General features: G+C 39.0%; 1 protein-coding gene and 1 non-coding gene across 4 annotated transcripts; both read left to right on the top strand.

Annotated features, from left to right (window-relative positions):
• The first annotated feature begins 21,817 nt into the window (after positions 1-21,817).
• On the top strand, positions 21,818-44,573 carry LOC107809824 (cation-chloride cotransporter 1). 3 transcript variants are annotated; one of them, XM_016634516.2, is made up of 13 exons: positions 21,818-22,223; positions 24,221-24,367; positions 24,593-24,671; positions 25,985-26,076; positions 26,691-26,805; positions 26,959-27,059; positions 27,231-27,292; positions 27,592-27,819; positions 36,073-36,187; positions 36,388-36,582; positions 37,601-38,001; positions 39,447-39,608; positions 43,306-44,573. In XM_016634516.2, the coding sequence occupies exons 1-13, from the start codon at positions 22,036-22,038 to the stop codon at positions 44,382-44,384; spliced, it is 2,964 nt and encodes a 987-aa protein (XP_016490002.1). In that variant the 5' UTR covers positions 21,818-22,035; the 3' UTR covers positions 44,385-44,573. The 3 variants fall into 3 exon arrangements, with proteins under 3 accessions (XP_016490002.1, XP_016490003.1, XP_016490005.1); XM_016634517.2 differs by having other exon boundaries at positions 21,827-22,223; positions 24,221-24,374; XM_016634519.2 differs by lacking the exons at positions 21,818-22,223; positions 24,221-24,367 and having other exon boundaries at positions 24,665-24,683.
• LOC142179734 (U6 spliceosomal RNA) lies at positions 40,663-40,765 on the top strand. Its single transcript, XR_012708273.1, has one exon. It is a non-coding gene; the product is annotated as a U6 spliceosomal RNA (small nuclear RNA).
• Positions 44,574-72,089: the final 27,516 nt, after the last annotated feature.

Below are 72,089 nucleotides of genomic sequence, written 5' to 3'. Positions count from 1 at the left end.
TCGATCTTCTTCCTAAAAAATCAAAAAAATATTTTTGTTTTCTCTTCTAGGGTTTCCCGTAATAATTTCTCATGGAGTATTTGTTCCAAAAAAAGAAAAAAGCAAAATATATGCTCGTTAAGCTTGAGTTTGCAACAGGTTATAGAACATTAAGTCTAGAAAATTTAAAAACAAAAAAGAGATTTGTTTCTTTTATTTCCTTTTTCTCGTCAGAGTCATTAAGGTAGAAATAGAGAATGTCAGTTTGTTTCCTTTATTTCGATCTTCCAGAACTACACAAAGGTCTGATTCATGCGGCGTCATGATACGTAGGCAACCTACATAGGGTTCGATCGAATTATTTTTTTATTATTAAAAGAAAAAAAGAGAAAAAAAAGAAAGGAAAAAGAGGTGAAATTATGGGATATGAGATATGAGAGAGAGAAACGGTGATGATTAAAAAAAAAAAGAAATGAAAGAAAATGGCAAAGCCAGCAAGTGCTAGAAAAGCAAAGAAAAGAGAGGTTGAAATGAACAAATTGGGATGATGTCAACTGATCTTTGTACCCTCGAAGTCATTTTAAAACCGATAACTGTGGCTAGGTGCATTGCACATAAAGTGAGATTATCTTATGTTAAATACCCTAACACTAACGTGATGGTTTCATTTTGTTGTATTCATATCAGAAAAGTGGTTGGTTTGTGGTTCTCGAAGTGGTAACTCTTCTCTGCAATATAAAGTCAAAAGGCAATGGCAGACAATAACGGAACTGAGTCGGTTGATACTGGCACTCGAAAGCAGTTGGTTAAACAGGATAATGGGTTGGTTGAAGAGGTGAGGATGTTAAGACAACACATGGCAGACATGTATCAGGCTTGGACGACTGGGAAGGCACCACCCCCGCCACCACCTAGCTTCCTAAATACTATCCTTACCCGAACACCGGTCACAGTGCCAGATGATCTCCCATGCTCTTCAGATTCACCCGCTTATCATGGCTTTCTCAATCATCCTAGTAGCTCCATCACTTATTCTCTAATTACCTCTCCCCAAAATCGCCCTTCTGTCACATCTACTATCCCCGACAATGAATACTTATTCAAAGCTCATGATGCCCAATATTACCCCTCAGAGGTTGCCCACAAGGTTCTCAACTCATACAAGCAGGGTCCGCGGGATGGGTCTCATGTTGTAAATGAAGCATTCACAGGAAGAAAAGGGCGAGATAGGATACCCAGGAGGCTGAAAGGCATAGAACAATCCTTAAAGAACAAACAAGGAAGGGGGGACCAGGGTAGCATGGCTTACAAAGAATTGTCTGTGTCCCTTGACGTTTGCCTGCCCGCGAGGTTTAAAGTGCCAAAGTTTAACTTGTATGATGGGTGTGGAGATCCGGTAGCCCATTTGAGGGATTATTGCAGTGAAATGAGAAGTGTTGGCGAGAAAGATGATTTGTTGATGGCGTACTTCAGTAAGAGCCTGACCGGGGCAGCTTTGGAATGGCATAATCGTCAAGATATTGGTAATTGGCCTACGTTGGGTGACATGGCTCAAGATTTTGTTTGATACTTTCAATACAGATCAGGTGTTACCCCAGACCGATCCTCCCTATCTAAAATGAAAAAGAAGCCGGAGGAAAGCTTTAGGGAGTTTGGGCTCAGATGGAGGGAGCAAGTTGCTCGAGTCAATACCCCGATTGGTGAAGAAGAAATGGTTGAGCTTTTCCTACAAGCCCAGGGGCCCGCCTACTTCAGTCATTTGATCCCGGCCTTGGGAAGGCCTTTCAAAGATGTGTGAAAAATGGGGGAGCTAGTAGAAGAGAGAATCAAGTCAGGCAAAATCATGAGTTGTTCGAAAGACATTCAAAACATCCCAATAAGCTTGGGTGGAAGAAAGAGAAACAGAAAAGATGATCCGATGGGCTTTCCCGATCAACACTTCCAGCCTCGACATCGTCCCCATGGATATCCTGATACACCAGGTGATCCTCCCCAATGCCACTTCTATCCACCCCCACGAGCCTATCGAAAACCCCCTGGATCAGGTTTCCGGCCCAATCAAGCATTTAAGAATGAGAGGTTGCTGAAAAAAAAGTCTTCCACCCCATTGGGAGTGTCATACGCCAGTTTGCTCCAAAAGTTGAAGCAATTGGACATGTTGAAGCCGATCCAGATAAAAATGCCAAACCCTCTTCCAAAGAAGTTTGATTTTTCTCAAAGGTGCGCATATTGCTCAGATGCCCCGGGGCATGACATAGAGAAGTTTTAGAATCTGAAGAAAGCAATTTAGAAGCTTATTGATGCAGGTGACATTGTCGTGCAAAATCCAGATGCAGCAGACACTAGCCAAAGTCCATCGCCTGAGACGCATATGGTGAGTATGATTTGTTTTGAAAAAGAATATGAAAATTCTTCTGAGATCCTCGAAGGCCCACGTGCTGCAAAGTTTTCAGTGCTATCAGAGGTTGATATTAAGAACGAGCCAGCAAAGGGAACCCATTTGTTAAGAACAATGTAATGGAAGTTTGTGAAGGTCCTAGTAATGTTGATGCAGAATTCAGTGGCTAAGATGCCGAGTTTGGCAATTGGAAAGACGCTCCTGTCTTGGTTAGCCAAGGAGGAGTTTTGGTGGTTTATTTTGTTGTCATTTCTGTTGTCCGGGTAATTTCAGGGTTGTAATTCAGATATTGTCTTGTGACTCAAACCCTTCTATCCTCTTATATTGCCTAGTTTGTTTAGTCTAGTAGCCTGTTTAGTGTTGTCTAGGTTTGTTCTAGGTTTGTAGCCCCAGTTTAGTTTGTTTGTTTTGTTGTCCAAACTTGGTCACCATCTGTCTAATGCAATTTTCTGTTTTCTGTGATTTCTAGTCATTTTCGTTTAGTTCTCTTTTCTTTTATAGTTCTTTTCCTGTTGACTCTAGTGACATGACATGCACGCGTAATTCCCAGCCTGGTTTTAAAAGTCAGTGTAATCACAAAGCAATGAAACAATGTTGAAGATGTAGGGACATTTGAGGGAAATAAGTAAAGGCATTTTGAGATCACTTCAAGCCTGAATTGTGTGAAACTGAGGCAGATAGAACATAAAGAACCCCTGTTGAAATGCATCCTGCCGCATCAATTTGAAGATAAAAGCAAGTTTGCCCCAAATTTATAGGGGGGCACTCGTGGTAATGAGAGTGAGAATGTTGTCCAATGGTGCTTTGTATATAACAAATGTAGAAGGCGAATGTGTGGGTACGGTCATCAAGTGTGGCGCAACCAAAAGATGTTACAAATGTTTTCCTTGGTTTGTTTAATTGTGTTGTTTGTACTTGGCATGTTTTGAAGGTTGGAATGACCAAGGCATTTTGTTCTGCTATCTAAACACTTTATCCCTCTTCACCCCTTTTGAGCCTTATTTATTTTCTTTCATACCCCTCTTTCGGAATCAGTAGCGAATATCGGAAACACAAGCATAAAAGATAAGAAAAGGAAGAAAGAAAAAGAGAAAGAAAAGGAAAGAGAAAGAAAAGGAAAGAGAAAGAAATAAAGAAAAAGAGAAAAAAAAAAGAAGAAAAGAGAAAAAAAGAAGAAAAACAATAAAAAGAAAAAGAGAAAAGCAAAAGAAAAAAAAAGAGAAGAAAGAGAAAAGAAAAAAAACACAACAACAAAGTAATTTCTATGACATGAACTACGTTCAACCTGATTCCTTTTAAGGATACGTAGGCAGCCTCATGGTTCGGTCCCATCAAAATAAAAATCCAAAAGTCCCCAAGCATGAAACTGGGGCAGAAGTTATGGTTGGTGTAAGAAAATCTGGTTCCGAAAGTTGTAATTTTGAACCCATGTGAATTATTTTGAGCCTCTGATATCCTTTCTTTTTAACCCTATCCAAAATACCACATTACGGTCCAAAGAAAGACCTTCCGATCAGTCTTTGAGATATGCCAAGTCAAGCAAGTGGAGGTGATTCATATCAAGGGCAACACTCTGGTCCAAGCGGAAAAAATAATGAAAATGAGAGAGTCTTATTGGTGAAAACCCTCGCGGGCACCGTAGGGCAACGGGAGCTGAGAGAAATCCAAAAATGAGAGAGTCTTATTGGTGAAAACCCTCGCGGGCACCGTAGGGCCACGGGAACTGAGAGAAATCCAAAAATGAGAGAGTCTTATTGGTGAAAACCCTCGCGGGCACCGTAAGGCGACGGTAGGTCGAGAGAAAGAACAAAATGAGAGAGGCTTGATGGTGAAAACCCTTCGGGCACTACAAGTCGAATAAGGATTGTGAATCAGATTGAATAATCGGAGCATTGAAGCCTAGTTTCATGGTTCAGAGGTATAACAAGAGTTGAACATCAGATTTGTTTGATAGAATAGGCCACAGGTGCATGTCATGGTCATTAGAGTTGGTATCCACATCTGATAGGTTTCTACTTTGTAGTTTTCTTATTAGGAATCACCTCTTTCCCTTGTCCTTTACTCTGTTCCTTGTGTCTTGTTTACGTCCTCTTCTTGAGTCTGTTTGGTCAAAATAAGTGAGAAATGACTTCAAAATTTGCCACCAGCTTTTCAATTGCACAAAACGGGATCTGGCCAGTACATCAAAGTGTCATAAGTCAGGAAAGAACAACAAACGCATTGAGCTGGTAATAATCAACATGCTTTGGGATCCTTATAAAATACAAAGGTTTGGTACACATCAATTCAGGAATAATGCAACAGATGGAGGGTGTTAGGTGAACAGATCAAAGGATTTTCGGTGAAACACGACGGTTTGGTACATATCAATTCATAAACAATGCAACAAGATGGAGGGGTTTGGTCAACGGAACAAAGGTATTTTCTGTGGTAAGATCGACAAAAGGTGTTTAATCAGTGACAAGCGAGGTCCTCAAGGGGAAATCAGTTATCATGAGAAGTGAAGGAGCAACCGCCCTCAAAGTCAAGGCCACAAACCAACCACCACATTTTTAAACTGATAAGATTTTTCATTGATTTGAAACAGGGGCAGGAAATTTTGGTTGTTTCGGAGAAACCCTCCGTGGAGAAAGGAAGTCACCAAACAGGTTTGATTCTTGATTTTCAAGACCCTCCGGGAAAATGGGACTTAGTTTAAAGTTCAGAAATAGCATAATCTAGCATAAATGTATCCCAAGGGAATATAAGTTGGCTTAGAAGTTTGCATGTTCGATATAGAATTCAATTAGGAGTTTTCAGGACCCTCCTGAATAATGGGACTTAATTTTAAGATTTCGATTAGATAACAACATTTAGTGTAAACTCTACTGTAGGGTAGTATAATTCAGACATAAAAGTTGTCACCCTTAAGATAAAATTTGACCTTTGATTTTCAGGACCCTCCTGGATAATGGGGAGTAGTTTAAAGATTCTTTAGATAACAAGATTTAGCAGAAGTCACACTGTAGAAGATATAACTTAGATTTTTAATTGTCATTTAACTAGGAATTTCAGGACCCTCCTGGATAATGGGACCTAGCTTTCAATTCTTAGTAATACGGGGTAATACGATTTAGTTTTACACTCACATCTGTGCCCAGCCACCAAACTGGGGCAGAAAAATTTTCTTTGTTTTATCTATTTTGAAGTTAAGAGACCGCCTGGAGAGCAGGGAATACATTTCAAGTTGAAATCAGGAGCCCGCCTGGAGAACAAGGGAGTAAAATTTAAGTTTTAGCTTTCAAATTCTTTGTTTTGTCTATGTTAAAGTCAGGAGTCTGCCTGGAGAGTAGGGAATACATTTCAAGTTGAAGTTAGGAGCCCGCCTGGAGAGCAGGGAATACTTTCAAGTTAGCAGTCAGGAGCCCGCCTGGAGAACAAGGGAGTACAATTTAAATTTTAGCTTTCAAATTCTTTGTTTTGTCTATCTTGAAGTCAGGAGCCCACCTGGAGAGCAGGGAGCACTTTCAAGTTGAAGTCAGGAGCCCGCCTGGAAAGCAGGGAATACTTTCAAGTCAGTAATCAGGAGCCCGTCTGGAGAACAAGGGAGTACAATTCAAGTTTTAGCTTTCAAGTTCTTATTGATATTTGGTAATGTGATCCATTTTACACTTACATCTGTGCCCAGCCACCAAACCGGGGAAGAGAATTTTCTTTGTTTTGTCTATTTTGTTGAAGTCAGGAGCCCGCCTGGAGAGCAGGAAATACATTTCAATTTAGCGGTCAGGAGCCCGCCTGGAGAGCAGGGAATACATTCAAGTTCAGCAGTTAGGAGCCCGCCTGGAGAGCAGGGAATACATTTCAAGTTCAGCGGTCAGGAGCCCGCCTGGAAAGCAGGGAATACATTTCAATTTAGCAGTCAGGGGCCCCGCATGGAGAATAGGGTCAATTTTTACTTTAGTCAAGCATAGTTTATAGTTTCCTAGTCTATTCTTCAGTTTAATTTCATCATTGCATCAATAGTACAAGTGGTTTACAATTTTACTAACAACTCACAAATCTTCCTAATGCAAACTAGGGCAGAAAAAAATTTCTTTGTTTTGTCTATTTTGTTGTAATCAGGCGCCCACTTGGAGAACAAGGGGAGACAACTCAAGTTTCAAGGGAAAGCAGTTTCGAAGGAAGACAGTTCAAGTTTCAGGGGAAAATGGTTCAAGGTGCAAGGGAAAACAGTGTCAAGTAACAAGATAAGACGGTTCAAGTTCAGCAATCAGGCGCCCACCTGGAAAAAAGGGAATTCAATTCAGAATGCAATTCAAGTCAGTAACGAAAGAAGCTCGCGTCAAGAATGCGAGTCAGCAGTCCTAGATGATCAACAGAAGTTAATCAATAAAGGAAAAGAGAGAAAGGCAACAAGTTAATCCAAATGCAGAAGTTGATGAAGGATGTGAGCTGCTCAAGACATGGCCAAGGCCACAAGCACTACATGTCCGGTCTTGGTCCGAAAATCTGAAAAAGAACGAGCTAGCACCTGCAACTGGCAAGCGTTAAGGTTCAAATTTAAAGTCTGCATGAAGAACCACTCAAAACTCAAGATCAAGCTTCAGAAGACTTATAGATAGGAATCTTGTAACTCGTAATTGATAGGCTTAGCTAGTCTTTTTCATATTTTGATTTTGATGTAATAGCAGGACTGCGGACCGGAACTTCGACGGAACGGTACCTCGACCGGATCTCCACCTCGGCATACTCCTTCATCTCACTTATTTCTGAACTACATGTGGCTTGATTCCTTTATAGCCAAGGATATGTAGGCAGCCCAGATACCAGGGCTCGGTCACATTCCCCTTTTCTCTTAGTTTTAGTCTCTCCAAATAAGGGTCGGGTCAAAAACCTGTCTAGTCAGTCTTTGTATAAAAACTCTGTACGTTTCCAGTCAAAGAGGGGCAGCTGTAGACATGTGATTTTTGACCCTCCCCAAGATTTTTCATATTTTAGCGCGTAAATATTTAATTTAGGCACAATATATATATTTTAAGTAATCTTGACTCTTTTACTTTATTTTATTACAAGAAAACAAAATTTACAAAAATAGGTTCATTAATGTTTCGTAGTCATTTTTAATCTTAAAAAAATACAAAAATAGTATCATATTTTTATTTTAATATGATATTTGAAAATACCAAAAGTAGATTTGTTTTAATGGTTAGTTTTATTTTAATAATTTTTTGAATAGTAGGATTAATTAATAAATGGACCCGTATTTTTAATCTCGTTCGCAGCGAAAGAATAGAACTTGGGCTCGAGCAACCCATTTTTAGGCTTAATTTTGAACCTAACCCACAATTGCCAAGCCCATAATTCCTAGGCTCATACCTCTTAACCTAAAAACCCTACCAAAAAACCTACAATATAAAAAGAAGAAAAAGAGAAAAGAAAAACGGGGAAAGAAGGCTGAAAACAAAAATACGCAGAAGTTGCGCATAACAAGCACCCCCCCCCCCCGGGATCGTCTTCTCCAAATGCCCTAGCGCTGCAAAACAGACCCCCTCCCTCGCGTTCCTTCTTCTTCATAGAAAACAAAAGACCCCAAAAAGTCGGATCTGCCATTTTCAACAAGGACTCCCCCCAGGCAAAAACTTGGTCTTCTTCAAGAAGTAACCAACAAACGAATTGGGAGCTGCTGCTTCTTCTTCATGAAGTCAGCCGCAAAGCAACACATACGACCTCCCCCTTGAACTCCTGCTTTTTCATCGTTAAAAAGAAAACCTGATCTCTCTTGAACCCAACAGCCATGAACCTCACAAAAGAGGACCCCATGAACTCTGGTTCTTGAACGAAATCACAGAGCTTTAAGCATTAGCCTCATAGATCTAGTGCACCAGTGGTTTCTTCTTCCTCAACTGAACTCCATCACCACCGGAAATGGCCGGAAACTGGCGAGGGAATCTCGTTTCGTCAATGGAGTTCGTTTAAAGCTCGTGGAGAGTTCGTTTGAGGTTGTCGACTTAGTTTCAAGTTCGTCATTCCATTTAGTGTAACGTTTCTGTTGAGATCGAGTCCCGTTAAAGCTCGTCCGTAGGTCGCTAGCTCTGTTCGTTGGGTCCGTTTAGTTCCGTCGAGGTTCGGGTTTTGGTCCGATAAAGTTTCTGTTCGGATTTCTTGTACGTGGGCTCGGGTTGGTCATTCAACGAAAGGTTCCGTTTCTCTATTCTTGATTTTTGCTATTTGCGTTTCCATGACAAATTTGTTAATTTGTAAATGTTTTACATTGAAATGACTTTCTTGTTGCACCCCGATTTGTTTGGATTTGCTGGATATGTCCATGAAGCTGACAGATCTTTGCTCATTATCGTTGAAGTGTTTAAACTCAAGAGTATTTAGCATTAATTTGTGATTGCTATGGATATTACACATAATATTGATTATGTTTAAGGCATTTGTGAACCTTAACCTTTTTTAAGTATAATCCAAATTGAATGTTTTCCATGAATTAATGACGTGCCTGCCGAATACATGCAACAGACAACTACTGTGGTACTAATAGAAATGCAACGGTAAGGTATTAACATCCAATACAAATGTAAAGAAATTCCACGATGCGCAAAAATCTTCATTAGCCTCTAGCTTGAGTGAATTTAAGAGAGTTGTATCAGTTTGTAGCAAATGTCTCATGTGGAATAGTCGGAAATATTGTTCTTAATTAATCTATCTTGATTATGTACACGTTCGCGTGACATAATTATGATTCTAAAAACCAATTCGAAGTATGCGTTCGCGCAACTTCGATCATATTCTTCTTAATAATAAAATTGTTTTAATAAACCACTAATTAAATTTAGTTCATATAGTCCGAGGTGTGCCATCCACCATTTAATCATACATGGCCCTCGTATTAAGTTCATAATTTAGATATAACAAATAACAAATGATCGTAGTTTGCTTTAGGCACATTTGATATACCATTGCGATTGTGGACACGTCCGCGTGACATGATTGTGATTTCTAAAAACAAAATCGGAGTATATGTTCGCGTAACTTCGGCTAAACTTTCTTAATAATAATAAGCGTTATTAATTGTGGACACATTCTCATAACATGATTTTTGACGTGCCCAACAAATGGGTACACGTACGCATGACTCAGTTCAAGATAATTTTCTTAATTAAAAAGCAGTAAAGGGGTAAATGCACATAGGATCTAAAATCAGTAATTTTAATAAGCCAAGTATGATCAGAGCGACCGTGCTAGAACCATGGAACTCGGGAATGCCTAACACCTTCCCCCGGGTTAACAGAATTCCTTACCCGGATTTTTGTGTTCGCAGGTCGTAAATAGAGTCAATTTTTCCTCGATTCGGGATTTTAATCCGGTGACTTGGGACACCCTAAATTATTCCAAGTGGCGACTCTGATTTTTAATAAATAAACGATCCTGTTTCGATTGTCCTTTAATTGGAAAAACTCCCTTATATTTATACCCTTTACGGGGTGTGGTAAAAAAGGAGGTGTGACAAGGCTTCGCAGGTACAACCTCAAACTTAACCCTGCCAAGTGCGCATTTGGTGTTCCATCCGAAAAATTATTGGAATTCATAGTCAGCCATCGAGCCATTGAGTTGGACCCGTCAAAGATCAAAGTTATCTAAGAATTGCCGCCTCCGAGGAACAAGACTTAGGTGATGAGTCTGTTAGGGAGGTTGAACTACATCAGCAGGTTTATTGCTCAACTCACGATAACTTATGAGCCTATTTTCAAGTTGTTGAAGATGGATGTTGTGGTCAAGTGGACTGATGAGTGTCAAGAAGCATTTGATAAGATAAAAGAATACTTGTCAAACCCACCTGTGGTGGTTCAACCAGAACCAGGGAGACCTTTGATTCTTTACTTGATAGTCCTGGAAAATTCATTTGGTTGTGTATTAGGTCAGCATGACATCACTGGCAGGAAGGAACAGGCCATCTACTATCTTAGCAAGAAGTTCACGGCTTATGAGGTTAAGTACACTCACCTGGAAAGGACATGTTGTGCCCTAACTTGGGTAGCACAGAAATTGAAACACTATTTGTCATCCTACACTACTTACCTCATTTCGCGCTTGGATCCGTTGAAGTATATCTTTCAAAAGCCTATGCCCACAGGAAGACTTGCGAAGTGGCAGATTTTGCTCACGGAGTTTGACATCATCTATGTGACTCGGACGACTATGAAAGCCCAAGCATTGGCCGATCATTTGGCCTAGAACCCGGTCGATGAAGAGTACGAGCCATTGAGAATTTATTTTCCCGATGAAGAGGTGATGCATATCGAGAACTGGAGCAGATTGAAAAACCAGGTTGGAAACTTTTCTTTGATGGTGCTGCCAACATGAAAGGAGTTGGAATAGGGGTTGTGCTTATTTCTGAAACAGGGCATCACTATCATGTTATGGCTCAACTTCGTTTCTATTGTACCAACAATATGGCTGAGTACGAGGCATGCATTTTGGGTTTAAGGCTAGCTGCAGACATGGATGTCCAGGTTGGTCTTGGGAGACTCGGATCTTCTGGTGCACCAGATTCAAGAAGAATGGGAAACACAGGATTTAAAGCTCATACCATGCCGACAATGTTTGCATGATCTTTGTCAACGGTTTCGATCAGTAGAGTTCAGGCATATTCCAAGGGTCCATAATGAGGTGGCCGATGCTTTGGCTACCTTGGCATCAATGTTGCACCATCCGGACAAAGCTTATGTCGATCCTCTACATATTTATGTCCGAGATTAGCATGCTTACTGTAACATGGTGGAAGAAAAACTTGATGGGGAACCGTGGTTCCATGATATCAAGGAGTACATTAGAATGGGGGTATATCCAGTGCAAGCCATGGGGGATAAAAAGAGAACAATTCGATGGTTGGCAAGTGGATTTTTCTTCAGTGGAGGAGTTTTGTATAAAAGAACACCAGACCTTGGATTGTTAAGTTGCATAGATGCTAGACAAGCTACGATTGTCATGCCCGAAGTACATTCGGAGTCTACGGACCACATATGAGTGGATATGTGTTGGCAAAGAAAATTCTCCGAGCAGGTTATTATTGGCTCACCATGGAGTGAGATTGTATCAGTTTTGTGCGCAAATGTCATCAGTGCTAGATACACGGAGATTTGATTAATTCTCCACCATCGGAATTGTACACAATGTCAGCACTATGGCCCTTCGTTGCTTGGGGCATGGATGTCATTGGACCAATTGAGCCAGCAGCATCCAACGGGCACAGGTTCATTCTGGTAGCCATTGATTATTTCACCAAGTGGCTTGAGGCTAAAACTTTCAAGTCTGTAACGAAGAAAGCAGTGATTGATTTTGTTCACTCAAATATCATCTATCGATTTGGAATCCCAAAGGTGATCATCATGGATAATGGTGCTAATCTTAACAGTAATTTGATGAAAGAGGTATGTCAGCAGTTTAAAATTGCACATCGCAATTCCACCCCATATCGTCCCAAGGCGAATGGAGAAGTCGAGGCCGCCAACAAAAACATAAAGAAGATACTTCAGAAAATGATAGAAGTTTCCAAGCAATGGCATGAAAAATTACCATTTGCGTTGCTGGGTTATCGCACTACTATCCGTACTTCAGTAGGTGCAACTCCTTATTTGTTGGTATATGGCACTGAAGCAGTGATACCTGCGGAAGTTGAAATCTCGTCCCTTCGGATTGTCGCTGAGGCTGAGATTGATGATAATGAGTGGGTTTAAACCCGTTTGGAGCAGTTGAGTTTGATTGATGAAAAAAGATTGGCAGCAGTGTGTCATGGCCAGTTATATCAAAAGAGAATGGCAAGAGCGTACAACAAAAAGGTGCGTTCCCGAAAGTTTGAAGTGGATCAGCAAGTATTAAAGCGCATCCTTCCACACCAGGCCGAAGCGAAGGGCAAGTTCGCCCCAAATTGGCAAGAGTTGTTCATTGTAACAAATGTTTTGTCCAATGGTGCTTTGTATCTAATAGATATCGAAGGAAAATGTGTAGACATGGCTATCAATTCCTGATGCAGTCAGGAGATATTATGTATGATTTCTTTGGTTCAATTGTTGATTGTTTGTACTTGGCATTGTTTCGAAGATTGGAATGACGAAGGCAATTTGTTTTGCTATCTAAACACTCTACCCTTTGTTTCCCCTTTTGAGCCTTATTTATTTTATTTCATACCCCTCTTTTGGAATCAATAACGAAAAAGAGAGAAAATACAGAAAAGAAAAAGAAAAAAAAAAGAGAAAAGAAAAGAAGCGAAAAGAGAAAATACAAGAAAATAAAGAAATTCAGGTGTGAACTACGTTTGACCTGATTCCTGTTAAGGATACGTAGGCAGCCTCACGGCTCGGTCATATCATATCAAAATAAAAATCAAAAATCTCCAAGCAAGAAATTGGGGCAGAAGTTGTGATTGTTGTAAGAGATCAGATTCCAAAAGTTGTAATTTTGACCCATTTAAGTTGCTTTGAGCCTTTTTGATACCCTTTTCTTTCCAAACATATCCAAAGAGCCCACATTGTCGTCCAAAGAAAGACCTCCCGATCAGTCTTCGAGAGATGCCAAGTCAAGCAAGTAAAGAGGATTCATATCAGGGGCAACACTCTGATTTAAGCAAGAGAAATCAAAAAATGAGAGTCTTATTGGTGAAAACCCTCATGGGCACCATGAGGCGACGAAAGCTGAGAGAAAGTAAAAATGAGAGAGTCTTATTGGTGAAAACCTTCACGGGCACCATGAGGTGACAAGGAATTGAGGAATAAACAAATGAGAGAGGTTTGTCGGTGAAAACCCTTCAGGGCACTACAAGCCGAACAAGGTCTGTAAGCTGGCGGAAAGTAAACATCGGGTTGCGGAGATCTTGGAGTACAAAGTAAAACAATTGGAAAAGTGATTGGTTAAATAGACTGGGTTGATTAATCCAAAATGCATACCATGATTATTGGTGCCAGTTACTCCACTCACATAAGTTTCTTTTTCTCTCTCCAACAGTTATCCAAATTTGGATTTTCTTCTTTATTCTTAATTCTCAAAATCATCGCATTTCATTGCTGTTAATTTTACTCCTCTAAAACTCTTCCAAGGTTAGCCTTGTTTCAACAAATAATAAGGAATTTCAACGTTTACTACTAGTTTCAAAATTGCACAAAGCAAAATGCGGCTAGGACATGCCAGAGATAGTGTGATGAAAAGTGGGACATAGAGTGTAAGCAAAAGTTAAATCGGTGAAATGGTTCAGTAATGTCGCGGGAGATGCAGAGTTCAGAAATGAAAAACAATGGTTGGGATGTAGAGCACTCAGTTCATCTAGGGTCCTAGGGTTAAGGATAAATCAGAAGGTCAAACAATTCTCGACCGGCTCAAGGCAGCCAGTCAAAGCAAAGCATGACAAAGGAAGAACCACTTTCAGCAAGAATGCCACAACTAACCACCACGTTTTAAACTGACAAGATTTTTCTTTGATTTGAAACAGGGGCAAAAATTTCATTTGTTTCGGAGAAATCCTACGTGAAGAAAGAACAAGTACCAAGCAAGTTTGATCGCAAAGTTCTCAGGACCCTCCTGGAAAATGGGACTTAGTTTAAAATTCAAAATAATCATGAGTAGCAGAATCTAGCATAAATGTACCCCAAAGGAATATAAGCAGAACTTCGAAGTTTGCATGTTTGAGGTAGGATTCACTAGAAATTTTCAGGACCCTCATGAATAATGGGACCTAGCTTTAAGAATTCCATTAGATAACAAGATTTAGCATAAGTTCTACTGTAAGGGAGTATAATTTAGCCCTAAAAATGTCACTCTTAAGATAAAACTTGATTTTGATTTTCAGGACCCTCCTGGATAATGGGATGAGTTTTCAGACTGTCTTAGATAACAAGATTCAGCAGAAGTCATACCTTTAGAAGATATAATGTAGCTTTGAAACAGGCATTTTACTAGAAGTTTTCAGGACCCTCCTGGATAATGGGATCTAGCTTTCAAATTCTTATAGATATTTAGTAGCATGATTCAATTAACTTTCACGGATATGCCCGGCTACCAAACTGGGGCAGAAAATTTTCTTTTGTTTTGTCTATTTTGTGGAAGTCAGGTGACTATCTGAAGAGCAGGGAAGGACATCACTAGTTTCAAAGAATAGAAAGAAGTTCATATCCAAGAAATCAAGAACCCGCCTGGAGAAACAAGGGAGGACAAGTCAAAGAAAAGTAGCTTCAAGAAGAAGACAGTTCAAGTCAAGCAATCAGGAGGCCACCTGGAGAGCAAGAGAATACAATTCAAGTTTTGGCAATCAGGCGCCCACCTGGAGAACAAGGGAATACAATTCAAGTTTTGGCAATCAGGCGCCCACCTGGAGAGCAAGGGAATACAATTCAAGTTTCAGCAATCAGGCGCCCACCTGGAAAGCAAGGGAATACAGTTCAGGTTTTGGCAATTAGGCGCCCACCTGGAAATCAAGGGAATACAGTTCAAGTTTTGGCAATCAGGCGCCCACCTGGAGAGCAAGGGAATACAATTCCAGTTTGGGCAATCAGGCGCCCACCTGGAGAGCAAGGGAATATAATTCAAGTTTTGGCAATCAAGCGCCCACCTGGAGAGCAAGGGAATACAGTTCAAGTTTTGGCAATCAGGCGCCCACCTGGAGAGCAAGGGAATACAGTTCAAGTATTGGTAATCAGGAGCCCACCTGAAGAACGAAGGGAAGCAGCAAGTCAAGTATTGGTAATTAGGAGCCCACCTAAAGAACGAAGGGAAGCAGTTCAAGTTTTGAGGAAAAGCAGTGCAAGTATTAGCAATCAGGAGCCCACCTAGAGAACGAAAGAAAGCAGCAAGGTTCAAAGGAGTTCAGCAATCAGGAACCCACCTGAAAAATGAAGGGAAGTAGTTCAAGTTTCGAGGAAAAGCAGCGCAAGTGTTGGTAATCAGGAGCCCACCTGGAGAACGAAGGGAAGAAGCAAGGTTCAAAGGAAGATAACAATCAGGATCCCACTTGAAGAACAAAGGTAAAACATCTCAGAATGCAATTCAAGTCAGCAACAAAGGAATCTCACTCAGAGAGTACAAGTCAGCAGAGCAGCAGAAACTGCAAGTTCAAGTTTGAAGATATAGATAGGATTCTTATAATTCGTATATCATAGTTTAGTCTGACTTCTTTTATTTTGTCACGGTGTAATAAGGAGTTCAGTAAGCAGAAACAGCAGCAATAACAGCAAAATCACAGCTCTTCGGTAGTACCAGCTACCAAAACTTCTCGAACTACATGCGACCTGATTCCCCTATAACCCGAGATATGTAGGTTGTCCAAAACCAAGACTCGGTTGCACCCTTTCTCTTTTCTCTTATCCTTATTTCTTCCCTTTTGAATAAAAATATATTCAAAAATTAGTCACATGGCTCACCTTATCTTTGCTTAAAAACTCTTCATATTTCCAAACAAAGAGGGGCAGCTGTGAGCACCTAATTTTTGACTATATTTAATTTTTTATCACTTCTTCTATGTAAATATTTTAGGGGTTTTTAACCTACAATTTTTAGCTTTGTTACACTTTTTATTATAGGGTAAAAATACAAAATTTTAAAAGGTGAATTATTACTATTAATATTATTTTATTTTTATTTTAAAATATAAAAAAATCCAAAAAATATTTTTTTTTAATTTTTAGGAGTGATTTAAAAAATAAGAAAAATTTAAGTATTGAATAAAAAAAAATTAAAAGTAGGTCGAATTCTCTTTTAAAAAGTAAAAGAAAGTAGAAAATTTAAAAAATAAAAGTAAAGTTTTGTGGAAATTTTAAAAAAATAAAAAGTAAAAGAACGTTGGAATTAAAAAATAAATATAAAGGTATCTGAAAATTAAAAAAAAATAAAGTAAACGAAAGTAGCATTTTTAAAAGAAAAGCAAAAAAAAAGTGGATTGTTTTTTTAAGAAAAGTTAAATAAGTGGAATTCTCTTTTAAAAAAGTAAAAAAGTGGGATTTTAAATAAGATAAAAGTAATTAAAGTTGGAATTTAAAAAATAAAAGTAATGAAAAGTGAGATTTCTTTTTATAAAAAAATAAAAGCAATTTGTAAGTGGGATTTCTTTTAATTAAACATAATAAAATAGTAGAATATTTTTTTTAAAAAAAATTGAAAAATCTCGAAAATTTTGCTATAAATAGCAGAGAAAATTTGAGAAGAAAGAAAGAAAAAAAGAAGAAGAGAGGGAGAGGAGAGAAATTTATGTTGAAAATTTTCATTAAATTTTTCTTTCAACATTTCGGGCCTTGAATCTTGGGTTTGAAGAAGAGTTGATAGAGATTTTGTTGTTGTTGCTGCATTGACTCTACAACTTTCAGATTTTATTCATTTGAATTCACTCTCTTGTAGGTATGTAATTCAAGCTCTTGAGTTAAAAAATGCAGGAGCATCTTTATTGAAGCAGAAGCAAATTGATTTGGTTCTTTTGATAAAGTTTCTTTCGTATTGGATCTGTTCGCATGAATGATATTTCTTTGATTGAATGAATTGAGATTTGCAAATGTTAACGTTATTTTAGTATGTTCATGACTCTGTTTCGTTTTTGTTTTTTTTTTCTTTATTTTTTTTTTATTTTTTATTTTTCTTGGCTCATGACTTGTAGCCAGCAAGTATTGTTTTGTTTACATTTAGATTTCAAGCCCATGTAGCACCATGTTCATATTTTGAAATTTAAAGAAGTATGTGAAGTTGAACAATTTGTCAACATTAAAATGTAAAAGAAAATAGATTGCACTAGTGGAAGTATCTTATCTTCAATTTATGTTATTGACTGCATATTTTCTTAAATTAACCATGTGAAGATTCAACTTCCTCTGCTTCAAAATGGTACTGTAGAAGTTATAGTGATGATACTAAAACTTTCTCTTTAGCATAGTGTTAAATAAATTAATTACTTTAAGTGTTCTTTGTTATAATCAAGTTTAAAATGCATTTTTGTATGTCCATGTTTGTTTTGTTCCTTCTAGTTCATCTGAATAGTTCTCAGCATGGTTTCTTTTTCTTTTTGTGCTCATATGGTCATTTAAGATTCATTATTTTTTTAATAAAATTTTGTTAGTTTCTTTCTAGAATTTGAAAACAAAAGTCGGTCTTTTGAAGATGATATGGAGATGAACCCAAAGCTGACACTTGTCTTTTGTTATTTTCACATAAATGTCAACTCCACCTTTCTGAATTGTAGTATGCTATAACAAAAGGCTCCAACGATATACATGTAGCTAACTCATTTCTTTAGGCCTTTTGTACTTATCAAATTTATACCACTCCATCCACAATAAAATCTCAAAACTCCTGTCCCTCATTTAATTAATTTTAAATCCTTAGAATTCGAGGCATGCCATTTAGCGAATTTTCTATGGCCCTCACAAAGTTAAAAAATGTGTAGTTGCTTTAGGCGCGTAATTTAAAATTACCTTCCTAAACTCAGGTGTGCATTTCATGTGACCCAAATCCAAATCTTAACAACGTTGAATAAAATGTGTCTCGGACTGCAGGTGCATTTCATGTGGCATGATCCAAAGACGTGTATTAGATGACGTTGAAATCTTCCTTAAAAATAATTAAAAGCGATTTAAAGTTAAAAATGCACATAGGTTTAAAAGTGTTTTAAAATCAGATAATTGAGCCAAAAATAATAGTTGAGCGACCGTGCTAGAACCACGAAACCCGGGAATGTCTAACACCTTCTCCCGGGTTAACAGAATTCTTTACCCGGATTTCTGTGTTCGCGGACTGTAATACAGAGTCAATATTTTCCTCGATTTGGGATTTGAACCGGTGACTTGGGACACCATAAATTATCCCAAGTGGCGACTCTGAATTTTTAATAATAAATGAATCCCGTTTCGATTGTCACTTTAAGTTGGAAAAAAATCCCTTATACCCTTTTCCGGGGTGTAGGAAAAAAGAGAGGTGTGACATCGGGTGTCGCTGAGTACATGAGTATCTAAACGACAACATAATTTGACTGCTAAATTATGTCTAGAAAGATAGAACAATACAAATAAACCAAAAAGAAGGAAAATCAAGGTATGCGGATGCCAAGGTAGCTACCTCAATAGTCTCCGAACAGCTAAAGCTCCAAAGCTAGCAGCCGCCGTGCCCCGAAGTACCTGGATTTGTACACGAAGTGCAGAGTGTAGTATGAGTACAATCGACCCAATATACTCAATAAGTAACAAGACTAACCTTGAGCTGAAAGCAATGACGAGATCAGAAAAATACAGTCCAAAATAGATTACATCAGTACAGCAATGACAGGAAATATGATAGTAATATCATAGCAAAACTCATAATTAAATGGTACATAGTGCATGAATCTAGACATGCTTTCAGGTATTTAACAGTTTAAGCTTAACACGGATAAAATATGCCAATAATGACTGATATGAAGAATATTACATCTCTATATCCACATGTCAAAGGTGCATGCCATATGTAATGCATCACAATGATAACCTCACGTACTCACACTCTCAGAGCACTTAATCTGACTGTCTCAACTCTCGCTCATCACACTTAGACGCTCAGCATTATACAGTACTTGTTCTCACTGCTGGTATGTCAGACTCCGGAGGGGCGGATCCTACTCAAGTGCTAATATAAAGCCAATCTGGCCTCCTGCGGCGTGTAACCCGATCCCATAATAAAAAAAGCATATAAGGCCTGCTACAGCGTGCAATCCGATCTATATAATAATAATATATATAAAGCCAAGAAGGCATGCTGTAGTGTGTAGCCCGATCCATAACCTCCCTCACAACACGGCTCTCAAGCCCCAACTCAGTCATCAATCTCTCCAGTCTCTCGGGCTCACAATTCTCATGTCAATCAGCCCAAATAATGATATATGATATAACAATAAATTGTAACGGAGACTGAGATACGATATGCAAATAATGGATGTGACTGAGTAAAAAATTACCATTTAAGCAAATAATTCAACAACAGAAAGAATCCTAGTGGGTCTCAATAGGATAAGCATATAGTCTAACATGATTTCTAACATACACATAGGGATCACATGAATAGCAACAAAGTTTGATAACTATACAATACCACGAAATTGAATGGGTCACAATTATCACGGTGCTCGCCTACACGTCCATCACCTAGCATGTGCATCACCTGAACACCAACCCCATGACACGTATTTTGGGGATTCATACCCTCAAAACTAAGTTTAAAAGTGTTACTTACCTCAAACCGTGCTAATCTATACTCCAACAAGCCATTGCCTCGCGAATCGACCGCCGAACGACTTGAATCTAGCCACAAACAACTCAATACGATCAACACGAGCTATAGGAATCAATTCCATATGTATAAGCTAAGTTCTTTAACAAAGTCAAAAAGTCAACTCAAAAATCAACTCAGGGCCCACGTCTCGAAATCAAATAAAATTAACAAAATTCGAATACTCATTCAACTACGAGTCCAACCATACCAAAATTACCAAAATCCGACACCAAATCGTCACTCAAATCTTAAATTATTACTCTCCAATATATGGGTCAAAAATCCCTAATTTTCACCTCAAAAACACTAAATTTATGGGGAAAATTCAATAGGTAATCAATATAATTAGATTAAAGCGACTAAAAGTTGCTTACCTCTCCAAATCAAGTGAAAACCCTTCAAAAATTGCCTCAATCCGAGCTCCCAAAGTTCAAAAATGAATAAAATCTCGGAACCCTTCGAATATATACTCTGCCCAGGTATTTCGCACCTATGAAGCCAAAGGATCGCACCTGCGATCCCACTTTTGCGGAGAAAATGTCGCTTCTGCGGAGAACACTAGACCCCGAACCATGCGCACTTGCGACCCATCTTCGCACCTGCGGGACCGCATATGTGGACAAGCCATCGCTTTTGCGATCCCTTCCACACTGCCCATCAGCGAAACACAAAATGTATATGCGGGCTCGCAAATGGAGCATAACCCTCATACCTGTAACTCACCAGTAGTGTAGCCATAATGCATCTTCGATCCCTAAGCCGCTTCTACGAAAATCTCTCGCAGGTGCGATTGCACCAAAACTGAAGCTCTAGCATTTTTCCTAAGTCCAATTCTCAATTCAAATTTTCGAATCAAACCTGAGGCACCCGGGACCCTATCCAAGCATACCAACACCTCATAAAATACGATACGAACTCGCTCGAAACCTCAAATCACATCAAACAACATCAAAAACATGAATCGCACCGCAACTCACTTGAAACTAATGAATTTCCAACTTCTACAATCGATGCCGAAACTTATCAAATCAACTCCGGTTGAACTCAAATTTTGCACACAAGTCATAAATGACACAACGAACCTATTCCAACTTTCGAAACCAAAATATGAGCCCGGTAACCCAAAGTCTACTCTTGATCAAACTTCCCAACTCTCCTAACTTCTATTTTTTCAATTTTCGCCAATTCAAAGCTAAAATCACATACAGACCTCCAAATCACTAACCGGACACACTCCTGAGTCCACAATCACCATACAGAGCTATCAGAACCATCAAAACTCCATTCTGGAGTTATTTACACATAAGTTAACATCCGATCAACTCTTTCAACTTAGGCTTCCAATCTTGGGACTAAGTGTCACAACTCATTTCGAAACATCCCCAGAACCAAACCAACCATCCCAGTGAGTCACATAACAATAAATGAGCATAATATTTGCAATAAATGAGGGAACGAGGCTATGATACTTAAAACGACCGGCCGGATCGTTACAATTGCGTTCTAACAACATCCGTGTACTTTATTTGTACGATTCTTACAACGATAAGTGAGAGAAACAAAAGAACTTGATTACATGTCAACATTTCATTGGCTATAGGGTGAAAACTTTATTTTCCTTTATTTCGACATCATAGAATTTTGGCCAAATACATAAGCAGACCCTTAAACTTGTCCCAAATTTTCACCTATTGGCCACTCAATGTCTATGTAAAATGTACCGATTAAACACTTCACGAACAATCAACAAACAAAATAAAATGCGTGATTATCAAAATCAAAACGCGTGAGTTTATGTTAGCCAGCGATGTGTCATAGTTTTATTTGACACTTTGCCATGTCAGTGCGTTTGATAATCACGCGTTTAATTTTATTTGCTGATTGTTCGTGAAGTGTTTAATAAGTACATTTTATATATACACTGAGTGGCCAATGAGTGAAAAATTGTGATGAGTTTAAGGGTCTTTTTACGTATTTGGCCTTGAATTTTTGGCTCGTTCATTGCTCATGAGAGTTTCAAGTTTCACTATCCAAAAAAAAAAGGAGCAAAAACCCTCGTGCCTTCCAAAACCCCCCTCTAACAGGTGCGCCGGGTGAGGCGAGGTTTGGGTCCTTGAGGCGCGTACATCGCACGCGTTTTCCAATTTGCGTGTGAACTAACATTAACAAACCCTGTTAAAAAATAGCTACTGCTCCATTAAGGAAACTAAACACACTTTTTTCCCCTACCCCTTTTCTCTGTTCAAAGAAACCCGCCCGCCTTATCTGTCATCTTCAATACAAATACTAATATTCAACCCCTGTTATTTGAATTGTCAGATCCCTATCTACGTGGAATCAGATCTGAATCATTTCATTTAAATTTCGTGCAATTGGGGGCATTTTGCATTTCACATTGTGCGAATTCCATGCATTCAAATCGTGATAAGGAGGAAATGGACGGTGGAGGAGAAATTGAGGGTGCGGATGAGAATGAGTTCGCACCAGGTAGTAGTAGGGGTGGACGCAAGTACAGTCCGGTGGTGGCGCACGATAATGATCGGGCCGTTTTGGAGATGTCCTCCATTGATCCTCGATCCTCTAGACAAGATCTCAAGTACTACTCTGTCTTTTCTCTCTCAGATTTTTAGTAAATTTATTGTCTCAAACATAGGTTGTTAATCATGGTGTTCGGACCAGCTTACATTTATATTACAAATCCATTATGCACTTGTTAGCTCCGGGGTTCTATTGTATAAAAATATAGTTTTTTCAGATAATTTCTGTGATGATGTTAGTTTGTGCGCGTCTAGACTACGTATCTCGACTAGTCAGTTGGGTACCTGCTGCATTCCGTCTACATTAGTACCAGATAATTCCGCCTACCAAGGTTTAGGTAAATGAAAAGAATTCACCTCGTGTGGCTTTTGGAACCTCGTTCCAGGTTTTTAATCTAACTCTTCAGACTGTTGGGCCGCTTCCTTGAGGTTTATAGTTCCTCACATGAGGGTCTGTGTGATCTACAAGGAAATGGTATCCGCTAGAGGGTTGACAGAAAAAGGAACTTAGGGAAATGGGACAACTTTTGATGTAGGCTTATTTCTTGGTGTAGCTTTGAGCTTAAGTTGTTCTTTTCTTTGTTATGCTAATTTTCTTGTTTGAATTGAGGGAATAAATATAATTTGACATGTCACAGTTCAAAGAAAACATGTAAGCTGCCTTGGAAGGTTTATGATTTGAATGTCGTTTCCGGATGAATGTCGAGCGAATTTATTAAGTAGAAGTAGGCATTCGAGTCTAGAGAATACCTTCAATGCTATGAGGAATTTCGTTGAGGCTTCAAAAGTTGACGAAAGTTTGATAATTAAGCTTGTTCTTCATGGTAGATGTCGAGTCCTGAGAAGCCTTTCTATTTATATATAGAGATAATTGGAAGAGTCATGTAAGAGGAACTGTATGGGATGCTGGCAAACTTATTGAGTATGAATTATGAGACGTCTAAAGATTGGGCGATTGTTCAACAAATTTTGAGAAACTGGATTTGGTAAAGGAGAAATTGTGAGAATTGAGTTTGAGAAGGAGAAAGTGTAGGTATCTTAGAGGCATTTTGTGGGGGATAAAAGTGAAGCTTCGAAGTGCGTGTCATGATTATGCACTTTTGCTGGAAAAAAGGGATATATGGTGCTGTAAGTTGTCTCTAACCTCTGTGGTTTTTTTTCGGGGGGGGGGGGTTGAGGAGAGAGGAGAGTTTTAAGCTTCGCTGTGCATTTGGAGGAACTATGTTGATGTTTTCTTCTGCTAAATTCTTAGAGTGGACTTCCCGAGGCTTAAAGTTCTCTCCATACTGAAACTGGTAGATGATGCTTTATCATGTCGGGGAAACTACATGGTTTTATAGAGATGTTAGACTCTCCTGGAAAAAAGATTTTGTCTCCTGCTGAGCGAAATCTGTTTGTCTGAGTAGTGCTTTTCAACCTATTGGATGAATGATTATTTATTAGTCCTTACCACTTTCTTTTGGTTAGTAAATGGGGAAACATTTAAACTTTTATTTCTTTCCCGAATGAGATGCTTACTTTTCGGTCTCTCAAAATCTTTACAATTAATAGATATTGTGGTTGTGGATTTACCCATGATTTAAACAGATATTTTTACTCTTGTGGGTGAGTTACTGAAATTAAGCTGTCGACCTTTTCGTCCCATTTTTCGTTCTTAGAATTCTTATAATTAAGTAAATAATAGTGTGCTCTCTCTAGCAGCTTAAGCTTTTAAATGAGATGGTCACACACTTCAACATGTAGTATCACATTGTGGTCTTGGGTTTGAGTCTCACCAGCCATTCATTATCAAAGGGAGTTCCGACGTACTTGGCCATGAAAAAGAATCAGGGGTGTGTTGAAGAGAATAATTAAGTAAACAAAAATGTGCTCTTTTTAACAATTTAAACTTTTGGAGGAGATGTCCACACACTTCAACACTTAGTAACTCAAAGTTGGATTTATTGGAAAGTCCAACATTCTTTTTTAAGGATTTTGTTTTCAGTTCATGCTTTAAAGAAATTTTGTCTCTTGTATTATCATTTTATGCTTTATTCTGATTTACCCAATTTATCAGGAAAGTGAAAGTGAGTATGCAGCCAGATGTGGCTTCTGAAGAAATAGAAGGTTCAATGCCAAATCACAGCGTCAACGGTCCTCAGAAAGAATCCAAACTGGAGCTCTTTGGCTTTGATTCTCTTGTAAATATTCTGGGTCTCAAGAGGTAAGAGGTAAACATTCTGTGGTCCTTTTCATTTTATTTACTTCTTTCCTACAAACCTTCTATCTTGTCAATTAAATAAATTAATGAACACGACACCAACTTGTTCCAGATTGAGGCGTGGTTGATTGGTTGGTTTAGCTTTGATTTCATCTTGAACTTCAACTTTCCTTTTCAGTTTTTGATGCATGAATAGTATTATGGTTCTAATCAATCTTGCTATTTCAGCATGACAGGGGATCAAATTCAAGCGCCACCTAGTCCAAGAGATGGTGGGGATGTATCTATCACCCTTGAGCGGTCCAGGGTACTGTGATAGGTTCTTAATCATCCGTTCTATTTCCTTAAAAGTTTCATGTCATCATGTCATGCCCCATTAACAATATGGTTTGGTTTAATGGAGGGGAAGACTGAAGAGAAAGGGGGAGGAAAACGTATTACTCTATTTCCATAAATTAATTATTTAACCTATCTATGGTGGTTTTTGTACAGCTGGAAGAGAAGCAAAAGACGTGCACCTTTCTGTTCATTTCTTGTGAGACGGAAAAAGTTGACGTGGATGGGTAGCATACTCCATTTTTATCCTCTCTAACTTTTACCTCCTAACTAAAAGAGGGAAATATCATTCTCTTTTCTTTTAATCCAAACATGGAACGTGCTATCAGTGGAGATTCTCTCATGGGATTCTCCTTTCTTTGGAGAATCATTCCTTATTTTGGTTATCCTCTTTTATGCGTTCCTTGGTCTCTTTTGGGGGAGGCCAATGGGGTGTGGTTAAAAAAAAATATTTTTTGGATCTTTGAATAAACTGTGAACAGTGGGAAAGAAGGTGGCTAAAGGGTAGACTGAAGGTTATAAGAAGACAAAAGTGTAGAAAAGCTTAGTTTAAAGTAAATGCATAGTAAGTCAATATATTGTTGACTAATATTCTTGATAAATCTTCATTGGGCGTTCATATTTACTTTTAAACTAAGCTTCAGCCTCTTACACCATTCCTAATTGAGACAAAAGTAGATAGAGTATAAACAGAATATTCAAAAGGTTAAAGCATGAGAGATCCTCAGTAAAATTTTTGTTGTTGGTGTCGATGAATTTGCTTTACTCACTATCTCAGTTTTACACATAAGCTACATGCAAGATAAAAGATAAATCTGATTGAGTAGTTATGTTACTAATTATCCAATATGTGGTAGAGTGAGTGTTCATGTATTCTTAACTGGCTACCTGAAATACAAATATCAACAGTTCAGGGCTGTCCTCTTCTCTCCCCTTCATTTCTCCGCTTCTTTTCCAACTTCATTTTTGAAGTTTGTCTACTGAGTTTTATTTCTGATCAGCATGGAAGAGTGTTCGGTGGATATTGTATTATACTTCTCCAATTACCTGTTTGGTTTCTCCTACTTCTTCTCTTGTTTTATTATTAAATTCTCACAAGTATGGACCTTCACTTGTGCATTCATCAGAACATGCACTTTTCAGATTTGAAATGTTTAGACATAGATCATAAATTCATAACTTGCAGCTTGCATGTAGTACTGAATTTAATTCTGTAATGATGGGTTGATCAATGAAGCTTTGAATGCTTTTTTAATAGTCTCTTTTTTGTGAATATTGTTGAAGCCTACTGCTGTCAAGTCTGGGACATTGATGGGAGTCTTCGTGCCATGCTTGCAAAATATTATGGGAATCATCTATTATATTAGATTTTCTTGGTAAGTTGCATCATATCCAATCTATTACGTGTTCTCTTGGGAATTGTTTTGTGGTCAAGTCTTATAATACTTTAGCTATCAAAAGGTGATCAAGTTTCGGTTCCTTAAACTTGTATTTTAAAGACACTGGTCAACATTCTGGATGTGAATAACTTCCTCCCATTTCCAATACTTCGGCATTCTGTTTGTAACTCCTGGGTTTTATAAGTACCCCACACTAATTGTTATGTTGAGGGGGTAAATTATAAAGCAGAATGATTCCTATAGTATAATTAAGTGATCTACTCACGTCAGAACTATGTTTTGGTATTGATATTTCACAATGGTTCTGTGAGATACTCAAGGTGAGCTGATCTTCCTTCTATCTCTGGCATTCTCCTGATACAGCACTTCTTAGGTAGTGTAATCTTTGAAAGGAGGAAGATAAAAGATCTATGAAATATGAATATAGGAGGAAGGAGTATAAAAGGAGGAAAGGGGAAGATGCACTGGGTGGGAGTGCTGATACACTGGGTGGGAGTGTTGATCAATTGATCTATTTGTGTTAGTCACATGATATTCTTTTCCATTTGACATGCTGTGATATATTTGCTCTGTTTCCTTCTACTCTGTAGGATTGTTGGTATGGCTGGGATTGGTGAGTCGTTGTTGCTGGTTGCTTTCTGTGGATCTTGTACTTTCCTGACCACAATATCATTAAGTGCTATTGCTACCAATGGTGCCATGAAGGTGAAGAGGAATTTGATCGTTAGATAGAATGTAAATGAAGATAAAAGAGATAGCTTCTCTATTTTGCTTTCCTGTATTAGACACATGCACTTTCTTTATTTCCCAGTAACTTAGATGGTCAATAATTTCCTTGATTTGTTTCCTCTAAATTAGGGTGGAGGACCTTACTATCTCATTGGTCGTGCTTTGGGTCCAGAAGTTGGTGTTAGCATTGGGCTGTGTTTTTTTCTGGGAAATGCAGTTGCTGGAGCAATGTGAGTATACAACCTGACCTTTTATACTATGACTTACTCACTTGGCCAATGTAGCAGAGGAGGCTACATCGCTTTCATCATTTGACACTAGCAAATGAGGTTACAATGCTTTTATCACTATCTATAACAGTTTGAGTTGATGCTCTCTGCTGTGACATGCCTGTCTTCTAGGTATGTATTGGGAGCTGTGGAAACCTTCTTAAATGCTGTACCAGCTGCTGGTATTTTTAAAGGTATTTCTTGAGTGAGATTGTCGCACTCGATTTATTGGTTAGAATTTAGTGTTTCGAGAAGACTGCAGATCATGTTTTTGCTATGAGTGCTCCTTGGATCTTGCCTTCTTTTATAGGGGTAATTCTTTTTTGGGTCTACTTGTATAGGCAAGTTTGAATGTTTGATGATCATCTGCTCTCTTCCTTGGCTTTATGCTTCATACATTCAATGAGTACTTTTTGGTTGATTCTTTACTAGGTAATACACTATTTTGTCAACTTCATTTGTATTGCTGAATTTTACTCTGTCGTATATGCAGAAACTGTCACAAAAGTTAATGGTACAGCTATTGCGGAGCCCATTACAAGGCCAAGTTTGCATGATCTGCAAATTTATGGGATTGTCGTGACTATTCTTCTCTGCTTCATAGTTTTTGGTGGTGTAAAAATGATTAATCGTGTCGCACCGGCATTCCTTGTACCTGTTGTATTCTCATTGATCTGCATATTCTCTGGCATCCTTTTGGCAAGGCATGATCGTCCAGCAGGTTTATGTTGTTTATGCCTTCCTTTCTTTAATTTTTTGAAAGCTTTGCAAAGTGTTCTGCTGCTTAGACATAGTATATTACACACTTAAAATTAAAATATATATAAGAAAAAATGCTTGCTTGATGGTGTAAGGTTTTCCCTTGTCACTCTTTCTTAGTAGAAAGCTGTCAACCAATTCATATGGTTCTGGCCCTTGAGAAGAGTGGTGGCTTATTGCTATTGCTGACGAGTAGGTAATACAACAACAACAACAACAACAACAACAACAACCACAACCCAGTAAAATCCGACTAGTGGGGTCTGGGAAGGGTAGTGTGTACGCAGGCCTTACCCCTACCCCGAAGGGGTAGAGAGGCTGCTTCCGAAAGACCCCCGGCTTAAGAAAACAAAAGGACAAAAGGAGACAATATTAGTATCACCATAGAAGTCATAGGAAAAATAGGAACAACATGAAATTCAGAAGAAAGATGCAAAGCAAAGCAAAAGCGATAGCTAGTAAATAGGTCATGCACTGAAAAGCGAAATAGTAAGACACAACGTTGCCACTAGTTGTCTTAGACAAAAACCCTACCAGACTAGTCTCACAAAGGTACGAAGTAAGGCAAGACTCAACTACCTCCTAACCTACAATTCTAATACTCGACCTCCACATCTTCTATCAAGTGTCATGTCCTTGGAAATCTGAAGCCTCGCCATATCCTGCCTGATCACCTCTCCCCAATACTTTTTAGGCCGCCCTCTACGTCTTCTCGTGCCCTCCACAACCAGCAGCTCACACCTCCTTACCGGAGCATCTGAGCTTCTCCTCTTAACATGCCCGAACCATCTGAGCCTCGCTTCCCGCATTTTGTCATCAATGAGAGCCACATGCACCTTCTCCCGAATATCATCGTTCCTAATCTTATCTATCCTAGTGTGCCCGCACATCCACCTCAACATCCTCATTTCTGTTACTTTCATCTTCTGAATATGTGAGTTCTTAACAGCCCAACACTTAGCCCCATACATCATGGCCGGTCTAACCACCGCTTTATAGAACTTACCTTTGAGTATTGGTGGCACTCTATTGTCACACAGGACTCCAGATGCTAACCTCCACTTCATAGTCAATCTGAATTTGATAAGTCAACATCTGCAATTTTCAGCATTTTATATCGCTTCATGGTGGCCCTTACTATTTCCTTGATGTATTTAGTTTCCTTCGTCCTTCGTTTAGGACATTCTAAATTTACAGTTAGGTTTGATGAATACTACTCGTAGGACGTGCTTCATTGCGTTGAATAATGTATATCGTTGTCCTGATTAAAGAGGTTACTATGCTGCCACAACTGCAAACCAGGAGTCTTGACTGGCACTTGGTGGGCCTGTCCACCAAGCGAACCAGCCATATCTGAGCTTCTTACTGTAACTAGACATGCATAGAATAGGCAGAAAACTGAATAAATCACACTTTATATAACTAGAAATAACCCATAAGTCCTATATCGTCCATAATCTGACAAGATTTGTAGTTCAACTAAACACAACCAAAATGCTAATACAGAGTTCATGAAGCTGACTATGAGTTCTCAACTCTTACAACTGAAAATTGTCAAAAGCATCATTAAATAAACTGTAGCTAAGGACCCACGATGGAACAATGGGTTGACCAACAGTCTGGAATGGTAGCTGCTACTCCTAAGCTACCAGATCTACCTTTCACTCTGTAAGATGATAAGTGAGTGGTGAGTCCACTAACCCAGTGAATAGATAATATCCATAATTGTTGGGACACGAAGTTTATAAAATAAATCATATGCTATCATCTTTATATGAGATTAAGTACAAATATAATCTTCTATATCTGTAAACAAACTGCTGTCTGATGTTGTGTATATACTGCCCATCTCTTATCTAAATTTATAGCGAGTATATGCATAAATTATCTTAATATCGTCAATCTACACACCCACATACAAGATTATCAGAATCTGAAAACCATGCTTACCATGAATGCTGTTACAGAGGTTTGAATTCAACCTGATTAATTAGGTATCCATGCGCATCGTGTGTACATTATTTTAGGGAGTTTGATACCACCCTTGTTAGCCAGTAGTACTTGCACAATCTAAATCTGGCTCCTAATCTAATGCTGTCACATTGTACCTTTTACCAGCTTAATAAATACTTTTATCTTACCAAAAAAAACTAATGCTGCCACGAGTGTAACGTTATGTGATGACACGTTACAAGGAGACAATATCAACTCGAATATTTTGAGCTTTCTCCGAAAATTTACTTTCTCATCTTAAGCTTATAGTTTAACAGAAAAGCGTAATATCTCGAAACGCATTTGTCATCGAAGGAGGAGGTCACGTGTCGGGCTTGTTCTCACGTGTGTCAATCAACTCTTATTTATGGGAACTTACCCATATATAGATAGAGGAAAACGTTGAATAGGGATATTCAAAATTATAATCCATTTCAGTATCTTCTGCTTCTCTCTCTGTCTCTCTCTTCGCTCCCTTCTCGTCTCTTCTCTTCTCCTTCTTCTGCTCTCATCTTCTTCTTAATTCTTCTTATCCATTGAATTAGGTAGTTCGGTTTAGAAATTGATGTATTGATTCCCAAGCTTGTAACTGATTGTACAAATTCGTTTGATCAATAAACTTTCCAATTTAGTTTCAAAGTCTTGAGTACATTACAATACTTTGCTATTAAATTCTTACTAATTCTGCCTTTACTTCTGGAGTACATTACAATTGGTATCAGAGCCTAATCTTGGCACCTTGTGGAGTTGGCAGCCATGTCAGAAGAAACCGTATATGAGGAAAGACAATTCAGTCGGCTGGGGTTAGAATGGGGGCAAGCTTTGATAAATTGGGTAAAGAATTGGATGGACTAAACCAGAAACTGGACAAAATCTTGGAGATGCTTGGAATTAGTGTGGAAGATAAGGGAACTGATTATCACGTTCTTAAAAAAGATCAAGAAAGTGCAGGAAAGGAAATAGAAGTTGGAGAATCTGGTGATCAAGAGGTTCCATCAAGTGACGGTATCTTAAGATCAATTTATGTGCCTAACGAACCTATGGTAGAACTCTTTAAACTTGGAGAAACCTCTGTCAGAAAATCTTCTACACTTGAAATCGCTGGGAAGTTAAATGGGCCGAACGAATATGTCGAAATTGTGCAATGATCTTCTATTAGCAATGATCTGGAATCTCTTTTTGGTAAGCCCAATAAAGTGGGACGATGTGCAAAGAACTTTAAGTGCATAATCACTAGTAATCTATTTAGTAGGAGTTATGACTCAAATGATGCACTCAAGCTGTTTGATGAATTGCTCAAATTAGATGCAACACATGTTTCATGTTTGTTTCTACGGGTTAGTAACTCCCTATCATATGGCCCTAAAGAGAAAAATGATGAAACTATTGTCGCTTTTGATCCAGGAGGTAATACATTTACCATGTTTGATGTTAGCTATATGAAGCTTGATGAGTCTAGTTTCCTCTCGTTATTGGGTACTTGCTCACAATTAATGATACTAAGTTGTATTGCGCGGATAACGTTCAACTCGCTGAATCAATTGAAGGAGCTGTATAATGGAGTCAAAATTAAAGTTGATACCTCATTTTCTATGTTTATGTATTATCTGGATTACGCAGAAATACAATTGGCTAATTGTGAGAAGATTACAAACAAGCGGATTGTGAAGCGGCTTAACGGGGTTGTTGGTGTTTACTGGACAAACATCAATTTACAAGCTAATTTCTTAGCCAACTTTCTGCCAGGATGGAGTATCACTGTTGGTGTTGGTTGGAACTATTGCTCAAATGATACATCACATAAAAGTCTAGGCATGTCTTCAAGAGTAGCAGTGAAGTATAAGAATTCATTGAGTTCATTTACTATAATAATTGATTGGGAAAAAATTTCTAAATCACTTTATCAAGGTGTTAGAGCCAATGTTCCATGTGTTGTTTTTGGATTTATTGAGGTGGTTCTTGTGGATAAGAGAGTGGTTGCGACATACTGGTCAGGTGTACTTAAATCCAACAATAAAACTAACTTGCATTGGGAGAAATGGATTGTGCTGAAACAACTTCATTCACTACAGTTTGTTTCCATTCTTAGTTGCACAATGCCTAGAGTCATCACTTGGTTGGATAATCTACTGCTAATTACATACCTGAACACTTGGGCAATGAATTACGAGCCAAGAGGAATAACTGTTGTTGGCAATTTACTACGTAATGATGAATTTCATTACATACTTGGTGTCTTGAACATTCTTAGTAATGACTTTCCGGACATACTTAGGACCTTAAAAACCCCTGGACTGCCCGAAAATATTAAAAGTGCAAACAAACCAGCAACTGCTAAAGGTTGTGGAGAGTTGTTTCCTGCAGTTGAAGAATTCAAGGAAGGAATTCAACTTTTTTTCGTAAATGCTAAAGTTGTATTGCATCCATTGACAATAAAACTTATTGTAGTTGTTGGAAGTTCAAGTGCCAACTACTTAGCAGGTCTGTTTATCACAAGTGGAACTATCAGTATTGAAGGTTGGGATACTACCAGTTTACAAGGTTATTCAATGTTGCTGTTGTTCTTGTCCATTAGGAGGAGTCATTCTGGAAGGAAACATTTTCTTGGTATCAATTTGGTTGCTGCAATCGATTATCCTTGTCATGGCTTGACTCCAGTAGTTCACTGCCATTTCAGACAAAGCAACAATAATATGAAAAGCACTCCAAATGGGAGCAAAGTCTTGAGGAAATCTCTTCAGTTTATAATCACTAGAAACTTCTGTCATCATGGTTCAATAATGACCTTGAGGACAAGGTCAATTTCAAGCGGGAAGGATTGTTATGATCGGGCATTTGTTATCGAAGGAGGTCACATGTCGGGCTTGTTCTCACGTGTGTTAATCAACTCTTATTTATGGGAACTTACCCATATATAGATAGAGGAAAACGTTGAATAGGGATATTCAAAATTATAATCCATTTCAGTATCTTCTGCTTCTCTCTCTGTCTATCTCTCTTCGCTCCCTTCTCGTCTCTTCTCTTCTCCTTCTTCTGCTCTCATCTTCTTCTTAATTCTTCTTATCCATTGAATTAGGTAGTTCGGTTTAGAAATTGATGTATTGATTCCCAAGCTTGTAACTGATTGTACAAATTCGTTTGATCAACAAACTTTCTAATTTAGTTTCAAAGTCTTGAGTACATTACAATACTTTGCTATTAAATTCTTACTAATTCTGCCTTTACTTCTGGAGTACGTTACATAATCTCAATATTTTTTTTAAATGGTAACATGCATATATAAATCATCAGCACAAAGATTGTGCTGGAAGCCAAAATGAGAAGGTTACATCAGTTCATAAGAAGAGAAAGAGAAAAAAAACCAAAAGTCCTTGTTCTTCTTACAAGGAATCTAACACATCTAGAATTGCCTCGGATCCTCTATGGATTCAGATTTACACCAAAAACTGAAAAGAAGTATACAATTCATCTTGATTTTCTGTAAAGGGCTGCTTCTATCTTCAAAACATCTTGAATTCCTCTCCTTCCATATTGTCCACCAAATGCTTGCTGGGACAATTTTCCATCTGTCTTTGTTCATTGTACAGTTTCCTCCTTTGTTCCAGCATGTCACACATCAGAGGTTCTTCCAGGCATTATCCATCTGATTCCTCTGATTTTAATGAATAAGTCCCATAGCTGGCTAGCCTGGCTAGTAATTCTACAATGTAAAACAGATGGTTGATTATCTCTGCTTCCTGCCCATACAAGTAGCATTTTGAACAGGGTTGGAATCTCCCCTCCTTATGAGATTATCCTGAGTCAAAACAGCTTCTCTTGCTACTAACCAAGTGAAACAGGCCACCTTGTATGGCACTTTGACTTTCCAGATATGTTTCCCCGGCATAAATGTGAGCTGAGATCCTACCTGGTTTAGATCTTTGTAAGCTGAGCTAACTGTATAGTTGCCACTACAATGGCTTTGCCATCTAAGTGTATCATCTCCCTCATGCAGCCCATTGCTCTGTTCTAACGTACTAAAAAACTCTGTTATCCTTGGTATTTCCCAATCTTGAAGTAATCTTCTGAAAGTTGGATTCCATCCGTGTGTGGACCAAAACTCCTGTAAAGTGGCCCCCTGTTGTAGACTCAAACCATGTAGATCAGGGAACATCACCACTAGACAGTCATTTCATGACCAATTATCCTCCCAGAACAAATAATTTATGCAGCCCATTGCTCTGTTCTGAAGTTTAATGTGAAGGATCACAAATAATTTATTTTACAACATTGTGTAATAGTTAAATCATTCTTTCCCAAATAAATTGAATAAATTAGAATATGCATTATATCTAAGTATAGTTTCAATGTAGCTACCAATTCATATGCTGAAGCCAAAAGCATGTCAACACAAGCATTTACCTGTTCCCGCACATGTAACGTTGCGGTAGGCCATAATGGACTTGGGCGTTATCTTGATCATACTTGATAATTTGAAATCTCATTTTTGTTTATATAAACATGCACACTTTAGTAAAATGATGCTAGTTACTGGAAAACGCCAAATACAAATACAGGAAAGTTACTACTCATGGTAGATCTACATTGTTAATACTCGATCTCACAACTTGCTTCTAACAAAAACCTGAAGAAATTATTTGTGGTCTTCTCAGCAAATTTGAATGCTTTAAGAGCTAAAGAGTAGGCAAGGAGTTAGCTAAGTGGGCAATGAATTATCTAGTGAGTGGACCTAAGGTGGGCAGTGAAGTATATGATGAGAATCCTAAGCTGCTCGGACACGGGTGCAGATCTAGAGGTCAGATCCTTCAAGATGTAAATTCTAAGATTCGGGGATATGGATCCTCGGACGGATACGGGTGCGGGGATCCGACTAAAAATAATTCAAAAAAGAAGAATATCTCTAAATTATGAGAAATTTTGTGGACTACTTACGTATAGCTTGTAAAGTGGGGATTTCATTTTTATTCTCAAGTTGTAGATAAGTAGAGGATTGATTTCCTAGATAAGGTATGCTATTTTCTTCAAATTTACCCTAGTTTTGGTTCTGATTTGTGGAATCAAATTGTTTTTCGTCTGGGATTTTTCCGTCTGTCATGGTCAAAGTACCCAAAATAGTTTGACCATATCCGGTATGGATCCCATACCCAAACCCATACTAGTATCATGTCGACACGGGTGCGGCACCTAAATTGCCGTGTCGAAGAAACTTAGTGAGAATCTAATGTGAGGTTTCTGGTTTGAAAGTTCCCCTTGTTCTAACTAGCTAAGGCAACTAGATTTAGGGTTTCTAGAAGTCCTTCACACTAAGTAAAGTAATACTAAGGTTCCTTTTGCAATTTGGCCACTAACTAAACTTATTTTTCATTATTATTATTATTATTATTATTATTATTATTATTATTATCATTATCTTTATTGTTATTGTTGTTGTTGTTGTTTTTGTTGTTGCTGTTGTTATTGTTGTTGTTATTATTACTAATTTATTACTGCTACTTCATGCACCTCACTCACTCTTTATGCATGTTTGAAAAAGTAAAAAGTTCAAGAACATAATTGACCAAATTCTTATTGTCAATCTAATCTTAGAAGAGCGCATTTATTGTGCCATTATCTTCCAAGTTGGAAAAAAGGTACATATCATTCTTTTTTCTTGTAAGAAATCAAAAGAAAGGAAAAAAAGATTATTTTTCTCGCAGTTACTTAATTTCTCATCCCCGGAGTTCAAAACGTTGCCTCAACGATACTTAAAGCACATGTGCGGCAGGATATTACATTTGCTTTCTTGTATATCCTGGTTACAACTTTGCACACTTTTGAGTATGTCCCAACTAATTGTTCAAATTGAGGCAGATTTCCTGTTCAATTGTGAAAGCATGTAGTGCTCCTTTCCAAGTGGAGTAACTAGATAAAAACAAGGACATGCAAAGGGAATGGAGGAACTAGGCTTTCTAAAATGAAGGCCTGGATCTTCATTTGCTAATTTCTTTATTTGCTTTATGGGGTGGATACTATTGTCATAATTTTCTGAGAGAGAAAATTTAAAAGTTCTCGATGCTTTACTTCATGATCATTTTAAGAGGAAGCAGAGGTATAGGCTATAGCTTCCATCTTAGTATGCAAACTGCTCATGAAACTTTATATTGATTTATAGTTAAACATAATTTCTTTTTGTTTGAATATATAATGGCGTTCTCATTACTTTGTGTTGCTATGCATGATACAGTTGCGTTCACGGGGTTGAGTTCGGAATCTTTCAAGGAGAACTGGGGTCCTGCTTATCAGAGGACTAATAATGCTGGAATTCCAGATCCTAATGGAAAAATATACTGGAATTTCAAGTAAGACATGCAAATATTTGCTTGCTTCTCTCTCTCTTTCTCATGCGTGCTTATTCATTATGCATGATATTTTTCCATTATGCATGATACTTTTGCCAGTAATAAGTCCATTCTTCTTTCTGCCTTGCCTTTTACTTCGTGATGCATAAGTTCAAGTGTGTTAAGTTGGGTCTTAACATTTGTTTGTTTCTCCATGTAAGTGCATTGGTAGGTCTCTTTTTTCCAGCTGTGACTGGAATCATGGCAGGTTCAAACCGTTCAGCGTCACTAAAGGATACTCAACGTTCGATTCCTGTTGGGACATTAGCAGCAACTTTGACAACTAGCGGTTTATATCTAGTTTCAGTGCTATTCTTTGGGTCCGTTGCAACTCGAGATAAGCTCCTGACTGACAGGTACATCTAAATTACAATGCTCTTATGATGTTTCTCATTACTGTCTTGTTTCTAAATGAAATACAGTGGTCTGAGTGGCATGCTTTGTAAATTTAGACTCAAGTATGTTGATGTACAACAATTACTTCCCAAATTTTGAGTAGGTGGTGGTGCCGTGGGTCAACAAACTGTATGTAGCAAAAGATCAAGAATACCAACTCCCAAGACTTCCTTTTCGGAAAGTTGATTCTGTGGAATAATGAAGAACGCTCTTTATTTATTTCATATTTCAGTTACGTGGCTGGATCTGGATGTGGTTCATTAAGACCTATACTTCTCTGTATTTGGTGTTATACTCTGTTTTTTTTGTGGGTGGGGTTGTAGAGGTAAGGTTCGAGGTGGGAAAGCAAATGAGGAAGGATAAATGTGTCCATTTGTTTAGGAAGTGAAAGAGGAGTGGAAGTAAAAGTGGAAGGGTGTAACCCTCCTGAATTTATCTTCAACTTTCCAAAAACTGGGGAGAAGGAGAAGCAAAATCTCTTTTACTTCCCTTTTAATATTACCAAAGGGAAGAATAGATAAAGTCTACCAGTCTTCCCCCCTCTCCTTCCTTGAATCCAACATATTGCGAGTTTGGGATGGACCAGCGTTCCTTTTCCTTGTGGTGCCTAGTTCTAAGGTCAATCTGTGATAACTCATCAATAGATATGCCATGTTATTGCAAGAATTTGTTGTATTGGTCTTGTTCGTTTTGATGTTGAGGATAGTTCTTTTCCTCCTTTTTATCAATTATTATCATGAGAAAAGTTAATTAAATGGCACAAGTCAACTCCATTTTGGGTACTTACTTCAAACATGGTAATTACTCCTCACCCCCCCCCCCCCCCCCCCCCCCAAAAAAAAAAATTTTTTAATGATACTAGACTAATGACTTTTATTTGACCCACAAGCCAATAACTTTGTATGAAAGAGATTATTTCATTATATTAAATGGTATTTCATAATCTATTTACAGTGCCTGACTAATGTTTTCGTCCAGGTTGTTGACTGCTACAATTGCTTGGCCATTTCCAGCAATTGTTTATATCGGTATCATCCTTTCAACATTGGGGGCAGCCCTTCAAAGCTTGACTGGTGCACCACGTCTCCTTGCTGCGATTGCAAATGATGATATTCTACCAGTTCTCAACTATTTTAAAGTGGTAGATGGAAGTGAGCCTCATGTGGCTACTTTCTTCACTGCCTTCATCTGTATTGGATGTGTTGTAATTGGGAATCTGGATCTTATTTCACCAACTATAACAATGTTTTACCTCCTATGCTATGCTGGTGTGAACTTATCCTGCTTCCTTCTAGATCTGTTGGATGCTCCCAGCTGGCGACCTCGGTGGAAATTCCACCACTGGAGTTTCTCTCTTGTTGGAGCATTACTTTGTATAGGTATTTTCTTCTGCTTTTTGCTGTTGGACAACTGGTTTTATCTCTCTGTTTTAGTTGATACTTGATACGGCTGGTAATAAACAAATTTTCTATGTTCATCATAATATTCACTTCATATTGCTTTATCTTGCCAAGAAAACCATCATCTTGGTGCAACCGTTACAGATGAGTGAGTGTCGAGGAGTTTGAAACTTCCGTTGTTTGACCTGAGGACCTTTAATTATCAATATATTGCATCTCCAAATACGTGCCACAAATTCTTTTGCCTATTTCTGACAGAGTTTGGTAACATTTTTCCGGGTAGTTTTTCGTTAGTCTGATTTTATATTTGTGAAGAAATGGATCTTGGCCTAACTCAACCCAGGATTGAACAATTGGAGCATGAATAACATAACATGGGGTCCAACATTGAGAAACACAACAACAGGGATCAATGGGTCTGGTTCCGATACACTGTGAAGAAATGGACCTTGGGCCTAACCCAACCCCAAAAGCTAGCTGATGAGGGAAGGATTGTCCAATATCATATAAGAAGACTACATCCCATTCCCTCAACCACTTTGGGACTTAACAATATTCAGCTACTTTAGGCCGTTGTTACCAATTCTAATTTGATAGGTTGAAGGGTTGAATGTATTCTCTTTGATTTTTATTGTGTCTTCATAGAAACTATAATTAAAAAAAATAAGAAGATAACTAAGAATGAATTACAATTATTTGGCAATATAAGATTTGCAAATATGTACTCAAATTTTTTGCTTAATCTAAAAAGAAATCAGTTCAAGAGAAGAAAAAATAAAGGTTTAAAAAGATTACCAGGAACAAAGAAGGATTTACCTTGTGGAAATGTGCTCCTGGTTGTTTTTTATGTTTCGACATGCCAATCTTGCTTGGCTAACTCCTTGACATCTTTATTACGTAAGTTGGCAATGGGATAGATGACTATAACCAAACGTGCCATTACTACTGTTTGGTGAGGCTTGTTCTTTTTTCTTTCTAGGATTCCTTTCCAGTGTAGACAATCACATTAAATAGTAATTTTTTTTTCTCTAATATTGGGAAGAGTGAGAATTTTGGTTTATGAAAGTACTGATGTCCAGATGTAGGATGACCTCTTTCGTTGCCTGAATAGTGGTAATGGTTCAGCACTGCTAATGAGTCCAATCTTTATCATCTCATCTTGGCCCTAAAGGAGTCGCATTTTAGACCACTCCCTCCCCTGCCCAAAAAACAAACAATAGAAAATAGCAAGACTATGGTAAAGATACTATGCACAAGGTTCTATCCTATGTAGCACTTCCTGTGATCTACTTAGGGTCTTGGCTAAGCAAGGGTGCAAACCATATTATTTACCTAACCTTAATAGACTCTTAAGTTTTTCAATCATTTGATCTCTTCCTGCATTTCAGAGTAATTGATGTTCTCTTTCTGCTGTTCCTTTTCAGTGATCATGTTTTTGATTTCTTGGGCATTCACTGTGGTATCACTAGCCTTAGCAAGCCTCATCTATTATTATGTGAGTATCAAGGGGAAAGCAGGAGACTGGGGTGATGGTTTCAAGAGTGCATATTTTCAGCTTGCTCTTCGTAGTTTACGATCTTTGGGAGGTATGTATTTGTCTATTTATGTATTTGTTTATTCATTTACATTTCTTGGCAAACAACATAAATCAGACCTTTTTTACTGTCCGTTCCTTGTCTTAAAACATCTGATTGCTCCTCTTATGTGTATTCTATAATTGTTTAAATGTTGAGAGAGAGAAATATAATTTAGGATTGCCTTTGCAAGATCACAGTTTCTTCAATTGTGACTGGTGATTTATCTGCATTTGTCTATGTGCAAACATATTTTTCTTTTTTCTTTTTGGATCTTATGTTGCTTTTCTTTTGGGTATTACAATTGAAGAATGTATTAATTTCTTATTATAGTTCATTTGTTTCTTACACCATTAACCTTACTTACTGTTCTGCAACACTTATTTGCATGTCAGTGCCTTGCATAGACATTTTTATTCTGAAAAAGTGCATCAGATGGTTGACTGCCATATTCATTCAGAAAGATTTCATTTTTATGTTGCCTCACTCTTTTGCCGAAGTTTGTTGCTCTTAACCACATTTCTTTTAAATCTGATTGGTGTCCGGATACTTCTCAATCTGCTTTGGTAACATTATGGCAAGTGCGCGGATGCAAGTCTAGGCAAGGGCGTTTGAAGCATGTCTTATTTCAATCCCTCCCATGTAGTTGAGATTATAAATTTATCTAGTTTCGATTTGGGTCTTGATTCCTCCCTCTTGGACAATGTGAATTTTGATTTTTGCAGTCCTCCCCTTGGACCATGTGAGTTTTATATTTGTCAAAAGATGATCAACAAGTTGATAATTGCTAATGAATACAGAAAACTTCTGCGTTTCCCTAGTATAAACTGCTTTCTTTATCCTTCAGGACCCTTATTGTATCAAAATTACCGCCATATTGTATTATGAACCTCTCAGACTTTTTGGAGCTGTCATTGATCCTTTCCGTTAGCACATATACTCCTCCAAACCCCACTCAATATGCTGCTTCTTGAATTCTTAAATCGTGATGCAATGGAATTCATTCCTATTTTGAACTCTATAATATCCATCTTTCGCTTATCCTACAAAAAGATAATCCCCTGTAATCCCTTAGGAGACTTCTGATAAAATTGGAACGATACAAAGACGATTAACATGATCGCTGCACAAGAATGACAAGCACAAATTGAAAATGGTCCAGTAAAGATAATCTCCAGCATCTCCGCTTGCTGAGAACTTCTCATATTCCGGCACTCTCCTTCCAAATGCATCATTTCTATCTCCATTAGTATAATGCAGATAATTCCTAACTTTGGGACTTTCGCTCTTCGCCGTCTGAATTTGACGGCTACTTCACACATACTAGTCTATCTGCGGGTTCCTCTGGGAGGAGGAGGAGGAACCGGATAGACTAGCCTGTCAGGAAAGTTTTCCTTACATAGAATCCCCCTATGGCAGTTTCATCCCTGTCAATCTGGTACTGTTGTCGTGTTGTGTCGACTCTGGTTGTTAGTAGGTCTGAGGATCCTAGCAAAATAGAATTCCTCTATGTCAACTGCCTTCCCATTAGTCGTAATTGACACTGCTGCCATGGGATCCAGCGGTAACATCACTCTAGCCCCATTTCTCCCTTTCGCCTCTTTCCAACTCTTTCCCAGCTCCTTTTTCCTTCTACCACCACCTTCTCCCCTCTTCCTTTCATCTTGTCCTCCCTATCTCCGCCGGCCCTCTTCTCCTATATAACCATTGTGCAAAACTTGGGTACATGCAAACTCTGTACCCTCGTTCTCCGTCTTCAACCACCGTCGATGCTGAAATTCTTCCCCCACTATTCACGTGGATCCTGACCCTGGACGTGTCGAACACACTGCAAAATACATCCTCACATCCTCCCATATATGTCCCAAATCTTCTTAAACAAGTCAAGACACCGTAAGTGTGTTGGAATTTCGGCAACATTGATGACCATTATCTTCTCTGCTTCTGGATAGGGGTATGATAATAGTGCTTTTGTGATGTTTTGAATATTACCAAGTGACTACAATGTCTACGTTTTGGTTGAAATGAGTAGTATCAAATAAGAGTTGTGACATTTATAAGGAAAATCATGTCCCCCCATAAGCAATGAAAGTTATTTTCTTTTCTTTTTTTGTCGATGGAAAATTTCTTTGGAGATAACATTTTCAACTATTCAAGGTAACCAAACATGACAAAAGAATTTCAACGAGGAATATACCCTTTTGGTGAAAATAATTTTTTTTTGGAGATAGCATATTCCACAATCCAAGAAAACCAAATATGGAAAAATGATTTCATCAAGAAAATTACTTTTTTGGTGGAAAATAGTTTCTTTGGAAATAAAATTTTCAACAATTTGAAATAATCAAACATGGGGAAAATGATTTCGTCAAGGAAACCATTTTCGTCGAAAAGCATTTTTCGCGATATCAAACACTCCTATGGATTGTCTCAAAATTTTCTCTTACATTTATTTTCGACAACGTACTCCTTAGCCCCACTTCTTGTTTTTACCTTGAAGGATTGTGATACCAAAGTCAAGAATTAGCTTTACTAATTAGTATAAATGTGCAAATTTCATTTGAATAAACTTTCGTTTTAAATCAAAGTTATTAAGTATTCTTTCTATATGAAATCGTCCTATATAGTATAATTATGTTTTTGTTTTTATTATAAAGAAGATTTTAATTTTTATTTGTTTATAGCATGGCATGTTTCTTTAAATTAAGCCAATTTCTTTAACTTTGAGGGCATTTTTCCATATTAGGTACTTTTATCCAGGTAGAAATAATCTTATTTCACATTCTACACATGAAATAGTACATAGATTGTGGGATAATTTGTGTAGAAAATGAAGATGGTAACTGAATGTTGTATTAACAATTTGAGTTTTATGTGAGGATTATCGTTTTGATGTTGGAATTCAAATGGGTCCTTAAATATTCTTATACCTATTAAAAGTTAACTTATCCATTCTATTGGCTTTGTTACCCCGGCTAAATTTCTGGTAAATTAGCCGTACAAACTGGATAAGAAAAACAAAGGGAAGATAGAAGCTGCTGAATTTGAGTTATAATTCTGACTCCTCTTGTTCTATTTCAAACATGGATGACAAATCTTGTTTGGAGGTGATGAGAACTATTCTGGAAGTTTTCGAAGCTAACTGAAACTTGTTTGGTGGTCATACAAATTTTATTTAGCTAATTAGTGGAGCGCACTCCAGTTAATTTCTAGCTCAATCAAAAAGTTCAATTTAGTTATTTGGTTGGTCCTAGTAGGATTTTCAGTTATTGTTTTTGGCATCATGAAATATATTTTTGTGTAATCATGAGATCAAACTTAAGTGAAGTTTCAATTTTTAAATGGATCTAATTGAGTTATCTTTCAGCAAGTTGTCTGTAACCATGTAAATAGTTTGTAATCGTATTGCTGCAAAGGATGGGTGTAATGGAAATATGAACCTTGAAGTATAATTCGCTTATTTCATTGCAATATAAGCATTAGTAAAATAAGTAATAATTTGAAGCACAGAGAAACACGGGATTATATGTTTTCTCCTGTTCACTAGGCATCATATAGTAGAATCGTCATCCTTTAGAATTTGCATCTTTATTCTTGGCTTGGCAATAACTTTGATTTTCTGAAGAATGAAAGGTTATACTGTGTGATCTTATATATTGGCTGTAGACCTCCAAAATGACCTGCAATAAACATCCAATTGTGCATGCAGCAAGTCAGGTACATCCCAAAAATTGGTACCCTATCCCTCTCATATTTTGTCGTCCGTGGGGCAAGCTTCCAGAAAATGTACCTTGCCATCCTAAGCTTGCAGACTTTGCCAACTGTATGAAGAAAAAAGGAAGAGGAATGTCCATCTTTATTTCTATTATAGATGGAGACTATCATGAACGTGCTGAGGATGCCAAGACAGCTTGCAGGCAGCTAAGCACGTATATCGATTACAAGCAATGTGAAGGTGTAGCAGAAATAGTTGTTGCTCCCAACATGTCAGAGGGCTTTAGAGGCATTGTTCAGACTATGGGCCTTGGGAATCTCAAGCCAAACATAATTGTTATGCGGTACCCTGAGATATGGCGGCGTGAAAATTTAACTGAAATTCCTGCTACCTTTGTTGGAATAATAAACGACTGCATTGTTGCAAACAAGGCAGTAGTTATAGTGAAGGGTCTCGATGAATGGCCTAATGAGTATCAAAGACAGTATGGTACCATTGATTTATACTGGATAGTGAGAGATGGTGGTCTTATGCTGCTGCTCTCTCAACTGCTTCTCACAAAAGAGAGCTTTGAGGGCTGTAAGATTCAGGTATTCTGCATTGCCGAGGAAGATTCTGATGCAGAGGGACTCAAGGCTGATGTAAAAAAGTTTCTTTATGACCTCCGGATGCAAGCTGAAGTGATTGTCATTTCCATGAAGTCATGGGAAGGCCAAGGGGAGCAGCAAGAATCCATTGAAGCATTTAGTGCTGCTCAGCGCAGAATAGCTAGTTATCTGGGAGAGATGAAAGAGAGAGCGCAGAGGGACAAGACTCCTTTGATGGCTGATGGAAAGCCAGTGGTTGTCAACGAGCAACAAGTCGAGAAATTCCTCTACACCACTTTGAAGCTGAATTCGACAATTCTAAAATACTCGAGGATGGCTGCAGTTGTGTTTGTAAGTCTACCTCCTCCTCCTGCCAATCATCCAGCATTCTTCTACATGGAATACATGGACCTGTTGGTTGAAAATGTACCTAGGCTCTTGATAGTTCGTGGATATCGTAGAGATGTTGTCACTTTGTTTACATAGGTGGTTCTGTTCATCTTCCCTTTTACCTCCCCTCCGTTTGTTGCTTTATTTCAATAGTTTCAATTCAATTCGTTACCTTTTCTTCCTTTTTTCCCCTTCTTTTTTCTCCTCGAGGTGGGTGTACAATATAGTTTTTGTAATCATTAATTCTTATTAACAGGATATTTGAAGAAAGAAAATTTTGTTGTTCATGAATCTCAAGGTGATGATTAGTCTTTTAGAATACGTTGAGATAGAAAATTTTGCTATCCGATGAATCTCCAGTTGATTAAAGTATGTTCTTGTATGATGACTATCAGCTAGCTTGCAATTTTTGCTTAAATTTATCGTACCTTTGCCTCAATCTTGCATAGTTGTCTTGCAGTCCATGACTTATTTACCTTTTGGACAGGTTTTATTAAGGTGCTTTGCAACTCTCATTTTGCCTTTTTAATGGGTATTTCAGTTGCGATGCTCAAAATGATGATAATTGTTGGACGAAGTTCAATCTATTTTGCTTAAAATTAATTTAAATAAGTAAATAAATAAATAAAAAGGAGAAAAGGATCTAAATTTGTCCTTGTATTTTGCGAAAAGGTCTAATTTTACCCTTCATTAGAAGTTTGGCTATGCAATGCAGAATGCCCTTAGTCACTTAACGGAGGGGAGATGAGATGGTTGAGCCAAACTTTCAAGCATAACTTCTACTTTGACTTTTTGCTTTCTTAGTTTGTTACTATTATTATTATTATTATTATTATTATTATTATTATTATTACTATTACTATTACTATTACTATTACTATTACTATTACTATTACTATTATTATTATTTAATCTCTAATTATTTAAAGTAGCATATAAATTTACCATCTAGCTACACTGCCACAGAAACGCAGCTTCATAACAACTCAAAATGCCCAAAAAAATTCCTCTTGGGCACAGTCAAACTACGTCATGGCTAAAGAAGAGAAAAAAATAATAATTCCCTTTCTATGATTTTGAAGTTCTGAAGTGGTTTTGAAGATGAAGGCCGGTGATGTTCTCCTGAAGAAACTATCATAGATAAGTGGCTGTGGAAGTTATGTTGTGGTGAAGGGACGGGAGACGGAGAAATAAATTTCAGATATAAGACCAGGGGTGACAAAATGGTTCAAAGAAAACAGTTAACCACCCATATTATCCACTATTAAAATATAACCCGAGTACGCATGTTGGAAGGGTTCAGGTTGAATTCGGCATAATAGTGGCCTAAAGTGGCCAAGTTTGACTTGAGTCAACACTTTAGGTAAACGACCTCAGAATCGAGATTTGAAAGTCTCAATAGGTTCGTATGATGATTTTAGACCTGGGCGTATGTTCGGATTGAGTTTTGGGTGGACCGGGAGCGTTTTGGCGCTTATTGTTGGAAGTTGGCGTCTTGAAGGTTTTAGAGTTTTTTTTAGTTTGATTTGAAGTAGACTTTAGTGTTATCGATGTCCGTTAGGGATTCCAAGCATTGGAATAGGTTCGTATAGTGATTTGTGACTTGTGCGTAAAATTTGACATCTTTCCGAGTTGTCTAAGTATGATTTGTCACGTTCGGAGATAGTTGGAAGTTTGAAGTTCAAAAGTTGATTAATTTGGTTTTGAAGTGCAATTCTTGGTTTTGACGTGGAACGACGAATTTAACAGGATGGAACAACGAATTTATAGCAAGGAATTCTATAGTTAAAGACTGAACACAAAATCAAGGAAAACAGAATTTAACTAAGCATGTTATACATATTGCAAGTAAAGATTAAAACACGTAGACATGCGATTTTAGGCTAAACATAATAACTATACATGTTAAGGTAACTTAGTCAAGGAATTTAAAGAAAACTACTTAGCAAGAACCGGATTTTTCAAAATATAACCCGAGTACGCACTCGTCACCTTGCATCTGCGGCTCCGTGTCATGACCCAAACATCCCTCTGAGACATGTCGTGACGGCACCTAGTCTCTACGACTAGGTAAGCCTAACAGATTGCGTAAAATATCAATAATGGAAACAAACTAAACAGCTAACAGCATTAGATACTGAACAACCAATAATAATGCCACTCGGCATGTACAATAACCAAACACTAGATGTACACAGTTTCCCAAAATCCAGAATATCATGAGTCACAAACTATAGAAAGAAAAATAGTATCTCTATACTCCAGAGTCTAACAAAAGAAAAATACAGGAAGTGTTTGACATGGGGAATAATAGAAAGGGACTCCCAGGCCTGTGGACGCGACAGATATACCTTTAAGTTTTCCAAAGCTATCCCGGCTCACTAAGAACTAGGCTGGTAGGAGGTACCTGGATCTGCACACGAAAAATATGCGTAGGGAAGGGCATGAGTACGCCACAACAGTACCCAGTAAGTGCCAAGCCTAACCTCGGTCGAGTAGTGACGAGGTTAGGTCAGAGCCCTACTGGTATATATCTAATAAACCAAGATAGAATGAAATACCGCAGTAAGATAAAGACTAAAATTTAACAAGAATGAAATCATAGAAGAGAATAACTCAGTACACAGAGATAACAATAGGGGATCTCCCGAGATACCGTCTCGTAATCCCAAACGTAAATATGCAGGGCGGATGTCACGACCCCAAACCCGGACCCGGTCGTGATGGCGCCTCTCATGAAGACAAGGCCAGCCGACACTTTCCATACCCAATTTTTAACAGTTAAGCATTTATAAACAGTCTAAACATGAATAAATAAACCAAAAGTTAAGCAAATGATAACATAAGTCACAGAAAATAACCCAACACAGCCCGATACCGGGGTGTCACTAGTCATGAGCATCTATAAAACCTAATACAAGTCTGAAAAGTCTACAAACTATTACAAATGTCTAATAAGAGATAGAAATGATAAAGAGGGAGAAACACGAGACTGCGGATGTCAAGCAGCTACCTCGTGGACTCCGATATCTGCCGGGAGCTCTCAACTCGCACTGGTAAGATCCGCAACGCCTGAATCTGCACACGTGGTGTAGGGAGTAAAGTGAGTACTCCAACTCAGTGAGTAACAAATGTAAATAATGACTGAAAGCAAGAAATCACGTAAAGCACAAAGCATTCTATAATGAAGCAGTAAAACCATTTAAAAATCAGTGAATCAGTGAAAGATAGGAAAAAATCCTTTATATCAAACGTAATTTCATGAAAAGCCTCTTTCAACAATTAAGCAGGTAATGGACAGTTAATTAAGAAAATAAACACATAAAGGTTCGCCCCTCGGGCACAATATCCACAATTCCGCTCCTCGGGCAACATCTCAGAACAATACCAGCCCCTCGGGCTCAATCTCACATCACAATGGGTACCCGCGCTCACTGGGGGTGTACAAACTCCTGGAGGGGTCCCTTACGGCCCAAGCGCAATATCAAGCCACCTCGTGGCATCATCACTAGGCCCTCGGCCTCATATCAATCAAGCTACCTCGTGGCGTACACATCTTAGGCCCTTGGCCTCATAGTTAGTATCAAATGTTTCCTCACAACACAGGCCCTCGACCCTACTCAGTCAAAATCCTCACAAGTCACTCGGGCAATAATAAACATGATTTTCAGCCCAAAATATCATTTAAAAGATCATGTAAGTGTTAAAAAAGAGTAAACATGGCTGAGTACGAAAAACAGTGAAGTATAAGATGACTGAGTTCAGTAAAAAGTCAAAACAGTGAAGAAATACTAGTAAAAATCCCCGAAGGGTCCAAATAGTGTGCACGGAGCCCAAATATGACATTCAGCCCAAGTAATGATGATAGCAAATAGATTTCGGTCAAATACGCGGTAAAATCATCAATCGGGATGGACCAAGTCACAATCCCCAACAGTGCACGACCCCATGCTCGTCATCAAGCGTGTACCTCACCTCAATATAGCACTACGATGTGAAATCCGGGGTTTCAAACCCTCAGAACATCGTTTACAATCATTACTCACCTCAAACCGATCAAATCTCTAGCTCGCGACGCCTTTGCCTCTCAATCGGCCTCCACTCACGTCGAATCTATCCAAAATCAGAATGAGGTCGTCAAAATATGCTAAGGGAACGAAGCCCAAGCGAAAATAATCAAAATACGACACAAATTCTGAAATTACCAAAACTCGACCCCCGGTCCCACATCTCGGAATTCAATCATTTTTGCATAAATAAATTCCTTATCTCCCCACGAGTTCATACATATCAAAAGTTCTGAAATTCAACCTCAAATGGTCCTTCAAATCCTCAAGCAAAGGTCTAAGTTTCCAAGCCCTAGTTTCCCCAATTTTCACCCTTAATTTCCATGATTTCTAGTTCTAATCCATGTAATAATAGCTTAGGAACGAGTTTTAGATCCAAATTCCTTACCTCAATGAAGTTCCCTTGAAATCCCTATTTCAAATCGTCCAAAAAAGCTCCAAAGCTAAAGTCAAAAATGGTGAAATAGCTCAAATTCGTGAAGGCCACAATTTATACCTTCTGCCCAGACATTTTCGCATATGTGGCTGTATTTCCGCATCTGTGGTACTGCATCTGCGGTCAAAATCCACCGCATCTGCGGTCCTCACTTAAACTCCCATTTCCGCATCTGCGATCCATTATCCGCATCCGCGACTTCGCAGATGTGGTCCTACTAGCCGCTTCTGTGGTTCTTGCTCCTCAAGCCCTCTTTCTGCTTCTGCGGCCGATCTCCCACACGTGCGGCGTCACACCTGCGGTCCCCAATCCGCAGGTGTGGAAATACCAGAAGCAGCAAAAGATCAGCAGCTGCAAACATTCCTCAAACTTTTCGTCAACCATCCGAAATCACCCCGAGGCCCCCCAGACCTCAATCAAAAGCACAAACATGTCCCAATACCTTATCCAAACTTGTTCTAATCTTCAAAACACCTCAAACAACATCAAATCAACCAAAACACATCAGATTCAAGCCTAACTTTCTAAAATCTTCCGAATTCCGCTTTTGATCAAAAACCTAACCAAACCACGTCCGAATGACCGGAGATTTTGCACACACATCCCAAATGACACGACGGAACTTCTTCAACTCTCAGAATTCCATTCCGACCCCTATATCAAAATTTCACCTACCAATCGAAAATCGCCAAAATATCAACTTCGCCAATTCAAGCCTAAATCTACTCCGAACCTCCAAAACTCATTCCGATCACGCTCCTAAGTCCCAAATCACCTCCTAAAGCTAGCCGAACCATCAGAACTCACATCCGAGCCCTCTAACACATAAGTCAACATCCGGTTGGCTTTTCCAACTTATGCTTCCTCAAAAGAGACTAAGTGTCTCAAACCTTACCAAAATTATTCCGGATTTGATCCGACCAACTCGATACCACAAAATATGGATAACAAAGCATAAGGAAGCAGAAATGAGGAAAACGGAGCGGTAACTCATGAGACGACTGACCAGGTCGTCACATGGGATCTCCCGAAATACCGTTCCGTAGTCCCAAAGTAAATATGCATTACAAGGGGATCTACTAGAATACCGTTCCATAGTCCCAAAGTAAATATGCAGCTTAAACAACAGGAATAACAGTTATGGCAAGAAAGCCTACAATTTATACTAAAGTTTGAGCCAAGGAAAAAACAGAAAATTCACTAAAACATGCTGCACCGAGTTCAGATAAACAATTAAGGTAAGTAGACATGCTATTCTAAGCTAACAGGACACTACACATGCTGATATAACTCAAATAAGAAGGAAAAATAGATTATTACTTAGCAGAAATCGGATTTTTACAACAATTAGCCTGTGTACGTACTCGTCACCTCACATACACTGTGCTCACATATCAAAAATAGTACCAAATCCTAAGGGGAGTTTCCACCACACAAGGTTACGCAAGCCACTTACCTCGAACCAAGATCAAATCAATCCGTAACAATGCTCTTTCCATGAATATCCGACTTTGAATGGACCAAATCTAGCCAAAATCAAATATATAAAATAAATATAGCTATCAGAAACTAATCTAAGTCAATAAAATCTAAGCTAAAGAGAGAAATTAGGAAATCGTTCCAAAAAGAATCACGGGCCTGCATTTCAAAATCGGGTAAAAGTCACAAAAATAAGAACATCCATTCATTCACGAGTCTAACCATACAAGAATTACTCGAATCCGACCTCAATTTGTCTTCCAAAACTCGAAATTATAGCCCATGAAGTTTCTACCATTTCCCCCCAAATTTTCAACTCAAATCCCTAATTAGAAGATAAAAATAACGATAGATTCATGAAATATAACCCAATCCGAGTTAGAACCACTTACCCCAACAATCTTCTTGAAGAAATCTCAAATAATCGCCTCACACCGAGCTCTCAAACTCCCAAAATTGGGAAATCAACCCTCGAAATCCTATTTTCTGCTCAACAAACTCGCTTCTGCGAGCCGGGAAAATCATTGTAGGTGCGAAAATCACTTATGAGGGCTGGGTCCGCATCTACGGCAAGGGGGCCGCACCTGTGTGTGAGCACCTGATGAGTGGTGATTTTGCCACTCATTCTAGTCTCTTTTCTTTGAGTTTTTATGTCCTTTAACTATAATATTAGGTCGTTTATGGTGTGTATTGTTAGATTTTTAGGTAAATGATACCACGGAATGATTTGAACTCAATTGAAGTGGAAGTGAGCTAAAAATGGTGAAACAATGCAAAACTCTTTAGGGAATCCGCATCTGTAGAAGATAGGTCGCAGAAGCGACCTCGCATTTGCGAGAAATGGCCTGCATCTGCGGAGCTGAGACACTTTGCTCGGAACCGCATCTGCGAGTAAAGAATCGCTTTTGCGGTTGCACATCTTCGCTTGAGAGACCGTATCTGTAGAGCCAAAAATTCCTTCAAGTTTTCGCTTCTGCGATAAGGTATCCGCATCTGCGGAGCCGCACCTACGGGGATTGTTCCGCAGATGCAGTCAACGGGCATCAGACCTGGACTGTAATGACTTTTCACATTTTCTCAATTCCAAAACCCACAAATACACGACCAAGCCTATGGGAAACGAATCTTTGGCTTATTTTTAGTCCTTGAGACTAGAGAGAACAAGTTTTGGGAGCTAGGGTTTGCACACACACTTGAGTTTTGAAGATTTGAAGATTTTGGTTAAGAATTTCTTACTCATTTTTACTCATTTGTTCATTTCCTTGCTTTGTATTGATTATCTAAGTGTGTAGTATTTATTTCAACACTTAATTCTTATTTATGGGAATATTCATAATTAAAGTATGGATTAAATATCTTGTTGTGCTTATGCATTGAATGATTTTTTATCCTTTAAGAAGTGAGTTATTGTTTCTTTAATTATTCTTGTTCTTTAATGTTTCTAAAGGGATTAGCTAACCCTAGGACTCACCCTTAACTTCGAATTAATTTTGGGAAAGATTATTTGGGGTTGGAAAAGAGTAATTAACAAGAACTTGAGGCTTTAACCTTCATTATATAGAATCTACCTAGGGATAGGATTGAACTACTTGTAGCCATAATCGGGTTTGCTTAATCTCCTAATTATTTTAGGGATAATTCAATTATAAAGTTTTGTTAGTCTTTGGAAGAAGCTAGTATAGAAATATTACCCGAGGCTAATTAACATAAAGTCGCTCATATATATAAAAAAGTGAAATACATTGGATCGTTACTTGAGTGTAATTCCACGTGTATCCATACTTGTAGCCATTGATCATTTTACTTGCTTTCTAGGTTAGTTTACATTTCCGCATTTAGGTATAAATATTTTCTAAAAATAATTCTAAGTGTTTGGCATTGCATAACAAGTGATAATTCTCTTACATCCCTAATCGCCTACATATTGTTCTCTGTGGGATTTGACCCCGACTCATAGTTGCGTAAATTATATTGCATGTGACCGTGTCCATTTACTTTTTCGTAGTGGATTTGGACGTCATCAAAATTGGTGCCGTTGCTAGGGAACAATTTGGCGTAATTTGGATTGTTTGAGAAATAAACGTAAGTACTTTGGTCCAAACTTGTGAATATTTGTGTAATTATTTCTTACCATGGTCTATTTTTCTTGTTTGTTTCTTGTTTATTTTTTTTAGTTTTTGAAACAAAAATAGCATCATATAATGAAAATTGATCGGATGGTAGTTGTTCATACTTTGATGACCCTTGTCCTTATTGTAGAGGACCACACTCGTGGCAAAGTTGTTTAAATTCTCCCGGCGGCGGATTGTGCGCACAATCTCAAACCCATGAGTGGAGTATTTGTAATAAGTGTGGTCGTCAAAATAGTCACTAGGATAATTGTGCCTATTTGTCCTTCCCTTCCCCAAAACCCCGATATGATGATTCTACTTTTTGTGATGAAAATGATAGGGATATGGAGGTGGAAGAAATTGATCATGGTCAAAATGGAGAGTTCAAGCTCATGTTAGAATGCCTAATTAAAGGAGAAAACAAAGAGCAAAGTTCCTTGGATGAGCTTTTGGAAAATAGTCTCCAAAATGACTTGGCACTTGAAAGGTTGAACATGCAAATGTAAGAAATGCTTGAAGCTTTAGAGGTCCAAAAAGCCTTGGAAGTTAATAATAGCCAAGAATCTTCTTTGGAGGTTGAAGCCGAAAATCCTTCCTTGGCACTTGATCAAAACCAAGAAGAGCTCTCAAATTCTCAAAATGAGAAAATGATGCTCATGTTGGAGGCCAGTCTTAAAAATGAGGAGAAACACAACTTTGTACTGGAGGACTTGAAACAAGGCTTGACTCACAATGATGAATATATCCGTACTTTGGAAGATCAAATGAAAATATTGGTTGAGGTTCACTATGCCCACCAACTTAAGAGTGTGGAAAGAAGTCAAAAAGAGTCCGACTATGAGGAAGAAAGTGAGCTCTACTTTGAGGAATCAAGAATTGAACATCCGCCAACCGACTTCATGAGTGTTAGTGATGCCAAGAAAAATATGGAATTAGAGTCAACCGGTGTAAGTGAAAATATAGTTGAGATTGACTCTAGTCCGGGGGAAAAAGAGGATGTCAAAATCCGGTAAGAATTGCAATTTGGAGGTTTGATGTCACATTCCAAACATTTTTCAACATTGGAATTGTGTGGTGATATGTGAATTGAACTACACGAGTCAATGAGGGATTGCGAGGAGGAAAAACAAAGGCCATATATTTTACAATATAAGGGAACAAGAAGGCAAAATGACATCCCTCATATGAAAGCCAAGAAGTGCAAAATGAAGAAAGTAATGCTTGGCTTGATCATCTACTTGCCACCCCCACCGCTCGTGATCACAAGCTTGATTTAAAGCTGGGTGCCCAATTTATATCGTCAAAGTAGCGAGAGAAGTGGTAAAGTGATTTGCGTCGTGCACGACGTTAAATGCGGCGCTTGGTGGGAGGCAACCCATCGTTTTCATAATTTTTAGTCATTTTTTTGAAATTTTCCTTTGTAGAATAGCTTATAATATTATTTTTGACTAATCTGCCAAGTTTCAAATTTTTTGGAGTTGAATTAAAGAGTTTGGGATGTTGGAATGACACAAAATAGTAGCTACCCAGAATTGGCTACTGAAACCTGTTGTAACCGCAACTACGGAAAATCCACGTTGGTGCGCTTCTGCAGAAGCATTTTTTGAGCCCCAGGTGCGCATCTTCCGCAGATGAGGTAGATTTGTCGTAAAAGCGGCTGCGCAGAAGTGCTAAACTAATCGCAGGTGCGGAAAATAGGGCAAAATTAATTAATTGAACCCTCATTTCATTAGGTATGTTCTGAACCTTTCCCCCCAAAACCCAAAATTCCCTCTCCTCTCTCACGCTACTGCTCTCCACACAAAATTGCTCATACTCAAAATTCTCAAGCACAAGATCACATAGGTACCATGGCTCTCATCTACTCCTCCCTTCTACTTCTCTTTCTTTCTTTTTCTTTCTTCTTCATCGCACCTCTGCTACAGTCACATTTTCATTTGTTATTTTTTTTACAGCTGTTAGTTTTAGGAGTTTTAGAAGTTAGGGGAAATGGTTGAGAGTGTATGTGTGTGTGCTGCTACCTGTGAAACAAATTGTTGGGAAGTCCGAGTACCATTTTCAATTCAAAAAGCATATGTTCATCACTGCTTGCAAGATGTTCGACAAATTGTCTAAATGAAAATTGCTTGCGAAGTACCACAAAATCAGTCTCAATAGAGTTATAGGTTCATGTAGTGCACTAATTTAGAAGTCTTGAGTATAAATTAGGTGCTAAAAATCATGGTAGAGATGAAAAAGAGTTGAAAAATTCTGGGTGTTTGAACCCTTGGACGAATACCGCAGAAGCGGAAAAGGTGCCGCAGATGCGGCCTTGCACCTGCGTTGACTATTCTGTAGGTGTGATTTTTGACAGATTGGGCAAAACCACAAAATTGGACGAAAATCCGCAGATGCGGGACCGCACCTGCAATGGTCTTTCCGCAGGTGCGGAAACTGGGCAGATTTCCAAATTCCAGTAACTTTGCAACTAGAGCTTCCCGGGCCCGTTCAACTTGATTCTTTGACCCAATTGCAGTGTTTTAAATTGCTTAACATGATTCTATTGCCCGACTAACATTGTTTTGATTTTGTGAAGGTACTTTGAGCTAAAATAGACCCAAACATCAACGAAAATGCTCCGCTACATCATGAAATTAAGGAGGAGGCTGATGGACCATTTGATAACTCATGCTTCATGTCAGATGATTGTAACCGCTGATATTATGACAACCTCATCACCAAAAAGATAGTTCTTGAAAAAGGGATCGCCGAGGATAAATTGGCCGAGCGGCTCCCAAAAGTCTATGCCCATCTCCAAGCCACCATATGGTCATGCTTCATTCCTACTCCATGCAAAGCCAATGAGGAGTGGGTACGCGAGTTCTATGCAAATCTTAAGCGCACAAACTTTGCCGACCCACACTCATCATTAGAGGCAAAATAGTGAGGTTTGGGATCGAGCAGATTAATGACATACTCGAGATTCCTAACTATCCACTTGAGCCATTGCAAGAAAAGGATCAGTGCGACAACGGAGAATGGATTATCACTAAACTCTATCCCGCAAACATGAGAGAAAAATGGGGAAACAAGAGAAAGGGTTTGAAGTCAATTGACTTTACAGCTGAAGCAAAAATATGGCTCTACATCCTCTACAACAGGGTGTCACCTTGTGGAAATGCTTCAGATATCTCCTACACCAGAGCCTTGATCATTGCATGCATTTTAGACGGCATTCCTATGAATGTAGGTTACTATATCCTGAGGGAGATGAGAGAGTATTTGTTGGACGATGATGCAGGGTTGATGTTTCCTTCACTGATCATAGAGTTGTGCAGGCAGGCAGAGGTTGAGGTGCGTAGCATTGATCGGTGGTTGCCAGCCAATAAACCCTTTCATCCATTGAGAATAATGGGTGAGGGTAGTGTAGTAAAAAGCAAGAAGAGGAAAGTCACCACTACTGTTGTCGGACCAAAGTCATCCTCACAGGTAGCTACACCTGAGGGACCATTTGGGGTGCTAAACTCCCATTTTGTATCCATTCGGGAGTTAGTGTCACAGCTCCCTAGAGGGCCCTCATCCTCCCAGCCTAGGCCCGAGTACTTCACCAGGGACGACATGAAGACCTACTTAGATGCACAGAAAAAGCAAGCAGAGTCTCATGAGAAAAATAGCAGCATCTATTTGCATACTCGAGACAGCCTATGGCAACTTGGCCAAGGCATATGTAGATCTTCAGTCAGACTTCCAAAAGGAGAAGGTGAAGAACAAGAAGAAAGGCAAGTTTATGATCAAGATGTGGAGAGGCATAAAGGCCATCTTCAAATGGGGGAAGCCGAACAAAAAGATACCAATTGCGGAAGATGATGATAGCGAAGAGTATTCTTTCATGTCAAGTGCTGCTGGTGATGATGCTGATAAGACTGATGATGATGAGGCTGTGAATTCTTCACAGAAGTGATAAGCCTTCCTCCCGCAGTCTGCTAGTCTGATGCAGACCTCAGGGAGACCCTCAAACTACTTGTATTTTATTTTGATATTATGCAGTGAGGACACTGCAATGTTGTTAGTTGGGGGTGGCTTTAGGGAGTACATTTTATTTATACATTGCTACTTTGACTTGTGCCCTTGCCGGGCTTATTTTGTTGTATGGATATTGTATGCCCTTGCCAGACTTGTTTTGATATTGCTTATCATGTGCTCTTGCCGAGCGTAGTTGTGAGTAGTTATACATGTACAGATTAGTTGTTTTTGTTAATTATTTTATTTAGTAGTTTCCATTATTTTATTTTTATTTCTTTTGTAGTATTTCCTTGGGTTTTCTTTGTTCTACAGTTCTTTCCTGAGGAATAGTTTTGTGTTGAACCGGGTGACTTTTCCCTATGATGGATGGCGTGGAGACTCTTTTAATGGAATTAGTCTTGTTTTATTATGTGGAGACTTTTGGATTATTTGGTACTAATAGAATTAGTCTCTTGCATGTGAAATGTGAATTAAGAATACCCCTTCGAATTTTGGTTTTAAAGTGAAAAAGTAAGTGCATGGGAAGGAATAATTTTTGTGATGACTTTTTGGCTCTTTTAGTGACTCGTTGCCCGCTAGTTGGCATGACATTGCTCTAAATGCTCTTTTAAAAAAAAGTGAAATTGATCCGTCTTGACCAGTTCATGTTCCATGTGTGTTAGTTCTTATTAGAAATAATTCATGTGTTTAATTATATCATCTAGAACTTTCCCGGTTGGTCTTTCAATACTAATGTTAGTATGTTTGGTTGGAGGGATGACCTTAGGCATTCTTTGTGATCGTTGAAAAAGCCTCTATAGCCTTTCAAGCCTACCATTGCATAAAGATTATCACTATTTTACCCCATTTGAGCCTTTAACCTTTTTTTTGGCCACCTCATTACAAACTTTTACCCTTTTGTGAAATAATTCCATCTTTTGAACCCGTCCCTCCTTGAATATTGAGAATGAGGCTAAAAGCCTAAGTTGGGGGTGTTGGTGTCAAGTTGGAAATAGGTAAGGTTGAACATTGAGGTATAATTACTCAAGTTCCAAAAGAAAATAGTTATATATATATATATATATATATATATATATATATAATATGTATATATAAATATTGGAGTCTTGAGAAAATTAGAGAAGAACTTCAAGGTGGTTCTACGTTGGTAACTACATGCCAATAAAGGCTATGTGGTTTAAAAAGAAGCAAAATGCAAAAAGAAAGATAAATGTGAGTAGTGTTCAAGTAATGTGTAGTTACTTGTATCCAAAGTACTTATCCTACCCTTTCCTAAACCTACATTACAAGCTTAAAAAGTCCTTATGAGATCTCCAACCGAATGTTCTTGAATAGGCGGCGAATTAAAATAAGGGCAAGCTTATGGCATGATATTTTATAACACTTGAAACTCATTGTTGAGAGTGAGCGTCTTTGTACATTTGTTCCTTGTGTTATTGTTGTAAATATGGTAATTTTGGGACTTTCTTTCTTGTGAGGGCACATGAATTAGGATGGATTGGTAATATTGTTATATCCGGAAATGAGTAAATTGAGCATATGTAGTAGACTAGTGCTTTTGAGTCACTTCTTGAGACTTTTTGTTGTCACTTGATTACTTTGAAAATCCTTTGCATTTCTTGAAGTTGTTTTTAAATGAGGGAGTTATTTGGTTAAGATTCGCGTGCTTGATCCTAATTATTAGTACCAACCAAATCCATAAGTATGGTGCTTAATTGGAAATGTGATTTGTAAATGATAGCAATGCTATTTGTGCTTTAAATGGTAGAACCTCATTGAATTGTTGGTTTTGATTTGCTTGAGGATAAGCAAAAGCTTTAAGTTGGGGGTGTTGATGAGTGGTGATTTTACCACTCATTCTAGTCTCTTTTCTTTAAGTTTTTATGTCATTTAACTATAATATAAGGTCGTTTATAGTGTGTATTGTTAGATTTTTAGGTAAATGATACCACAAAGTGATTTGAACTCAATTGAAGTGGAAGTGAGCTAAAAATGGTGAAACAATGCAAAACTCTTCAGGGAATCCGCATCTACGGAAGATAGGTCGCAGAAGCGACCTCGCATCTGCGAGAAATAGCCCACATTTGTGGAGCTGAGACACTTTGCTTGGAACTGCATCTACGAGTAAAGAACCGCTACTGCAATTACGCATCTGTGCTGGAAAGACCGCATCTGCAGAGCCAGAAGTCCCTTCAAGTTTTTGCTTATATGATAAGGTATCCGCATATGCGGAGCCGCACCTGCATGGATTGTTCCGCAGGTGCGGTCAACGGGCATCAGACCTAGGCTGTAATGACTTTTCACATTTTCTCAATTCCAAAACCCATAAATACATGACCAAGCCTATGGGAAAAGACTCTTTGGCTTATTTTTAGTCCTTGAGACTAGAGAGAACAAGTTTTGGGAGCTAGGGTTTGCGCACACACTTGGGTTTTGAAGATTTTGGTTAAGAATTTCTTACTCATTTCTTCATTTTCTTGCTTTGTATTGATTATCTAAGTGTGTAGTATTTATTTCAACACTTGATTCTTATTTATGGGAATATTCATAATTAAAGTGTGGATTAAATGTCTTGTGGTACTTATGTATTGAATGATTTTTTATCTTTTATGAAGTGGGTTATTGTTTCTTTAATTCTTCTTGTTCTTTAATGTTTCCAAAGGGATTAGCTAACCCTAGGACTCGCCCATTAACTTCGAATTAATTTTGGGAAAGATTATTTGGGATTGGGAAAGAGTAATTAACAAGAGCTTGAGGCTTTAACCCTCATTTTATAGATTCTACTTAGGGATAGGATTGAACTACTTGTAGCCATAATCGGGTGCGCTTAATCTCCTGATTGTTTTAGGGATAATTCAATTAGGAAGTCTTGTTAGTCTTTGGAAGAAGCTAGTATAGAAATATTACCCGAGGCTAATTAATATAAACTCGCTCATATTTATAAAATCGTGAAATACACTGGATCGTTACTTGAGTGTAATTCCCCATGTATCCATACTTGTAGCCAATGATCATTTTACTTGCTTTCTAGGTTAGTTTACATTTCCGCATTTAGGTGTAAACATTTTCTAAAAACAATTCTAAGTGTTTGACATTGCATAACAAGTGATAATTCTCTTACATTCCTAATCGCCTACATATTATTCTCTGTGGGATTCGACCCCAACTCATAATTAGGTAAATTATATTGCATGCGACCTTGTCCATTTACTTTTTAGTAGTGGATTTGTACGTCATCAAAATTTGGCACCGTTGCGTGAAACATTGTCCGCTTCTGCAGTCCTTCTCCGCACCTGCGATTCCTTTGGTGCATCTGCGGGCATCGCAAAATGCAGTACTTCCCTCGCACCTACGATCCCTGGTCAAGCCTCCAAACTCCTCATTTGCGCCCTTCACTCCGCAGGTGCCATTCTGCACCTATGGTATCACCACCGCAAGTGCGAAAACACCACTTTCCTGAAGACTTCAGCAACAACACAAATCCAACTTTTGATCCGTTAAGCACCCGAAATCAACCGGAGGCCCCCAGGACCTCAACCAAACATACCAACTCACATCAAACAACGCTAAAATCATGAATCACCCTCAATTCAAACTTAAAGAACTTGAAACTTCAAATTTCTACAACCGATGCCAAAACCTTTCAAACCACGTTCCATTGACCCCAAATTTTGCACACAAATCATATTCAACATTAAGTACCTACTCTAACTTCTGGAATCGGATTCTGAACCCAATATCAAAAAGTTTACTACCGGTCAAAATTTCCAAAAATTTGACTTTCGCCGTTTCAAGACTAAATAAGTTACAGACCTCCAGACACAATCCAGACACGTCTCTAAGTCAAAATCACCCAACTGAGCTAATAGAATCTACGGAACTCCATTTTGGAGTCGTCTTCACACAGTTCCGACTACGGTCTAAATCCTAAGACTTAAGCCTCTGTTTAGGGGCTAAGTGTCCGAAAACACTCCAAAACCCGAAACGAAGCCTCCCAACAAGTCACATAAGTAGAAAAGTGTATGGGGAAGCAGTAAATAGGGGGTCGGGGCTGTAACTCCCAAAATGACCAGTCAGGTCGTTACATCCTTTCCCTCTTAAAATAATCGTTTGTCCTCGAATGATCATAGAGACATACCTGAAGTGGTGAAAAGATGAGCATAATGGCTGCGCATATCCTGCTCGGTTTCCCAAGTTGCCTCCTTGACCAGCTAACCCCTCAACTGAACCTTCACCGAAGCAATGTTCTTTGACCTCAGGTTTCGAACCTGCATGTCCAAAATAGCCACCGGCTCCTCAACATAAGATAGATTCTTGTCCAACTGGACGGAGCTAAAATCCGACACGTGAGACGGATCACTGTGATACTTCCGGAGCATAGAAACATGGAATACCGGATGAACTCCTACTAGACTTGGAGGCAAGGCAAGCTCATACGCAACCTCCCCAACTCGCCGCAACACCTCAAATGGACCAATGAATGTTGGGCTCAGCTTGCGCTTCTTTTCAAACCTCATAACGCCCTTCATGGGCGAAATTCGGAGCAAGAACCACTCTCTAACCATGAATGCAACATCGCGAACCTTCTGATCCATATAACTCTTCTGTTTGGACTGGGCTGTGCGAAGTCTATTATGAATCACCTTAACCTTCTCCAAGGCATCCTGAATCAAGTCCGTACCTAATAATCTAGCCTCGCCCGGCTCGAACCAACCCACTAGAGACCGACACCGCCTACCATACAGAGCCTCATATGGTACCATCTAAATGCTGGACTGATAGATGTTGTTGAAGGCAAACTCCGCAAGGGCAAGAACTGATCCCAAGAACCCCCAAACTCCATCACACACGCACAGAGCATATCCTCTAAAATCTAAATAGTGCGCTTGGATTGCTCGTCCGTCTGAGGGTGAAATACTGTGCTCAAATCTACCCGAGTACCCAACTTATGCTGCACGGCCCTCTAGAACCATAAAGTAAACTGTGTACCCAGGTCAGAGATGATAGATACCATCACACCATGAAGTCTGACAATCTTGCGGATATAAACCCGAGCCAGCTTATCGGAAGAATAGGTAGTCATCACATGAAGGAAATGAGCTAACTTGGTCAGCCTATCCACAATCACCCAAACGCATCAAACTTTCGCTGAGTCCGTGGGAGTCCAACAATGAAATCCATAGTGATCCGCTCCCATTTCTACTCCAGAATCTCTAACTTGTGAAGAAATCCAGCCGACCGCTGATGCTTATTCTTCACTTGCTGACAATTTAACCACCAGGCTATATATTCCACTATTTCCTTCTTCATTCTTTGCCACCAATAATTCTGCCTCAAGTCCTGATACATTTTCGTGGCTTCTAGTACCACGAGCTATGAGCCTCCTAAAGAATCAACTCAAGCAATCCGTCTACATTGGGCACACATAGCCTGCCCTGCATCCTTAATGCACCATCATCCCCAATAGTGACCTATTTAGCATTACCGTGCTGGACCATGTCCTTAAGGATGAGCAGATGGGGGTCATCATACTGACGCTTCTTGATACAATCATAAAGAGAATATTGGGAGACCACACAAGCCAAAACTCGGCTCGGCTTAGAAATATCCAATCTAACAAACTGGTAGTCCAAGACCTGAACATCCAATTCCAATGGCCTCTATGATGTTGGTAAATATTCTAAGCTCCCCAACCTCTCCGCCCTGCGACTTAAGGTGTCGACCACTATATTGGCCTTCCCGGGATGGTATAAAATAGTGATATCATAATCCTTAAGCAGCTCTAGCCATCTCCGCTGACACAAGTTAAGATCTTTCTGTTTGAACAGATGCTGCAAACTCCGGTGATCAGTATAGATCTCATAAGGGACACCATATAGATAGTGCCTCCAAATATTCAAGGCATGAACAATAGCTGCTAAATCAAGGTCGTTGACATGATAATTATTTTCATGCACCTTCAGCTTTCTGGATGCGTAGGCAATCACCCTACGGTCCTGCATCAACACCGCGTCGAGGCCAACTCGCGATGCATCACAATAAACAGTATAAGACCCCAAAACTGTAGACAATACCAATACTAGGGCTGTAGTCAAAGCTATCTTGAGCTTTTGGAAGCTCTCCTTACACTCCTCTATCCACCTAAACGGAGCACCCTTCTGGGTAAACCTGGTCATAGGTGCTGCAATAGATAAGAATCCCTCAATAAATCGACGGTAATACCCCGCCAAACCAAGGAAGCTCCGAATATTTGTAGCTGAGCATAGTCTAGGCCAATTCTGCACTGCCTCTACCTTCTTCGGGTCCACCTTGATCCCTTAACTTGACATTACGTGACCCAAAAAGGCCACTGAATCCAACCAGAACTCACATTTTGAGAAATTTGCATATAATTTATTCTCTCTCAGGGTCTGAAGCATAGTGCTTAGGTGCTACTCATGATCCTCCCGAATTTCTCCTGACTCCGGGAGTACACTAGAATGTCATTAATAAAGACAATGACGAATGAGTCAAGATAGGGCCGAAATACACTGTGCATCAAATGCATAAATGTTGCTGGGGCATTGGCCAGCCCAAATGACATCACAAGGAACTCATAATGACCATACCAAGTTCTGAAAGTAGTCTTCGGGATATTTGGCTCCCGAATCTTCAACTAATGACAACCTGGACGCAAATCAATCTTGGAAAACACTCGGGCACCCTGTAACTGATCCAATAGGTCATCGATACGAGGCAAAGGATACCAATTCTTCATTGTAACTTTGTTCAAATGGCGATAATCAATGCACATACGCATAGAACCATCGTTTTTCTTTACAAACAAGACAAGAGCACCCCAAGGTGACACACTAGGCCTAATGAAGCCCTTATCAAACAATTCCTATAACTGCTCCTTCAACTTCTTCAACTCAGGAGGGGCCATATCATAAGGAGGAATAGAGATAGGCTGAGTGCCCGACAACATATCAATGCCAAAATCAATATCTCTATCAGGCGGCATGCCCGGAAGGTCAGCTGGAAATACATCGGGGAGATCCCTCATTACTGGGACTGACTCAACTCTAGGGGCATCAATACTGACATCTCTCACATAGGCTAGGTGCGCGTCACACCCCTTCTCAACCATTCATTGAGCTTTAAGAAATGAAATAACTCTACTGGGAGTGCAATCTAAGGTACCCCTCTACTCTAATTAAGGTAAACCTAGCATAGCTAGTGTCACGGTCTTGGTGTGACAATCAAGAATAGCATAATGGGGTGACGATCAGTCCATGCCTAAGATAAAATCAAAGTGTACCATATTGAACAATAATAAATCGGCTCTGGTCTCAAACCACTAAGAGTAATCAAACACGATCGATACATGCGGTCCACAACAAGAGAATACGTGGAGTCTGGATCGAATTGAATTGATGCATCTCTATAACAGACCAGGACAATACCTATAATGACAGAATCAGAAGCAATCACCTCTGTACGAGCAGGAAGGGCATAGTATCTAGCATAGCCTCCCCCTGTAGGGCGGCCTGTACCTCCCCCACCTCACCTCGAGCTGGCTGAGTAGGTGGAGTAGCAGCTGGTGCTGTAATCATAGCTTGGGAACCCTATGGAGTACGCTATGGCTGAGAAGTCTATGGAGGTGCACCCCTCATAAGTTTGGGGAAATCCTTCACCATATGGCGAGTGTCGCCACACTTAAAACAAGTTCTGGGAGGGTATGGCTACTGTGGCTAACTCGGGCCAGGTCTGCTAGACTGACCGCTGAAGGCACCCCGTGCAGCAGGCACACTAGATATTGGCGGTGCATAATCAGCTCCTGGGGTGTAGGAGGAGCTGGAATACCACTAGCGGCTGTAAGAGCTGAATGAATGGGGTGACTCACATGGCCCCTACCATGTCGAACTGCAGTTGGGGCACAAGCACTAGAATAATGGCCAAACTCTCGAGACCTCTTGGCCTCTCTCTCCTCTCTCTCCCGAGCAAGCATGCCCTCCACTCTCCTAGCAATACTCACAACCTCTTGATATAAGATATCCATCTCTAACTCCCAGTCCATGCTAGTCCTGATGCTGGGATTGAGTCCCTCAATAAACCGATGGACCTTCTCTCGAACTGTAGAAACCAAGTCCGGTGCATGTCTAGCCAAATCACTGAAATGAATTGCATACTCTGACACAGTCATAGCACCCTGGCACAAATGCTCAAACTCTGCATGCCATGCGTCCCTGAGGGACATACTCTCTAAAAAACATGTTCGAGATTTGAGTCCAAGTAAGTGAAGCTGCCTCAGCCGGACTGTCCAACTCATAAGTACGCCGCCACTGATAGGTTGCTCCTCTAAGCTAAAATATTGTGAAAGAAACCCCACTTGACTCTGCTATTCCCGTAGTACGGAGGATACAATGGCACTCTTTTAGAAATACCTAAGCATCCTCTGATGTTAGACCACTGAATGTAGGAGGGTCATAGTTCTTTTACCTCCCTAGCCTACGCTCCTCCTCCTCTAAAACTGCTGCTCTACCCTCGGGCTGAACTAGGGCTATAGGGGGTACCGATATAACATCTGGAATCTGATAAACCTGAACCCACTGTTCTGTGCTCCTCCCCCGGCCTGAGATGTGGCTGTAGCAAGGGGAATCAAACCTGACTGAGCTAGAGTACCAAACATGCTCAGGAACTATGCAAGGGTCTCCTGAAGAGCTGGTGTAGTAGTAGTTGGTGTCTCAAGTGCCTGCGCTCTGACTGGAGCTACTGGTGGCTCATCTGTAGCTACTCACTTGGGTTCTCTAGCTGTACAACGTGGGCGTTCTCGGCCTCTGGCGGCTCTAGTAAGGGGCACGGGTTCCTGGCCATCTCCGGCTGCACGTGTCCTCACCATCTGTGAAAGAATAGAAAACAAAATTTTAGAATTTCGAAGTCAACAATTTCGCACGACAAGGAATCAAAAGAAGTGAAATTTTCCTAACAGTTCTATAGCCTCCCAAAAATAAGTACAGATGTCTCCGTACCGATCTGCGAGACCCTAATAAACCAGCTTGCGACTCACGACACCTATGAACCTAGAGCTCTAATACTAATTTGTCACGACCCAAACATCCCTCTGAGACATGTTGTGACGGCACCTAGTATCTACGACTAGGTAAGCCTAATAGATTGCGAAAAATATCAATAATGGAAACAAACTAAACAGTTGACTGCATTAGATACTAAATACCCAATAATAATGCCGCTCGACATGTACAATAACCAAACACTGGATGTACAAGGTTTCACAAAACCCGGAATATCATGAGTCACAAACTATAGAAAGAAAAATAGTATCTCTATACTCTAGAGTCTAACAAAAGAAAAATACAGGAAGAGTTTGACATGGGGAAGAATTGAAAGGGACTCCGAGGTATATGGATACGGTAGATATACCTTGAAGTCTCCAAAGCTGTCCCGACTCCCTAAGAACGAGGCTGGTAGGAGGTACCTAGATCTGCACACGAAAAACATGCACAGAGAAGGGCATGAGTACACCACAATGGTACCTAGTAAGTGCCAAGCCTAACCTCGGTCGAGTAGTGATGAGGTCAGGTCAGGGCACTACTGGTATATATGTAATAAAACAAGATAGAATGAAATTCCGCAGTAAGATAAATATTGATTTTTAAAAAGAATGAAATCATAGAAGACAACAACTCAACACATCGAGATAACAACATGGGATCTCCCGAGATACCGTCTCGTAGTCTCAAACGTAAATGTGTAGGGGGGATCTCCCGGAATACTGTTCCACAGTCCCAAAGTAAATATGCAGCTCAAAAAATGGGAATAACATTTATGGCAAGAAAGCATACAATTTAGACTAAAGTTCAAGTCAAGGAAAAATAGGAAATTCACTAAAACATGTTGCACAGTGTTCAGATAAACAATTAAGGCAAGTAGACATGCTATTCTAACCTAACAGGACACTACACATGCTGATATAACTCAAATAAGATGGAAAAATAAATTATTACTTAGCAAAAATCGGTTTTTACAATAATTAGCCCGTGTATGTACTCGTCACCTCATGCACACGACATCACATATAAAAAATAGTACCAAATCCAAAGGGGAGTTTCCCACACACAAGGTTAGGAAAGCCACTTACCTCGAACCAAGATCAAATCATTCTGTAACAATGCTCTTTCCACGAATATCCGACCCTGAGTGTCCCAAATCTAGCCAAAATCAATTACATACCATAAATGTAGCTATAAGAAACTAATCTAGTCAATGAAATCTAAGCTAAAGCAAGAAATTAGGAATCGTCCCAAAAAGCCTCCGGGGCCCACATCACAGAATCAAGTAAAAGTCACAAAAATACGAACACCCATTCACTCACGAGTCTAACCATATAAGAATTACTCGAATCCGACCTCAATTCGTCTTCCAAAACTCGAAATTATAGCCTATGAAGTTTCTACCACTTTCCCTCAAATTTCAAACTCAAATCCCTAATTAGAAGATAAAAATAATGATAGATTCATGAAATATAACCCAATCCGAGTTAGAACCACTTACCCCAACAATCTTCTTGAAGAAATCTCGAAAAATTGCCTCACACCAAGATCTCAAACTCCCAAAATCGAAAATGGGAAATCAACCCTCGAAATCCTATTTTCTGCCCAGCAAGCTCGCTTCTGCGAGCCTTCAACCGCACCTGCGGGAAAATCATTGCAGGTGCTAAAATCCCTTATGAGGGATGGGTCCGCATCTGCGGGAAGGGGGCCGCACCTGCGTGTGCACACCTGCGAAACATTGTCCACTTCTGCGGTCCTTCTCCGCGCCTGCAATTCCTTAGGCGCATTTGCGGGCATCACAAATGTGTTACTTCCCTCGCACCTGCGATCCATGGTCTCCCCACTGTAGGTGCGAAAACACCAGATGCCTGAAGACTTTAGCAACAACACAAATCCAACTTTTGATCCGTTAAGAACTCGAAATCAACTCGAGGCCCCCCGTACCTCAACCAAATATACCAACAAGTCATAAAATACCATACGAGGTCAGTCGAGCCCTCAAATCACATCAAACAATGCTAAAATCATGAATCACCCTCAAATTCAAACTTAAAGAACTTGAAATTTCAAAATAAACCATTCCGACACCGATATCAAAAAGTCCACTACCGGTCAAAATTTCCAAAAATTCGACTTTCGCCATTTTAAGCCTAAATAAGCTACAGACCTCCAAAACACAATCTTGACACGCTCCTAAGTCCAAAATCGCCCAACGAAGCTAACTAAATCAACAGAACTCTATTCTAGAGTCAACTTTACACAGTTCCGACTACGATCCAAATCCTAAGACTTAAGCCTCCGTTTAGGGATTAAGTGTCCCAAAACACTTCAAAAACTGAAACGAAACCTCCCGGCAAGTCACATAAGTAGAAAAAGGTACGGGGGAAGCAGTAAATAATGGTTCGAGGCTATAACTCTCAAAACAACCGATCGGGTTCTACACTCCGCACCTGTGGAATTTCCATCGCAGGTGCGGTTCTCACTTAGTCCAGACATGTTCGCTTCTGTGGACCCAATTTCGCTTTTGTGCACGCGCTCCCGCGGACCATGTCCGCTTCTGTGATCCACAGGCCTCCCTGGCCTTTCCTCTTTTGTGCTCATTCTTTCGCAGAAACGACTCCGCTTTTACAACTTTCACGTCGCACCTGTGACCACAGGCCATTTGCTCCAGCCCTGCATCTGCGCCCAATTGCTTGCTTCTGTGAGCTCGCACCTACGGTCAATCTTGCCTAGATGTGATCCAGAACTGGTGCACTTCAGCCATTCTCACAAGTCCAAATTTGCTCCGAATTCAATTTGAACCACACTCGGAGCTCCGGGACCCTGCCCGAATATACCAACAAGTCCTAAAAAATCATACAGACTTAGTTGAGCCTTTAAATCACATGAAACAATGCTAAAAGTATGAATTGCACATCGATTCAAGCCTAATGAACTTTAAAACTTCAAACTTCTACATTCGATGTCGAAACCTATAAAACCAAGTCCGATTGACCTCAAATTTTGCACACAAGTCATATTGACATTACAGACCTAATCTAACTTCCGAAATCGGAATCCGACCTTGATTTAAAAAATTCCACCCCCGGTCAAGATTTCCAAAAATTCATCCAACTTTCCAACTTTCACCCATTAATGCTGAAATGGTCCTCCAAATCAGCATCCGGACACGCTCCTAAGACCAAAATCACCTTACGGAGCTATTGGAACCATCAAAACTCCATTCTGAAGTCATCTTCATACAATTCAAACTACGATAAATTCCTACGACTTAATCTTCCATATTAGGGACTAAGTGTCCCATATGACTCCGAAACCAAAATCAAACCTCCCGGCGAGCCACATAGTCATGACCCAAAAACTACTAGTCGTGATGGCACCTAACTCGATCTGCTAGGTAAGCCAACTAATAGTCAATACAATCTTACTGAGATTATAGGAAAATAGAGAAGAATTATCTAAATATTTACAAATTAACCCAAGAACTGGTAGTACGAATCATGAGCTTCTAAGATTTGAAATTTACAAAGCTGATACAAAACAATACACGATCTGTTTTAAAGTCACATAAACAGATTAGCAAAATCGAAAGAGACCAAGGACAAGTGACAACTATATCCGTAATGCACGAACATCTTCAGATTCACCTCCCCACATCACCAGCAACTCCACTCCAAAAATTTGCATGCAAGGTGCAGAAGTGTAGTATGAGTACAACCGACCCCATGTACCCATTAAGTATCTTGTCTAACCTCGTCGAAGTAGTGACAAGGCTTTTTAGTTAAAAGATACTTACTAATAAAATCTGCACTGAAAACCAGCAATAGAACTATACTACGATATAACATAAAGGAACACATGAAATGAATATACAAAACAATAACTGAGTGCTAACAGAGATCACAATTTAGCTACTTCTAATACCTTGACCTTTCCCTTAGAACTAAAACCAATAAACTACGACAGTCACTCCAAAACTTTCATCGCATGAGGAATGTACTTACATATCAAGTTAATTACACGGCAACACCCTTCATGCTTTTATCTCATTCTCACTCGATATACGTATAACAGTACAAACCGGATGACAGAAATACCGATAACATGAATTACAAAGTAAAAAAATACACAAGTAGCAATAATGAATGAGGATATACATGTTGGCAACAAAAATAGACAAGTCAGAAGGCATATGAGTAATAACATCAATTAGGAGACACGGAATATCAACTTCAACTAACTAGTATGGTGGAGGCCTAGGTACAAGCATAACAAATAAGAAAGGAACACATGATCTTTACAAGTTAACAAGTGAAGGCTTGTCCTAAAGTGCAACATAATAGATACGACATGAGTGCAATTATAACAACACGAAATAGGCATGGTATTTACAAGTTAAGCAAGTAGAAGGTATGAGCAACACAACAACAGATGAGATAGAGATCAATGATAGAACAAATGCAACAAGTCACATCAGATCTATAATTACGACAATAATAGCTCAAGGTAAAGACATAAACATATACATGGGAAACAAATATCACAACATAATGCATGTCCTTCATCCTCGCCTGTACGGAAACACCCATCGTGCCATGATCTCACGATAGTATAAAAACATAACAATATGAATGAAATGGCACAACATCACCCTTCATGCTTGTTGATACCCAATTTTTTCCTATGTATTTTCATGTGAAAATACTTTCAAAATAGCATATATATGCATATATAAGTATGTCCAATGTTTTAGTATTTTTCCTAATTTTTTAAAATATTTTTAAATCAATTTATTGCCCTATTTTAACAATACAAAGAACCAGTAATTGTTCCTCAAATTATCATTTTGGTGAATAACGTATTTTATTCTCACATTTATACCAAAATATAGCTAAGGTAATTTTTACGCATTTTTACAAATTTATTTAGTATTTTTTAAAGCTAAATTGCATATAATTGTAATTTTAGCCTACTTTCAGATTTAATAGCATTTTATAATTATGAAATTGATTCCAGTATTTTTAACTTAATATTTATATATTATTAATTAATTCAGTACCTTCAATTTATTTTCAGAAATCATTTTACTATTTTTTATAAAATAAAAAGGGAAAAAGTGGCTATTTAAAACTTAGCCCTAACTATTTCAATTTTAGCCTAAATCAGCCCCAATTAAACCCCAATTCCAATTCAAACAGACCATCCCAATTCCTAAAATTACCCGCCCCTAACCCGTTTATTTTACCCGCCCCACTTCCCCTTTTGATCCAGGCCGTTGATCATTTTTGATCAACGGGCAGAATTCCCTCTTTCCTTTTTAATTAAACAACCCCTACCAACCCTATCCCATTTCTCACCAACCGCCACCTCTGAAACCCCTCCCCTCTCCCAAATTCTCTCGAACATTCCCTAACCCTAGCCACCTCTCACCGTCTTCAACCTAGATACCCACCAGAACCCATGGTTTCTCAGGCCATAAGAGCCCTATACTCACCTCTCCTTGCTCTTATACGCTTGATACTTGAAGATTCAGGGCCTGACCTCGAAGGTTTTCGCCCAAACCTCTGCTGATTCAAGGTTTCACGACCATCTCCGGCCTTGCTCCGGCGTACCATAGTGTTTTGAGCCTGGTTCTGACTTCTCCGACTCAGATCAGACCTTTTCCAAGCCTTTCTCATTTCTAGGGCTCTTCTAAAACCCTAACTCTTTGAGGTTTTCTCCGATCTTTTTAGATTTGTTATGTATCTATGTTCTATTTGAGTTTTCAAATGATTTCCCCAACTTTCTTTCAAAAATTACTTCCAAAATCGCTTCTTTTTCGATTTAGGGTTTTCTGAAATGCTTAAAATGTTTCTCTGACTTTTCTTTTCCTTTTCTTTGTGTGTATTTGTCTCTACTATGCTCATATGTTTCCTTTTTACCACACATGTTCTTCTGTGCTTTCTGTCTTTCGTTTTCCTACTGTGTTTCTATACCATGCTCTCACATGTTTATCTCACTGTGTTTTCCTATATGTGCTTTTGCTATACTTTTCAGGTGTTCTTCTACTGTATTTTCTCTACTAAGTTCTTAAGTCTCTTTGTTTGCCTTCTACTGAACCTTGTTTTAAGTTTCTTCTAAAAGACCCGTTTAAGCATGTTTTCCTCTACTATGCTTCTAATTTCTTCACTCTGTTTGCTTTGAACTTTCTACTGAAGTTGCTTGTTTTCTCATGAGTTTCTGAAAGAAATCTCTGAGCCCGTTTTAACTACTTGCTTCCTCATCTCTGTACTTGACTCGAGGTGGAAACCCTAGAATTTGGGGTTCTGCCGAGGTTTGGTCATGTGATTGAACTAGGGTTCTGTTTGAGAACCCTTGACTCTTTCAGACTAATCTCTGAGTCTATGAACTAAGTTTGAACTTCTTTGTTTGCACACGATTCTGAGTTTTTAAATTCTTCTACACTAGACTCTTCTACTGATTGGCATGACAATTTTCCTTCATACTTAACGTGTGTGTATGCTTTTTATATGTGATAAGTCTTTATTCAAAAAGGTTTTCCAATTTGTGATTGGGTTCATTCCTACAAATCTTTGGACTTCTAATTTCTTGGCTGTTAACTAATTCCCTTGCCTTATTTACACAAACCGTGTACTGTAAAGACCTTGTCCTTA

Source organism: Nicotiana tabacum, chromosome 3 (assembly GCF_000715075.1).
Source record: "Nicotiana tabacum cultivar K326 chromosome 3, ASM71507v2, whole genome shotgun sequence".
NCBI lineage: Eukaryota > Viridiplantae > Streptophyta > Magnoliopsida > Solanales > Solanaceae > Nicotiana > Nicotiana tabacum.
Note: the sequence above shows the minus strand (reverse complement) of the source record. Positions and strands in the feature narration are given on the sequence as shown.

Excerpts from the sequence above, each read along its gene's own strand:
- LOC107809824 (XM_016634516.2), top strand. The coding sequence starts at position 22,036 with ATGCATTCAAATCGTGATAAGGAGGAAATGGACGGTGGAGGAGAAATT. Across the intron at positions 26,077-26,690 it reads TATTATATTAGATTTTCTTG|GATTGTTGGTATGGCTGGGA; the intron begins GTAAGTTGCATC and ends TCTACTCTGTAG. Across the intron at positions 27,293-27,591 it reads AGCTGCTGGTATTTTTAAAG|AAACTGTCACAAAAGTTAAT; the intron begins GTATTTCTTGAG and ends TCGTATATGCAG.